Raw genomic sequence first — 72089 nt, 5'->3', positions numbered from 1 at the left:
TATTTTATAAGTTGCAGTACTGTCGAGAATTCTGCAGCTGAAAAAACACTGTTTTTTTTGTTTTGTTTTGTATTCATAACGCATTGGGTAGCAGGTAGATGTACAGGACTGTGGTGCTTCTGCTAATGTCAGCACTTTCAGAAGTGCTCTTGTGTCACCACAGGGCACTAAGTGTGATGACCCCCCTCAACCCCCCTTTTTATAAAGCAGAAACGACAAAAGGAGATGCTGCCATGGAATCTCTTATAGGATAACCCAGAGTTGTTGTTTTGTTTTTTTTGTTTTTTTTGTAACTCACTAATGGCTTACAATACAAAGAGCTTCCAGGTGCATACTTTTAAGCCCAACCTTTGCAAGTGCCACGTACACCCAATTATTATAAAGCTTACCTTGATCCCAAAAGTTGTCATGTCAGGTCTTAAAAGGGTTCCCGTGTCTCACCATCAGCAGCGTGGCTTGGCAACCCTTGGTAACACTTCCACTTTTTAAAAAAGGGACCTCAATGTCAAAACATGTTTGCACTCGCTTGTATAACAACACAGCACCCAGCTATATATATATATATATATATATATATATATATATATATATATATATATATATATATATATATATATATATATATACTTGCCTTGTATCACTACAATACAGAAAATTTGGTCGCTTCTCAAATGTTTCTGTTCACAGGCTGTGGTATTCTTTGAAACAGATAAGGCTGGACCTTGAGGTCCCACCAAGACTGAAAGGGTTAATAAACATTAGTTCCTCACCTTGAGTTCTCCACACAGTCAGTCAGAACAGCACTAGCATTCAGATGCAAAACTACCTGTCTGTATTCGTTATTCGGGTAAAAAAAAAAAAAAAAAAAAAAAAAAAAACGATATTTTATTACAGATATAAATAGCAAGAGTCTAGGGGCACACAATATGAAAACAAACAAACAAACAGAAAACAACACCACAGAGTTTATTTTGGACCCAGGCTCGGTTCCACTGGAATCACTGGGACCCACCTTCACAAGGCCCTGAAAATATTGCTTTAAATAAATATCAATATCTCAGTAAATTAGTTGATAAAGATTTTAAACAAAAAGTTCCTGCTGCAATGTTCCACTGGATTTTCTACATGTAAATTACATGTTACCTTGTCTTTCGGAATCAAGTTATATTTTACCCACAACCTAATAGAACATGGTCATGTTTTCTTTAGTTTTAGTTTTTTTTTTTTTTTTTTTTTTTTTTTTTTTTTTGGTTAAGAAAAACAAAACACACACATTTTGCTGCAGCTCATTGACATGCAAGTCACAAGCAGTGCTCAAGCCAGGACTTGAATCAGGGATCAGTCAATGCTAATCCGCAGCCCATACACGTCCATCATTTACCAACGCAACCCCCCATCCCCTCTCTGAATTTGTTTTGAACGGAGAAGCTTCATTCCTAGCAACAGTGTGTGTGTGTGAGTGAGGGGGAGAGAGAGAGGAGAGGGGGAGAGAGAAAGAGGAGAGGGAAAGTTCAGTAAATCTCTTTGTGTAAACATCTTTTTTTCTTGTTTAAATCTTTAGAAAAAATAACTGACCAACATTATTATGAATGACCTACAACTAGTTAATCAAAACTTAGCTGTCTATTCCCTTTTGTTTTTAATAAATAAAGTATTAACAAAGCACGTCAGTAAAAACCACGATTGTAACTCAAAATTAGAGCCATCAGTATATCAAGCTGTGAGTGCAACGTATACAAAATCATATACAAAGTAGCCTATCACAAGAAAGGGATAGGCTTAGGGTTAGGGCTATATCATGCAAACACACCTCCATTCATAAATAGTTGAATACTCCTAATAATTTATGCTAAATAATATGAATACCAAATGCCATCAAAATGTAACCCTTTTAGTCCTGAATTAGAATGCAAAATTAAGTTGCACGATTAAAAAAAAGGAACAAAAAAAAAAATATTGTTTTGCATATATTTTGGTAAAAGGGACTTTAACGTCTCGTCAGTACTTAAAAACTCTAAACCCCGCCTATTGAAAAATAAGGGTTAGGGGGTTAGGGTAATTCCAGCTGAGGAATCTTGCACTCGCTTGTATAACAACACAGCAGCTGATGTGATATTTTTCATACTTGCCTTTTACAGTACAGAAACCTTGGTCGCTTCTTACCTTTTCTTTCATTCTCACAGGCCGCTGTATTCTTTCAAACAGATAAGGCGGGACTGGACTGACAGGGTTGTTAAGGGTTTTTTTTCCAGATATATGGAGAAATGTAATGTATGACATACACAGATATGGACAGACGCGCAGCAGCCTGTACTGTCTCATTATCGCCAGGGGTTTTACCACCTAGAAGAAAGAATTAAAACAAAGCTGGGAAGATATTGATATCTGGTGAAGAATTGACAACTTAAAAACTCCTAGAATTATTCCAAATTTGTTTTGGTGCTTGCCTAGGGAACCACCGTAATAGGGCACCAGCAATATAGGAAATGTCACTTTTTCATTTCTCTCGCATACAAAGAGAGACCAAAGTAAACCAAACAACAATACAACAATGCAATAATTCCTAACAATTACTATGCAGCCAGAAAAAAAATACATACACATATATACAAACCTTTCAATTAAGCCACTATTTCAGAACAAAACCCTGCATTCTTTGTCTTAAAAGTTGAACCGAAACTCTGTAATTCGAACAGCCTGAAATCTTAGTTTGAAAAGAGCTTGTTTCTGAAATAACGGCCCTAAAGCTAATTTAACTAATGACCGTGGCTTAGTAGAAAAAAAACACATGCAAGGTTCAGACTTCTTTTCAAGGACGCTGACCCTCCCTCTGATCCTCCCAATTAGAACTGCACGAACTCTAACAGACTGGCCCAGCCAATCACAGTCAGTCCTGGAGTCATTGTTCTGTCGCTAAATGCTCAGTAAGCTTAGAAGCTTACAACAGTGACATTAAAACTTCAGAAGGTGCTTGCTTTGTATCATGCATTGGCAAACACAGAGAGAGACACACTGCACCTCATGTTGCTTCAGTATCAAAATCGGCACACATTCCATCTGGAGTCTATTCTGCAAGTAGAAAGTTACACTTCTGTTGCAGTACCCATATAAAAAGTTTACCTGGGTAAATCTGCACAGTAATTTAGCAGTTTCTTAAAAGTTTTTATCTTAGAAATCTTTGAATGCTGACGAAGCGTTTTGAAGTTACTCACGGTTCTGGGGACTAATATTTTAACAGCTGGATTTTTCATAACATACAACATAAACATATTTAGACACTTGATTGTAGCTTGCACCATTAACCCTCAGTTTAATACTAAGTTTGCAAGAAAAAAATAAAAAAATAAATATGTATATATATCCCATTCAGTCACTGTGTGTACAATTGTACCACATTAACTTCTCAAGTTCATACACTGTTTTAAAATGTCTTTTTCATTTTAACACGTTTCAGATTGGTTAAAATCCCCAAGTTTTAATTACATGTGTTTTAATAAACATTAGCTGCTAGTCACAAAGTTCACAAACATAAAACATGTCAAGTAGGACATCACTTTTCCATGTGATCGAATGGGATTGCAGGTGGCCAGAAAAGTCCAATCACCTGCCAGAGAATAGTAGTAACATTGTTAATTAAAAAGTCAACTGACCTGGTGCACTGGCCACAAACATAAGCCACGTTACATAATGACTAAGCCACACAGCCACACAGCCACACACAGGCAGGCAGATTCAAGAACTGGCCATTTGCCAATCACTGATGCATTTTACTGTCTGTAGCAAATGCTCTTCAATTGCATTGCATTTTGCAATGGTTCTGTACTAAGAGGCAATGGCAGCATAGGACAGCAATGGGTAGATGAGTGAACAGTGGTAACATTTTAAAATTTGGACATATCGATGGTGATGTCTTATCCTATGTATAAAAGCCGCCCGTAGCAAATTTGCTGTTTGCTTCCCATGGTGTGACTTTGCATGTACAATAGTTTATCGTGGTTGGCCATGTTTTTTTTTTTTTTTTTATATATATATGTTTACCATACTTCTCTGGGCTTTACAATGCCAGATCTGTCAACACTTGTTGTATATGTTACATGTATCCCAACATACCACTGTGGTTTTATAAATGTAGTACTGATCGTATTATTGTAGCAGCCTTCCTAGTGAACATCATTTGGTTTAGGATGTTTGGTTTAGTTGTTTAACACGAAAGCAAATCGACAATGTGCAAGAACTGGAGCTCTGGGAGGTGTGACCTCACAGCCTAATCTCTTTCAAGTTGCGATGGGGTGCTGTGTTTATTGAATGGGCCATGTGGACCGTGACCATCCCAAACCCGTCCTGACTGAAATCACATGACAGATGCTTTTACACTGATGCAGCCAGCAGATCTCCAGGGCTTGTTTATTTAAGACACTTAACAAGTGATAAACAGGCATTTGGCTGGACTCAGTGGCATAAACTAACTATACAAACTAACTTTACAGTGTTAATGGAACTGTGACTGTGCCAATACAAATATAAGAGTGTTCAAACAGAAGTCATTTCCATCTGATACAAGATACAAAGGCTGTATCATATCAGCGCCTCAGGGTCTGCTATATATTGGAGTTGAAGATGAATTTATAAACAGATAACTCACTATGTTGACAATTACAAGACATAACATTATTACTTTTTTTAACATGGTCTTCTTCTGTTTTTCTATTACTAAAAATAGAAATAGTCTAACACACAGCCCTATATATTATTAATATACTGCAGATTACCAAATATATTGTTCACTACATGTATGAAACAATGTAGCATGTGAAAATATATAGATATCTATACAAGTAGCAATTGCATCAGTACGTTGACCGTTATTGTATGTTTCAATTTACCACGCCATTGAAAGCTATTTACTTGGCTACACTCAATACTAGGCTTGTTGTTTTTGTGTGTATATGTTACAGAAATTCTGTTGAGGCAAGTATTTAACCAAAAAAATTTCAGCATAGTTAGTTTTTTTTTTAACAAATGTCTAAATTAGCAGAATAAAACTGCAATAGCTCCTATTTTGCCCTGTAATGTGTGTCGGTATGTGTATGAGGGTTAGATTTAGCCAAGGAGGAAAACTCAAACCATCTAGAAAGGTTTCCACACAACAGTCACATTTCCTCTCCCTGTACTTCCCCTCTCTACTCTTCTGGTTCTGTATAGGGGTCTGTCTGGAATGGAGTGGGCTTGCTCAAGTGTTTCAATGACAGATTTGTTATCATTTAAGCACCGTGATGTTGGCAAAAAAGATTGTGGGGTTTTCAATGAATCTCAGCTGGCGCTAATTAATACTGCTTGTTGTTTAAATCAAAGAAGGGGGTCCCAAGCAGTGTGTCTCTTGAGTATATGTCTGGCTTCATCCATAGCTATAAAACACAAAACAGTGTCTCACATGACCTCTAATTGTAGACAAAATATACACTCTCAGTCCTCTAAATACCTTTTGCAGGACACACCAAAATGTAAAACGTAATAGAAACTCTGTGCTGGATCGTTCTTGTTTGTTTGGCTTGTTGACGTTCCTGCCTCTGATTTCACACCACCATTTGCTGAAGGACTTTGGTAGCTTGTTTGCCGTCCCCGTGGCGCTACGTTTTAAATTGATTTGCAGGCGACTGAAGACATGCTCCCCCTTCCACCCCCTCCACTTTATTGCACCACAGGGGATGGCGTGCAATATAGCACTGCTTGGGCACCAATGACTAATGAAAATAAGGGTTAATGTGAGTTTGTGTTCATTTGCTATCTTATAAAGTCGTCAAGCAAGTTCCCAGAAGGAGCTTCCCATTTTGAAAAAAAAAAAAAAAAATTCCTGAGCTACTTGCTTTATCTCTTCCAGTATTGATTTTGTCTCAAGGCGCTTTGTATACGCAAGAAAAGCCTTAATCTTGACTTAAAACAGAGGTAAAGAAAAAAATACTTTCAATTAGCATACATGTCTAACAAACTGGATTCCATAAAGATGCTTTGCATTTCCATTAGCCTCATAGGTCTGAAGTGTTCGCTTTTGAAAGAATGTTATAGAAAGCATGTATTTTTTTTATATTAACTCTTTCATGCATGGTGACCTCATGTAAGGATGCCATTTTTTCCCCATATTAAGCAATATGCATTTTTTTCCCAGCTATTTTCAACATTTCATACATGAAAGGGTTAAAAAACATACCTAGTAGGTTTCCATGCCTCGCTCTCAGGAAATCTGTTACTCTTGATTACCAGATGTTCGGCTTCAAAATAAAAGTGCAACTCAGCTATAACATGTGCATACTGGAGACCTGTAATGCAAATAGGAAGCGCACAACAAGTCAGATTTATGGCATTATTTCAGGCATTTCAAACTGGTTAGATAACAGGGGGTAATAGAGTTCGGTATACTGCACTTAAAAAGAACATTAAATGAAATAATGATGTTATGATTGTTATTGCACACATAGGCTGCATTCCTGAAAGATACAGTTACGCATTCACAGCTCGTTCAAAATGAGAAGCGATGAGAGGTTGCACTATTCAACATGACCAGTGAGTGTTTCTGTTGAAGTCTAGTAGTACAAACATCACAGAAACTGTTTCGTCTGTTTGTTCAGCATGGCTCGATTCAAGCCAGACCCCTCTTTTTCCATGACGTTACAAGCAGCCTTTACTGGAGCCTCCTAATTCATCCAAGCTGTGTCTGGAATTCATTTCTGTAACAGTTATACGCCATGACATCCAAGCACAGTCATCAAGATCCTATGAAAACCATTCCCTTCCCATCCAATCTAACCCTAGCCTTATAAGGGAGACAGAAGCGTGTTTCAAAGCATTTCTTCCCCAGTTATCTGTTCATATTTAGTTGTTTGTTTGTATGAAAGCTTTGTAATACACACCAGTATTTAAATTAGGTTCTGAATTTTCCATCGTCAATCCATTTTTTTTTTTATTGAACAATAATACATTTAGTGAACAAACGTCTTCATCACAGGTACTGACGCCCACTTTGTGTAAGTTTAGATAGATAGTTGACTCACAAATGTCTTCATCTAGACAATGTGGGGAAGCTATTAAAAAAAGGCCAACAAGATGCTCGGATACATTGTGAAAAGTGTTGAATTTAAATCAAGGGAAGTAATGTTAAAACTATACAATGCATTAGTAAGACCTCATCTAGAATATTGTGCTCAGTTCTGGTCACCTCCCTACAAAAAGGATATTGCTGCCCTAGAAAGAGTGCAAAGAAGAGCGAACAAAGAAGGATACGTGGCGACCTGATTCAAGCATTCAAAATCCTAAAAGGTATTGACAATGTCGACCCAAGGGACTTTTTCGACCTGAAAAAAGAAAAAAGGACCAGGGGTCATAAATGGAAATTAGACAAAGGGGCACTCAGAACAGAAAATAGGAGGCACTTTTTTACACAGAGAATTGTGAGGGTCTGGAACCAACAACCCAATAATGTTGTTGATGCTGACACCCTGGGATCCTTCAAGAAGCTGCTTGATGAGATTCTGGGATCAATAAGCTACTAACAACCAAACGAACAAGCGCACACTGTCACCGGTCCTGGGTCGCAAGGTTTTACACACCAATCACACACTCTGTAAACCAAAATCTTGTACAATTTCTGTGCCAGTGGTAATTGTGATTTTGTGATGTAGAAAATGACATCAGAACTCAACCAGTATCCAAACAAAATATCTCTCCCACTAAAAATAGACAGTGTTTAATTCTCATTGCTGGACTAGCTGACGAATACTCATAGGAAATGAATAAAAAACTCCTGGAAGTTGTCCTTTCAAAGCAAATAAAACCGGACAGGAATTGAACCTATTTCAATATACTCCTCAACGGAAAATTAATGTTCTTGTAACAGCTGCAATAGCTCTGTTTCGAGTTACTGTAAGCTTTTAACTTAATTCACTGTGGAGAGGGACTAAGAAGGCAAACCTGTTTATACTGCCCTACTTGCTCTATTAAATGAGCAGAATTGTGAAGGTATAACCTGCTTCTACATAAAAGGGTCATTTTGAACCACAGGAGACCCCCCATCAGGCTGACACAAGTACAATCTAAACTTTAAATAAGCCTGTTTTATTGTTTGGAGCCTGGGCTATAAAACAGATTATAATTCAGATATTGGAACATTTGAGACCTGAGCATTAACTGTAATTAATTATTAAAAATTCAACTTAAAAACTGTGACACGGGCCATTTATTACAATCTTTGAAATGCTTAAATAGAATGCATTTTTAGTGTGTATTACAAAAGGCAATGTTTCTAAATAGGACAAACAACTCACAGTTGGGGAATCATCATTATCGCTGTTTATCTCTCACAGATTGACTGGAATTATTTTCTGTAGCTCTACTGATGTGAGGTAACAACCAGGGTTTGGTTCTACAGGGTTAAAAAAAAAACAGGTCTAAAAAAAGAAATCTCCAGAAGAATACTAGAAGAAAGATAATTACCTGTAGACTAACTGAATATACTAATAAGTCAATAAAACTACATTAGACCTCAAGATGTGGCATTTTATAGCCTTTATATACCTGCCTGCATGAAAACCTCAGGGCGTGAGAATTTACATATTCCGTCATTAATCAGTGATATAGAAACAATAGGCACTCGTGTGTGAAAATGTTAGACCACTTCTATAGAGTCACATGCATGTTGCCATTTGTGTACCTTTACGCTTTCCTTTTAAATAAACTGCATGTGCGGTCTAGTAAAGTCATCAATTCAATTAGACACTCACTAACTCACCTATTATGACAATGCTCCAAGATTTTCAGTTCCAGTGGTTTGATTTCACATGCACAAATGAAAACAGAGGCAATGGGTGTTCGGATACATGTCCACACTTACTGTATTTATACAGTTATCTTTGGTCCTCTTAAAGTTACTTGGTGCTGAAGATGAAATAGTACAAGGGACAAATCTGCAGTGGTATAGCCTGAGGAAGGTAATTTAAACCAGGTGAGACCTTCACAAAGGCAGGCGCTACACACCAGGCACTTAGCTCACCTTGCAGGATGAGAATGGCCTGTTAATGACAGATGCTTCATGCAAGAAAAGACTCCTCCAGGCCAATGGGAGGAGACAAGGCTCATTGACTCTTTACGTTACCTGAAGGTGTGGTAGCTTTAGGTTACAGAAAAACAAGAAAGCAAAATAAATGCACTGCCTGAAAAAAAAAAAAAAACAGCTAGCTAGGGGCTGTATCTTTACAGCGGCATTAAGTGGTCTGCCACTCTGGAATGAAGATTCCATGAGGTTTGCTGACATCGCCTTGGTGTACAGTAGATGGCGCTGGCGCTTACAAATATAAAGACACTTTGGCCGATCTCGCACTACATTATTTATATCTACGGCAGGCAACTTGAACTAGTTTGTCTAAATTTACATGTCTTGTGCAAGTGTTGTTTATACAGCCATAGCTGTATACACAGGGTAATACTGACCTTTTTGACAAATCCTTAATTGATTTCTCCAGGCATTTAATGGAAACGGTTTTAAATGCTGTCAACTTCACGGGAATAATATCACATTAACATCTTGAATTAAAAGCCAACGTTTCTAGCCACCACGCTCATAGGGCGACAGAAACAAAAGCGTCTGGCAACAGTTTCCCGGTTTGGTTACGAAAGATTGATTAAACCAGAGACGTGTCTAACTATCTAATTAATCAAATCCCAAAGCGGTGCCAGTGGAAACATAGGAGTAATATTTATGCTTCCTTTTTATAACAAACGCGGCTGAGCCAAGCATCTGACTAACATGAGGTAGCTGAATTCCTTCCACATCACCGGATCACATTCAGTTCCAGGGTGTAGTAGAGGAAGCTGGCTCGGTCGAGGATTCGGAGGACGCCCACTGAGCCTTCAGTTCTCCTGAGCGGTGTGGGGGGAATTGCTGAGGGGGAAAAAGAATAACTGGACATTCTAAATTGAAGAGAAAATCAGGGATTAAATAATTGGGTACTATATATTTTTTAAAGATGGTATACAGAACTGCCATTTTCCTTTTCTACTGCTGTCAACACATGCCTATGTGGTACCATGGTACTGTTCAGTAACAAACATACTCATAAAACAGTTAACTTGTATAACTAAGTTAGGTTTTGCTGCACATCACCCTATTGTGTGTGTTAAATGTTATGTATGAACTACTGGGGTACTATATTAGTACCACACAGTGTGGGATATTTGTTCCAAATCCAGTGTGTGGCCCTTGCTGGCAATGCTGTGGTCTGCTAATGGTTCTGCTGGGGTTCCTTCACGCTAACACACCAGGATTATAATGGGATCCCAATAGGAATTATTTAACTTGTCTGTAATGTTATCCTGTCCACACAGTTCTGTAGTTATCTAGTCATATATAAATCTGCTTTACACGGTACGTTCTAAGACTTTAAGTTCACTTTTTTTTTTTTTTTTTTTTTTTTTCTCCGGGCTGCTTTTTTGGTTTCCCAATCTGGCACACTCGAACCAAGGACAACTCTCTGGGGCCAGTGAGTTAATTCTCCTGGCTGAAGCGTTCACACCAAACCCCAGAAGAGCCGCTGACTCTCTGAGCAGAGGCAGAGAAGTGAAGCCTGGCAGGGGGCAGGGAGCAGTGCTAATTGCTTTCATGTGGACAGAATTGCATTCCACTCTGCACAGCTTAACCCTTTCATAGGACACTTTCGACATCCGGCCCATATGCAAAATCCATTGGTTTGTAATATTTCCTTTCCAATTCTTTTTATTGAGTTGATGCATAAGCGCAAAGCAGCTGACCGTGATTAAGAACATACTATTACATCAATATATATATATAATCTATATCGCTATATATTATATTATAATATATATATATATATATATATATATATTACAGATATTCTATATATATATAATATATATATTATAAATATATATATATATATATATCTATATATATATATTTACAGATGAATGACTTGAAGAGTAAATGGACTCACGGACTTCCAAATTTATCTTTCCTTACCATGAAGGCATGGACATACGTTATTATGTTTTCTCATTCAAACCGAGTAAAGAGAAAAATGGGAGTGTAGTTGCCATGGCATCAAAATCCTATAAGTAACAGTTAAGCACAGTTTAAGCAGGAAAACTGTATGCACTTCCACTGTTGTGCTGTAGTCTGTTTAGGTTTGGCTATGGTATCCCAACTTTTCTTGGGCGATCAAATAATATCATAAGCATATGGCAATGTGTTTGCCGTGCACATGTTTTTAACAGTCATGCTTTTTAAGAAGGGAGGGCTTTAAAAGTCTCAAACAGTGCACAATTCAGCCCGCCACTGTGAGATGCTAAGTGATATTCCCATTGCATCCCATCACAGACTTTTACACGCTTGCTAGCCCGGACATTGGCCCTCCCTTAAATGCATTATCCAGACACCTGTTTTTAGTTCATACTTTATGGAGCAGCTCATTAGAATGCCTGAGGGTGTATTTTACCACACTCAGACACTAAATATCTTGGCATCCCTGAAAGACCTTCTCTTAAATAAGTACATACTTTTTTTTTTTTTTTTTTTTGAGGTTACTTCAATATAACAAAGTTGTTTTTTTTTTTAAGTACTTGTTTATAATACAACCATCTGGCCATCTGTGAAAGAAACGAATGCTTTTCTCTTTAAGAGCTGAAGGCACCCTTGCTTCAATCCTGATTGCCTCATGTTCTTGCGCAGAGTTTTTCATTTTTCCAGCCCACAGGAAAGCTGTTTTTTGTATCAAATCCCCACAGAGCCTCTATCAGAGCTCACATCAGTCACATTTTCAAAGCCTGCTCAGTTAGGGCCCTCCACGGTTGACCTTCAATAGCTACTTGGAAGGATGGACACTTGCACAGAGATAATAACACACACACACACACAAATATAATAACCCCATCTACCAGCCCAAGACACAGCAGTAACGCTGGTAAAGGATTTTCTAAGCACCTCTGCTGCTAGCTCCAGTGAACATCTGCTTGTTTTAATCAGTGAAGGCATTTCACCCCGTTCTCTGCTTTTGACCTGAACCGTCCAGTCACAACAAATGCAAAAGAAACTGAGGTATACACATTTTTTTTTTTTTTTTTTTTTTTTTTTTTTTTTTTTAAAAGGCAGAGGACTGATATGATTTGATCAAATACCAGAGTTGACTTCTCTCTCTCTCTCTCTCTCTATATATATATATATATACACACACTCACCAGGCTGCACTCATTCACCAGCATACACTCACTCACCAGCACGCGCTCACTCGCTGACACTGCAGCTCTGTTAGCAGGGCACAGTGTCACATTGTAGGCTCACAAGAACTGAGGAGTGTGAAGAAAGTTGCAAGGATGCATTAAATTATTTTTTCCTAATGCTGCGTTTGTTTCAAATCCTGTTAGGACTGAGTTCTCTATTGTGATTCCTGTTTTTTTTTTTTTTTTTTTGCAATGTTTACTATTCCAGCAAGATTGGCTTCTTAAGAGTTTCTAAAACGGAGATGGGGAAGCAGATTGCTCTCCCACGTGAAGCTTTTTTTTTTGGGGGGGGGGGGGGGGGGATTTTTAAAATGTTTATAGAAATAAAAAAAGACATCACACTGTGCAGTTTACCATGGCTTGCTTTTTTTGGGTCCCTCATAAGTTGACCATTGCAAAATGCAAGATTATTTTAGTCTTCACAGGCTTGTCCTATGCGTTTAGTTCACTATGGTATGTTTTTGTTTTTGTTTTGTTTTTAATGCTTTACCATACTTTATTAAAAAACACTACTAGGCTTTACCTATTGGAAACTTTTATAAAGGTATACACAATGGATTTGGAACAGATATTTCACGGTGGCTCTGATACAGTAGAAAATACAAACCAGTGTGTATGAATTGAAAGTAATGGGCTACTATTCTCTCACACCACTGTATCTGTGCTAGCACTACAGTACACTACCATTACAGACCATTAGGCAAGGATTATTTAAGTAGACAAACAAAAAAAAAACCATCAAAATACAGCTGCATTATTAATTACAAACATTGTGCTTGTTTGTTGGAAGAAAGGCTATAATTATTTATAATTGTTAATAATCATTTGGAATTGTTTACAATTGCTGTTAATTGTTCCAGTGTCTGTAATGATGCGTTGTGTCTCACTTTACAAGTGGGAGGAACAATCAGCACTAGCTAATAATATTAACCGGGCCCAAACTCTAATCCCCAGGCTGTGCTGTCAACCCTCCCCCAAGACAGTTAGCTGATAATCGGGTTATTAGTGGGATTTGTGGGCCCTGGGGGAAAGAGGCTGGTTTGAGCTGCATACCCCACCCTGTACCCTGAGGTAAAGCAGCTGGGACTGTGGTAATACTTACAGTCAATCAAGCTGCCAGTCTGCCAGAAGACCAGTCCTCAATGTGAATTTACCAGGGTCAGTTTAACTCCTGCAGAGAAACTTGTTAACAGTTTAGTAAATAGTTTTAACTTGAATTGCTTCCCATGAAAACTACATTGACATGATGTTTCATAGACTAAATAAGCTCAAAGTACAGACTGCTTCAGAAGGTAGGGAAGTCCTGTTTCAAAAAGTATGAAAACTACCGACAGGGCAAGACCCAGTGTGGAGAAACTCTTTTTAGCAGCTGTTGACAATGGAATTAAACATGTTCTTAAAAGCATAGAAGCACTATTTTGCAGCATTTCCACTTCTCTTTCTCAAACAGAACTCCCCAGTAACAGGCCTCCTGCTGGCTGGGGGAGGTTACTGCAGCAGCTTAGTTGAAACCAGAGGGACTTGTTATTCTGTATTTGTAAACATCTATTTAACACCGCTAATGTAATTATAAAGTTACTACTGATTCGTCTTGGTTAGTTTGTTGATATAGCAAGTGCCACCTTTAAACAGGATTAGATTTAACAGTATTAATCATATGTGAGGTTCAAAATCAAATATTCATAGAATTATTTCAACAGCAGTTGTTCTGTATTATAATGGAAGTGCAAGGGCAGCTACAATGCGATTAGCAAGTCATTGGTTGAGGGGAGATATTGATGTGGCGTGCTAAAGGTACTGCTACAGTTTCTTCAGGGTAAAACACAGCCAGTGGTATTTTGTCGTATTCTACACACAAAAATACATTCTGAAGCCCTTTGAAGATCCAGAGAACGAAGCCATTGGTTGAAATAGCGAGTTTAGTTGTTGCTAAGAGACAGAATGAACTACCCAAAGCACCATGGGAGTGTCTGCTATACAGTGCATGCCCAGCAGGTACGGAGGGGGTCACAAGGTCATGCCATGTCTTGACCTCTGCCTATAGTCCCTCAGCCTCTCCCCAGAACAGGAGTTCCCATTGATTCAATAAAAAAAACAAACATAAGCGCCTGCAATGGAACACAAGTGGGTCAGTGATTATTGCTGGGGGATTGAGGACTGTAGAGATCTACCGCTGGTCAACATGACACAAAAGAGCCTGGAAAAATAAGTGACACAACTTTTTGGAGATTGGGGGAGGTGTCGCTCATGCAGCAGAACTACATTTGTTTTGGTGTATCGTATCTTACTAACAGGGTCAAGTTGCTTTTGTTGTGTTAAAAAAAAAAAAAAATCTACATATGCAGTAGTTTTATGCTTTAATTAGGCACCTTAAACCAAAAAAAAAAAAAAAAAAAAAAAAAATCTCATGCGGGGGGGGGGGGGGGGGGGGGGGGGGGGGGGGGGGGGGGGGTGGGGGGGGGGGGGGGGGTGGGGGGGGGGGGGGGGGGGGGGGGGGGGGGGGGGGGGGGGGGATGGGGGGGGGGGGGGGGGGTGGGGGGGGGGGTGGGGGGGGGGGGGGGGGGGGGGGGGGGGGGGGGGGGGGGGGGGGGGGGGGGGGGGGTGGGGGGGGGGGGGGGGGGGGGGGGGGGGGGGGGGGGTGGGGGGGGGGGGGGGGGGGGGGGGGGGGGGGCGGGGGGGGGGGGGGGGGGGGGGGGGGGGGGGGGGGGGGGGGGGGGGGGGGGGGGGGGGGGGGGGGGGGGGGGGGGGGGGGGGGGGGGGTGCATTTTGGGGGGGGGGTGGGGGGGGGGGGGGGGGGGGGGGGGGGGGTGGGGGGGGGGGGGGGGGGGGGGGGGGGGGGGGGGGGGGGGGGGGGGGGGGGGGGGGGGGGGGTGGGGGGGGGGGGGGGGGGGGGGGGGGGGGGGGGGGGGGGGGTGGGGTGTGGGGGGGGGGGGGGGGGGGTGGGGGGGGGGGGGGGGGGGGGGTGGGGGGGGGGGGGGGGGGGGGGGGGGGTGGGGGGGGGGGGGGGGGGGGGGTGGGGGGGGGGGGGGGGGGGGGGGGGGGGGGGGGGTGTGGGGGGGGGGGGGGGGGGGGGGGGGGGGGTGGGTGGGTGGGGGGGGGGGGGGGGGGGGGGGGGGTGGGGGGGGGGGGGGGGGGGGGGGGGGGGGGGGGGGGGGGGGGGGGGGGGGGGGGGGGGGGGTGGGGGGGGGGGGGGGGGGGGGGGGGGGGGGGGGGGGGGGGGGGGGGGGGGGGGGGGGGGGGGGGGGGGGGGGGGGGGGGGGGGGGGGGGGGGGTGGGGGGGGGGGGGGGGGGGTGGGGGGGGGGGGGGGGGGGGGGGGGGGGGGGGGGGGGGGGGGGGGGGGGGGGGGGGGGGGGTGGGGGTGGGGGGGGGGGGGGGGGGGGGGGGGGGGGGGGGGGGGGGGGGGGGGGGGGGGGGGGGTGGGGGGGGGGGCTGTTTGTGGCTACGTGTTCCTTAGACAATCACTAATTTGCGTATTTTGATCATTTTCCAAGATTTTTAAGTTACAGTGGTTTAACTTCATTATGCACAATAGATCACTTTTCCAATTGCCACTGGTTTCAAAATTTATAACAAGACCGAACATTTGAGAACCACGTAGCTAAATGAAGTGCAAATGAGGCAAGATTTATGGGAATTTTCCGATATACTTTGGCTTTCTCAGTTTAGTAGCCAAGCTAGCATCGTGATCAAGGCAACAACTGTGCAATGTTTCGTGGGCTGCAACGGTCTGTGGTTTCCCTTTCTCTGTCAAGAGATATCAGATAGGGATTCGAACGAGAGAGAATTATGTAACAGGTGCCCTGCCAGTTACTCGGTGGCTTATTGTCTTAAAACCACAGCTTTAAACAAAGTCAAACGTGGCCAAGTTCGCCGACACCGAGCTGAGGGAACAGTCTGAGGCAAAAACAGGGAAATAACAAAATGGAAACACCTGCCATAGCACTGTCAGCGCAGATAACCACGGTCCGCCTGTGCGGCAGGAATTCAATTTGACAAGTTGTGTTCTCTGCAGCCTTGCATTTCGAAACTGTTACACGTGCAACAACAAACGACAACGGTGTCACGGAAATTGTGTGTGCAAGGGACAGCCGCAAATGAAATATTTGCTATACAATGTTGTTTCACCTTTAAATGGAACTACCATAGGGGTTAAATTTGCAGAAAGAACTTCTTTGTTACCTTACATTGAGGTATTTTTTTCCCCACCTTGCAACCATGGTTACATAAACTAAGTCAGTGTGATGTTTAGCATGATGACATGAAATTGTTTAATCTTTACATGTGTGGTGACCTCACGAGGGGACGGGGGGGAGGGGGGGGGACGAGAAAAAACAAAACAAAAAAACTTCTGCTCTTTATGGGGGACATATAATGACGCAAATGCATGACAGCCTCATATGAAGACTTCATTTCATTCTCCATAGAATATATTTATTATGTGTCCAAAACAAATTTTTTTCCTTCTGCTATTTCCAATATTTCGTGCATGAAGATGGTTGCCACATTCAGACACGGCAAAACGTGGGCTTATATGGGATTCTATACATTTGAAAAAGTAATCTCGCTATAGGCAAGTTAATTCCTGCAAACATATATGGTATTAAAACAACAGTCATTGCAAATAATTCGTTTTGTAACCAAATCCCAATCCTATAGACCCTTGTCCTTTCTGCTAAAGAATCAGCCCTCTATCAAAGTCAGTGTACTGCCAGGGCCGAGGTGACTGAAACTGTCAGGTTTTAAAACAGCTATTGCGACAATCAATCGAGATTTAGTTGTTGTTACTTGGCAACAGTGCAGTCTAGTGGTTAGTCCTTGAGCCTGGGAAAAAAAAGAAATAGTAATTAAGGCTTTTACAATCAATTGTCCTTCTATTTAGTTAACTTTAGTAGCCATTTCACCACCATTCTTAAGATTAGAAAGAACCGCTATAAGAAACTAGTATATTCTTAGACAAAAAAAAAAATCAAGAGAGATTTCTGGAGAAAATGTTTCAAGTTTCTAAGTTTACTAGATGTTAAAAGAAATTACATTTGAGGTATCAGCATGTGATCAACGTCAGTGCTGGTTTAAAATTTTAACAGCTGCAATAATGATTTTCCGCCACATGGTGGCAACAAATATTCACGTTTTGTTTTTTTGGCTTTGTGTCAGTTGAGCAGCCGCTGTCTCGGGAGGCTGTGCATTATTTGTTCCATATCATTGCTATTGCTTGTAATATTGTTGATTAATCACATTTGGGGCTCCTCTGAACTTGAGATAGATTGGTCATTAAATCTGTAGAGTATTTTTAAAGAGAAGACAATGATCTATTCAGGGATACCAAGATGTTTAGTGAGCATGTGGTCGTAGTGAAGTTATCAGGCAACACACTCCCCATCCCCAGTGGTGCTGCTTTCCTAGAAAAAGAGAACATTTCAGGGGACCATTCTACTTGTGAGGTGTCTCGATCATTAAAATATTTAGCATATTTGCAAAGAGGAGACGATTATCTATTCTGCGATACCAAGATATTTAGTAAGTAAAGGGTCAGAGAGAGAGGAAAAAATGGGCAATACAATCCTCACCCTAATCATGCTGGAAATCATTTGCTTTTGGCATAATTTCTGGCAGCTGTATATCCTGGTACTTACTACCACATTTAAGTTCGAAAGATGTAACACTTTTACATTCCCCATATAGCTATGGCCAACAGTTTTACATCACCTAGAATTTTAGGATTGGACAATTAGAAATGGAATATATATGTATATATATTATATAATATATATATATATATATATATATATATATATATATATATATATATATATATATAATATAGAAATATCTATATCTGCATTAATAGCATGTTATAAGCTGTCAAAGTAAGCTGAGAGGGACTACGTAAGCAAAATTAGTTAATTCTATATAGGTGATGCAAAACTTTTCGCCTTGGCTGTATATGCAACACAGGTTGTACTTTCCACATGAGTAATACCACCCAGCAGAAACGTAAAAGGCTATGCAGCACTGTGTAGAACTATTGCTGCTGCGACTGCCCAGTGCGTCTCAAAAGGAATTCTTTCAGAAGGAATGAATAACAGGCTTTGCAGGCTATTGTATGGGCCAGTGTGGGGGCTAATAAGTTTCCCAGGTGGCCAACAGAACACTGTTTTCAAAGAACCCCTCCCCCAACCCCAAGGTCACGCTAGAATAAAACTATTCAGAAACTTCCGACTGACAAACCCTTTATAAAAAAAATCAATTTGAAAAAATACATGGTTTTAGGGAGAGACAAAAACATAAAGAAATGAGGGGGAAAGAGCTCATCAAAGTACAATAAGAAAATAAACATAAGATATTATACCATATCTGCATATATTGTATCTGTATATCTTAACTACCGAACTGTGATGAAAGAAAGACTGTTTATTATTTTTGCCGCAGTTAATATTAAGAGGGCGATAAGGAACTGGAATCACATAAGGCATCATTTATAGCCAAATGTACATAATAAAGCGATTTATCAATGCCATCTCATTCCAGCATGCATGTGCAGAAAGTTCTACCTCGTTATAATGAGGGTTCTCTCATTCAAATTTAATTTGTTGTTATTGTTTCAACTTTTTAATTCTTTGCACTGAAAAAAAAAAAAAAAAAAAAACACAGATAAATTCCACGAAAAAAATATAAAATGCCTGTAGCAAATATAAAAAACCTAAGCGAACAGCCTATCCATAACTTGACTATACTATTTTGGTACAAATTGTAATACGCTTACGATTTAGGCTTAAGGTAATATGTTGGTAATGTGTCATGATAATAAAGTAAATATATACCCTGCCATTCCTTCACATCGGCTTAAGACTTCAGAATTAATTCAGCAATTTATTTGTTGCGATGTTGTTTTCATGAGCAAGTGTTCGTTCAAAGCGATAGATGTCCTTTTTAGCGTGGGCGCATAATGCTCTAAACCCACTGGAAACTGAATGAACCTCTTTTTAAGAACTGCAAAAAAAGACAAGCAGATTGCTTTCTTGGTAACAGGGTAAAAAAAAAAAAAAAGTATTTATGTAGAGGCACAAACATTGTCTGTGCATCCTCTGTTTTCCACCCGAAGTTCTATTTGCACAACAATAGACAGAGAGGGGTTCTCACACAGCTCAGAGGCTGAGAGCAATGCCTATGAACAGCACAACTCCTATTCTTTGTCACTGAACTCTATCTGCCCAGCCCCCATTGCAGGCAAACAGTTCTGCGAACAGCTGTTGGGTAGCAGAGCAATGGCTTGCATTCCCATGCTTCTGCACGCTGTCGTTTTCACAATACAATCAATAAACTACCCGACTTTATTTGGCAGAAGCAATAATTGCCCCTGGACTTAAAGCTGGTCAGTGATGCAATGAAACGAACGACCCCCCCGCCGGCCCGCATCTGTTACTTGATTTAGGCTCTGTATTGTATTCATTGCAAAGACCTGCTTTTAATGGAAAGCAATTGCTTTGCAAATAATGTACATTCAATTATTCCTAAACGCAGTTTTATATCTAAAAACAAACAAACCAAATCACATAAGCGGCAAGTGATTTGAAAGAGCACTGACCTGGGTATCAGGCTGGTAAATAACCCCACTGTGCCTCCCATTTCTAATTACCAATGCATACACACTTCTTCACAACCCTTATTGTTTTTGCTGTTGGCTGCTTTCCCTCGCAAACTTCTTTCCTTTTTTCTTTCTTCAGCACTGTACAAGTATATTAGTTAAATATAAACTCTATCAAAAGAAACCTTTATGCGGGCTAAATAAACACTGTATTTAAATCGACCACATATTTTTACAGACAGACACTAGAAGACACTTACTTACACTTTAAAATGTTTGATTTTCAAACCAATGGCTCATAAAATCAAAATAGGGTTTGTTTCCACCCCCAGTCAATGGAGACAATTAAATCAATAACATACCCCTTCCTACCAATAATATATTACATGTGTTAGTACCAATAATTCACCATGAACTAAGAACTACACCACATTAACGTCACATAGCATCTTTCTATTAACAAAATACTTTCCTTGTTAGGTTTCTTGTTTAAGAAAAGCAGCTTTCAGAAACAACAACACTTGCCTAAAATAAAAAAAATTGTAATTGTTGCAATTATTGGCAACCAGCATTATCAGAAAACAAAGACCTGTGTAACTCTATGGCAGTCATATGTTTCCAGTATGTTACACTGCCCCCTGGTGGCACATACAGATATAACAAGAAACCCGCTCTTAAAAAAAAAAAATACTGCCTGCATTTTTCACTATAACATTTTAATGTATTTTTTAACAAGACACAAAGACACCTTCTCATCAATTAAGCAAACGGCTTAAACAATAGAACACATAATCCCTACTATAAAAACAGAATTTCAAATATGTTCAAAAAACCTAATGGCTTAATATTTCAAAAACTGTTTTGGCTAGCTAAACTCACATTTAAAAAAACCCACTTGGCGTACAAATGTATTCAGAGTGGTTAAAGCCATCACTAGCATTTATTATCTGCTGTATATAAAACATCCTGGCACCTTACACAGAAATGCTATTCTTTTTAAATTTTTATCTTAAAAAAGGCTGGATTGTTTCTTGTCGTCCTAGTCTCAACAGGAGGGCCATTTTCACCGCTCCCCAGATCATCGTGCACTCGAAAAGCATTTCTAACAGATGGCATTAACTTTCAAGTCTTTGATGGAATAAAGCGCCTCTCTCTTCCATGTTGGTCCGCACCCAATATTGTCCTCAATGCCTGGTCTGGCACAGTGCAATGGAGGTACGCTGATATCTGAGGACCAGATGGGGCTTCTCTATAGTATTGCACCTTCAGAGATGTTTCCAATGAAAAGAAAGAATATTCCAAATCAAAGGCTGAAACTTTGGCTTCTGAAAGTATTAGATTAAACACAAACCATAAAAAGCACATTCTAAGTAGTTAAGTTTATTACCTTACATTAATTGTACTTTAGTTATGGTGTTCGATAGTTTTTCCAATAATTGCACACAACATGGTCCACTGTTAAACTTTAAAAAAAGATACAGCGATAGATTTTATAAACTGTAGCAAAACATCTTATTCAGTCAGTTTTATTTATTGAAACTTTTTTTTTTTTTTTATCTCTATATTAACATCTCTAAAGAAAAACAGAGAAAATAAAGAACCCCCACTTATGAGATCATTAAAACAGACCCCAGTAGGTTTCGATAGCAAGCTTTGTTTAGCATTTTCAGATTGTGGCTGATTGCAGTCTTCAGTGGCAGGCACCAGTGCTAAATACCATTATGGCGTGGCCCTGAGGATGTGTTTGCATGATATAGCTATCTGAAACATTAAAATTCTGTTATATGATCGTGTTCCAATTCGTTCATATCTGTCTACATTTGAAAACAGAATATTAGAACGCCTGTCCAATGCTTCTAGAATGAGGCTTGAAAGTGGCGATCACAATACACCACAATCTGAAATGGTTACTGGAACGCATTGTGTAACCAATTATTATTTCCAATGGCTGTTGCCAGCGCTTTTAGTTTTCTAGGTTCCTTATCTAAGACTAATTTTTAACATGAATTTACAAGGGCTGGACAAAGAAAAATGCAAAACACCTGTACAATGTAGCACATACTATTGTGCAAACAGTATCTCTATAGACATGTTTAAAAGATGCATCCCTTTGTTGTGATTCGATGTCAGTCACGAGGGGAAAGACACAATTTGCAGAGAGCCAAGATGGTCAGAACAATTTAAAACACCTTGCAGACTTGTGCAAACCACTGCCGCCCTTGCAGCCACTACTGACACCGTCTCAGATTCTGCTGCACCCCTATAACTGGTGTGCAAAGTAAAACTAGCTAGAAAAGAGAGCCATCGGCTTCAGAAAAGCTGAAGGTGCTCTTTTAAAGTAAACCAACTTTCTAGGCATGATCACACTTTTAGGACCTCTGAATCACGACTTGAAATTTACCTGTAACAAAAACAAAAAAAAAACAATGCTTTAATACACTTAAAACCTGCATGTCTTTGGGGCTACAGTTTAGCACTTTACTCATCAACATGCATCTAAAACAAATGAAATAAAAACAGTAACAAAATAACACATTTGTTATTGTTGAGATTATTGGCAACTTGCACAGCAGAACGCAAAGACCTATATAAAATATAAGAAAAAATTCACACAAGGGGCTATAATTTAGCATCCTATGCACTATATCCGAGTTGGCTTGCATGCAGAAACACTTTTTTTTTTTTTAAAAAAGGTAAATATACCACCCTGTTGTTCTGCATTGGCACTGTTTTGAGGTACCACTGCAATAGACAGATAGCCCATTAAAAAGCTTGCATTTGAAACTGGGATGAATACCAATTCAGGGATATAGACATTCAGTATGCAACAAAAACCCCATTAATTCAACTGCAACTAGTGCATTCCTGATGGCTAAGTTTGGGATTTAAAGCCTTTACAGAGAAGCAACTGTGCTGACTTACAGGCTGGCATGAGAGAGACCTCTGCAGTCACAATGCTGTCAATGCCCAGGTTTGACAGGGCACCTCTCACCATGCCACACGTGTACGCCAGGTACTGGCAAGGGAAGAAACAAAAAGACAAAAACGATTAACAGCTACAGAATAGCTTGGTCCGCATGTTAACTGACACAACTGAGGTAATAAGACATCGAGCTACACGTTGGCAGAGTTAAACACCGCACAAAACAGCACTCTTTCTGGCACCCTGTATAGCGCCAAAGAAAGAAATGCACTGAAGAGACTCGCACGCATGGTCAGATGTCTGACTTTCATAACCTCGGTTCCAAGTGCCAGTATTCATACCGTTTATCTACTGAACAGGTCCCTTGATCTTTCATTTGTCGTGCCGTTTTTTTTGTCTACGCCTTTTTGGCATGTTCGAAGTCATGAAGCGATAAACGGAATGAGTGTGTGCATGCCGGTAGTGGATTTAAGTCCTTGTACACCGTGATGAAGGCACACTGCTAAAATGGATTTTATACGCGCAAGATAAGCTACAGCTATTTTACAGCATGTTACAGCACTGGGGAACATTCCTATATTGCATCAACCACCTATCCATGGTTATCCTGGGGTAAGCCATTAAAATATGTTGATGCAATCCAGGTGTATTCACTGGTACTGTAAAAGTACTAAAACATCTACTGTGGCTTATCTGGGTATAGGCTGATCCAATCAAGTTTCTTTTAGATATTACAGACACAGTGGCGCAGTTAACATCTTGCAGGAGAAGGGATTGCGATCAGGGAAGTTTCAGTAAATATCTTTGTTCCTTTTAATAAATGGAACAATGTGTAAAATAAGACGACATCTTACTTTAGGGGCTTCCTCCATGTATTGCTTGCTGTTGGAGAACTGTGTCAGGAGACTGAATTTGTTGTCTTGTAACACATAGGTACCCTGTAAAGAGATTTAAAGTTGCTCTGCTATCATTTGACCGTCTGCTCTTCTTGACACAGCTAGCTAAGAGTCACTGCTTTTTTGTTTGCATTATGCCTGCATCCCTTTTAAATCAATTCCAACACATCACTAATCCAAATTGCAATCAGCAGTATTCTGTTAAAATGAGCTTCTCACAGTGACATGACTTAAATGGAAATCACTGTTTGTCAATTCAACTGGCTTCAAATGAAAGCAGTTCAACAAATCACAACGATTACCAGGACTCTAAAAATATCAATTCCAACTGCAATCCCTATGAAGGAACTGGAATTTGGAATTCAAAAAGGAATTGAAATTTGGAATTTAGAAAGGAATTGGAACAGAGAATTGATTTGCAGTTGACACCAGCCCCAGACTGCAGTATGTTAACCATTTGGCTTCTGCATACACATATTGCATGTTTTGCCCACAACAAGCAGGTGTACCTGATGGTTCGTCCGCAGGTTATCAATCTGTTTCCTGAAGAGGTTTATCCACAGATCTTTACAGAGAAACTTCATGGCGTCCAAGTCGTCTTTGAAAGACGGGGTATCTTTAGTGAACCTTGATATAGGGGGAAGACACATTTTTAATGTTGCCAGTACCGATTAAAAAGCAAGCAATTAGGGCTGGATTATCACAAATCTTCAGATTGAATGGCCTCTTCATTTCTGTATCGCAAAAAAAAAAAAAAAACACCTGGTACATTCGGTTGGTCCAGGAGGCTTTTGTTTGGTTGCATAACTTCTTGTAGAGGTTTCATATTATACCCCAGGTAGGGTTATCATATGACTCCAGGTACACTAGGACAGCTCAACTCACCCCAACGTTTTCCCTGTCTCAGGTACCTTTCACAGCAGGACTACACTTACCAGAATGCATTGGGGTGAGAGTTGAAAAGCCAAAACCGTCCCCAACGTCCTAGTGTACATGGAGTCATACGGTAACCCTAAACCCAGGAACATCCCAAGAATCCAAGGATATTTTTCTTGCATACCTTTCAATAAGTCCTTGTCCTACTCGGAAACCCATGCCTTCCAAAGTTGACAAGGAGCTTCCCCTTTCCTGCAAAAAATAACAAAAAACGTAGTATGATATTCATAAAAAGTTTGAGAATGCTGATTGCTTCTAATCATTATTATTATTATTATTATTATTATTATTATTATTAAACACTGATTAATTAGATTTGAAAGAACAGTAGCACAAGTGAACAATGAAACACATCAAGAAGAAAATAACTTTCCAAATGCCAGCACAGTATATGAGAAAGTTGGGTATTTAACATTAAACTTTAACCTACCTGGTTACTGTTGTCCTCATTTTGATGCTTGTAAACATAGGCCACCATCTCCATGTGGAGAAACTCAAACAGAGACTCATCTGCCATCACTGTGGAGGTTATAAAACACAGTACTGACGTTACATCACTAAACACTACAACTGTAGTCGTTAGAATACACACCAGTGTTAACTACTGTACTGTTTTGTCGGTAACTAAACACATTATTTATTTGTGATTGCCCTGCTTAGAATTTCTACAGATGTTTGACAATAGGAAAACATTAATCAAATCGCAATTGATTGCATCTGTACCAAAATCAGACAGCGTACCATCTTCTGACGTTATGGGTCAAGTTTCTATTCACATGTCACATTCTGACAATGTACCACTTTCTAACACCACACCAGTATGTATTATTAGCATCATACTGGACATCCATCTTTAAACCCCCAAACAAGGTTTCAGCAAATCAATCTGGAGAGCAGACTAACAAATAGTCTTTACAATTTAACACTCCAGGGATTTATAATGGACCTATATTTTCATGGACTAGCCGACACTTAAAACCTGTGAAGCACCAGCTCTGACCAGAGTATAGATCCGTGCTGAACCTACCCTCAGGTCAGGCTCAGAGTGGCTTGTTCATATGTTAACTGGGTTTCATTATCTGTTAATGTTTAAAATGTTTGGCGTTTGACATTTGAAAGTAAAGTGCAAGGGACGTGGGTGCAGTTGTTTTGAGTAAAAGTATTACGTCATTGAAAAAAAAAAAAGGCACAAAAAAACAACATAAATTACTGAATTTCAGTGCGACTCCAAACCAGACTCCACAGGACTAAGGTACTCGATATTGTGATTTAAAATAAATAAATAACGAAACATTTTGGTATCCAACACTCTCTGCCAGACAGAGGTTATCAGTCTCTTTCAGAAGCAATACTGCCGAAGAAAACAAAACAACAAAACACGTAGCCTTTTCACTTTTTAATTAAAATAAAAACACAACCCTTCGACCTTTCTACGTCGTGTGTATTTGAAAACTACGCGTAAAAATACATGCTTTCGTAACAAGAAAGTGTGATTCGTAAACGTACTGAACTTTACCAAATATTAAACTAAATCACAGAACAACAACAAAATCTTTACCTGGCTGCTCCTCGGACAGTCTACTTCCTGGTGACAGTCACCGCAGAGGGACAATCTTCACCTCCAAACGAACCTTTGATGCTAATAATGCAACGCTGTTTTCTTGTCCTATTAAACCTACGTTTTTTTCCTAAGTTAAAGCTGTCTTTTCATACATGAACACTTTTTTAGACACTGTGAACAATTTAAACGGAAGTTTCTACACAGCAGATGACTAATCACGCTCAGTTCTCAGGATTTACATTAGTCTGTCTAAAGGAATTAAACAAAGCTGTTAAACCTTACGAAATTGTCATTTTTAAGAAGTTTAACTCCTTACATACTTGCAACTCTAAATCCTGAAGAAATGATGCCCGTGCACTCAGTACTGACAGTGCTATGGCAGGTGTCTTCTATTGTTTTTTTTCCCAAATGCTGTGCAGCCACCTTTTACACTGACTAATTCAAGGATTTTTAAACCTGAGGCTTAATTAGCAATTTGAAATATAACATTCGCACCTGCTGCCTCAATTAAGTGCTATAAAAAAAACACAAACAAACAAAAAAAACTGTTCATATATAGAAAAATAATTTTATTTTCATTAGTATTGTGAAGTGTACAGAAATGATGACACTAGTGTTTTTTTTTTTTTTTTAATTTTAAGTGGTGCACAGGATAAAGAAAGCAGACTTGTCATTTATTAAAGACTCAGCCTAGGTAATATATTTCATACTGCCTTACCTAAGGTAACATTAGATAGTCCAAGTCCTAATTAAGATCTATGAAACCAGCCGTAGTTAAAGTACTCTAACATTAGTGCTTTCAGTGGGCTGTGAAACAGCTGTTTTCCTTTCACATAAGGGCATGGGTTTATAAGATTGATAACAACTTAAATAGTCATTTTTGGCCGTCACATGTAAGCAAAACTCCCATCTTATAGGCTTTTGTCCCTTGAAACACATTCCGTAGACTTGGGATGTCTGTGTGCCAGTAATTAAAGCTAAAGTTTTATAATACAGTACACGTTGGGAGATCACTCTTCCCACTGTATCAATGCCACTGACATTTATACAGCTCCTTCCAGGTCACTCTTCCCAACACAGCAGTATTGATACAAGTGTGAGTGTGAGACACCCACCGTCCCAGCCAAGAGCTTTCTACAGGTTTGGTGAAATTAACCAGGATGTTAAAAAAGGCTTTAACATTGAAAGCAACATCTCTGATACCAGTGGATTACATCCTTGTGATTTTAGTGGGCATGACAAGTCAAGGGCAATTGGCACTGGTTACAATCAGGCACAGGTGGAAATGATATCAAACCAACTTCATCACAGTTTTTTCTGTGTGTGTGTGTGTGTTCTCACTGGGACTCCAACTTCATTCTCTGTCCCTGTGCACGTGGCACCCTTTGTGAACATTACAAAATGGCAACACCACGACAGGATATTGCGTTTACGTAAAATGGAAAGACAGCACATCCTGAAACCTTCTTTGAAACATAACACTGCTGTATGCAAGACAGGCAAGCAGAATGGACAGCCATTTATACAGCAGCAAATCAGAATATGACATCTCCTGTATGACATGTCTGTAGGGAGACACGATTTAAAAAAAATAAAACACAAAACAAAAAACTTGAAGAAATACAGCAGTAGGCCTAATATCACATGAACACTTGTAACAAACTTTCTTTTTACTTTAACCTCCCCGTAACACAAAACAAACCATGCTGCTGCATCTTACACGTTACTGTACAGTGTGAAAATAGTAAGAGCTTTTTGTTTTTTTATTAAAACTAAATGATTTTACTGTCGCCTACTTAGTACACAATTAACAGAAATCGGAAAACGCACTTTACAGAAATAATCATTTTTAAATTTAAATAGATAATGTGACAGTGTACTTATTGCATTTTTTTTTTCTTGTTTTGTTGTCTTTTCCTTCCATTTTCAACATCCAGATTTGTCTTTCTTTTTATTTGGAGGATCCAGAGGTTCATCAGGTTTTATTTTTGATGGTTTAAAATCGTATAATTCTAATAGGCATTATAATAATAAAAGACATTATGATAATGACGCTCGACCAAACGCTTGTCAAATGAAAGCCTTGATTGTTGGAAAGTAAATGTGCCAATTATAGAATGTCTTTAATTGGCTCATTTGTGTAATTGCACGTCCAGGTCAGCCAATAGCTTTCGGCTTTACGAAGTACTGGGGAGGACGGAAGCCAATAGGGAGTGAGAAGAGGCGGGACTAAGGGAACAGGACGCAAGCAGGGAAAGAGAAAAAAGGGGAGATCTGAAAAGCTACACTGCACTGTGCTCATACAGTTTAGTTTAGTTTAGTTTAGTGAAAACCAAACATTTCCAGCCCTAAAGGTAGCTTGAGTATGACAGCTGGCGCAGAAATAGTACACTTACTCATATTTGCAATTTCATTTCTGCATGTGTGTGGCCCCCCCCCCCCACTTGAGGGTGGGGAAGGAGAAATCAGTCAATACTACACGGTAAAATCTGAAAACACCATACTTATATTATGTTTGAATGCTCCTATTTATCTGCTGCATTCTCATTTGTGCTGGCAGTTTTTAGGAGCAGGGAGGAGCTGATTTGCTATGCGTGAAGGTTCCGCCTTCCCTCCACGTGACGTCACAGCTCTGGGCGGGTTCTCATTGGTCGAGGATAATGCTGAGGAGAAGGAGCCCTGGTTCCGCCCCAGAAGGGGCACAGACCAGACAGGCAGAGCTGCCTCAAGGGGGCGCTGTCTGGAAGGGCTCTGCACTAGTCCCTTGGCCCTAGCCTGCTCCACACCCCTCATGATGTGAACCAAGGCACCGTGGACCTGCTGGCTGGGGCAGCTCTCTCTCTTGCCCCGGTGTGGCATCCTGGTATTGTTGGAGAGCTGCTGCAGTACCTCGATTTGCCGGTCCAGCATTCCCAGCACACTGCAATGGAAAGCCCGCTGCTCGGCCATCTGTTCTTCCAGCTGTTGGTTCAGCAAGGTTAGCTGCTGGAGGATTAGGGTGTTGGCGTCTTCGGCACCACCTACAGGGAGAAAACAAACGACAACACCCTTTGCAATATACAGCTAGGGCCAAATGTATAGCAAAAGTGGCACGTACTGTATCTAAACGTTCAATGTTGAATGCAACGTGGGTATTTGGAAATTATAAATAGTAACACTGTTGCAATTTGAAACAAGGTCTGGTCTCATCTGCATAATTCCATGTTTATCTTAATTCACAAACCTTACACCAAAATCTGAAATTCTGACTTACCAAGCAAATTCGGTGTGGAACTGGTGCAGTGGGGTCCAGTGGAGCCCCCTATGGACTGTGCAGGGGACAGCTGCTGCTCGCTGGTCTTGACCGGGAACAGGTATTCCCCTGCAGGCCCTAAGGTGACTATCTCCTCCCCACTCTCCCACGCAGGGGTCTTGAGACCCACAGGTAGCGCATGAGGATCCTTAACGTCTTCCTCAGCGACATCCACCTCTGGACCACTGCTGAGGGGATCCCAGGCTACCAATCTGGAAGGTTGCTGTGGGTCACCTGTGATGATATGAAAAGACCTGCCAGGTAATAGGACCTGCACTGGACAAACCATTTCAAACACCTGCAAAACGTCTGGGCCAGTCACTGAAAAACGGTACCCCTGAAATGTCACTAGCTTGCATGTAGGGTGTCTTGCTGTACAGAAGCTGTTGCCTTGTGCAGTTACTCACTGCTTTACTGTGCAAAATGATGTCTTTTATAACTCATGTACTGTATATTTTGAAGTCCCTAAGGTATATGGAGAAATTGTTAACATACAAACAAAAAAAAAGCTTTTAGTTAGATTGCCCCTGGTCCTGATCTTCAGAGAGCTTTATCTTGGTATCTCTGCGTGAATTAAAACACACCATTGATAATTACGCAACGGAGTGCAGTTCTACATAATGTTTGAATGCTTTTTTTGTGGTCTTTGATGTTATAATATGTATAACTGGATGGTGAGTGTGTGATATGTGACATTGAGGTTTGTTGACCTTTCTTCTAGGTCAGGTGCTGTTCATAGAGGACAGTCTTAATCTTAAGTGACTTCCTGGCACAATAAAGGTAAATTAAGTCAAATAAAAGACAGTGAAGTCAAAACTGTGGAGTCCCAGGATTGCTCTACAGCGCCCGCAAACATTTTAAATTAGATGTCTCTAATTACTGTGTGTATACACAGTAGCTACTTAGTAAAAACATGTGCACCTACACATAATTATAATGTTATTATGCATAGTAAATTGTACTTAATGTGTATATCTTTTTGCACAATATATGGAAGTTCACAATTGCATCAGAAAAGGGTTAGGGTTAGAGGTAGGGTTAGGGTTAGGATTAGGGTTATATCATGCAAAATAATTTACACATTAAGTATATTGTAACTGTGCATAATAACATTGCAATTTTGTGTAAGTACACATGCATTTACTAAGTAACTACTAGGTAAATACACAGCAATTAGGGACAATGTAAAGTGTTACCCAACACCCTATGCTACTGGTATTTTTATGAAAGGTGTTTTTAGTGGCTTTGTCCCCTTTTATGCTCCATCAGCTCATAAAAGCGTACTGTCTATGTGATCCTCAAGCTCAGAGGCAGAAAGCACGACCAGGTTGTCGCTTCCCAAATGAGGCGGGGTCGCTGGTTTGGGTCTCCTTGCCAGCATGCGATCCAGCTTCTTAAAGTAGCGGAAAGACTCGATGGCAGAGAGTTTGGCGGCGCCGCTCCGGTAGCCCACGGTCTTGATCTTGCGATATTTGTGTTTCAGGCTCTTCCAGCGGTTGCGGATTTGGTTGACAGTGAAATCGATGTTGCGTTTGGCCAGGGTGTGCCTCAGCCTCTTGAAATGGGAGTCATTGCGCTGGCGTTTTTTATCCAACTCTCGAACCAGACCGAGTTCTTCAATGAGGGCCAGCAGTGCAAAAGTATCTCCCTCTGACCACCATTTGTTCTGTCTCTTCTCGCCGTTCTCCATCGTGCTTTCGCTCGCTCGCTGTGGCTTCTCACACGGAGCTTCGGAGTAAAAAGAACACGGTAAAAATGTTGAGATTAACTGATTTTATAAAAAATAATAATAATAATTGTGCTTTTAAAAACTGATATACACAACGTAATGCTGTAGCAGTTTATGCTATGAGTAATCCTACTGCAGTTAGCAAACTAGTAACCTTATCCTGTTATCAGGAGCCAAACTCTGATCGGAGATATCTCTTTAGGGCTACACACCTAGAATTTGGAAAAATGTAAGATTCTCAAAGTTGCTCAATGGGGTCAGTATATATAAATCAACCTTTATCCGAGTACTAGTGCAGTACTGCAGAGAGTTAAAGTCCAGGGCTTGTATGCAGAAGGTCACTGGTTCAAATCCCACATCTGCCACTGACTAATTTACTGTGTGACCCTGAGCAAGTCCCTTCCTCCTTGTATTCTATCCTGCGGATGAAATGTTAAATCAGTGTCCTATTGTAAGTGACTCTGCATATAATGCACAGTTCACAGCCTGCCTCTGTAAAGTGCTTTGTGATGGGGGTCCACCATGAAAGGTGCTATATAAAAATAAAGACACTGTCATTATATTTTAGATGCTACTAGTCACCCAGGGTTTTAGCTGTGTCCCCCTACATTTCCTTTTCTACAAAGTAGGTATTTCTGTTTTGCATCTCATTAAAAAAAAAATCTGTTTTTGTTCTTTCCATCAGCAATATTTGAACTAAATATTTTAACCCTTTCTTTTGTTTAAACTATAGCGGCCCACCCTATTATTGCATTATTGAATTGAGGCTGCCTTACAGCACAGCATGCAAAAACAAAAGGGTCAATCCATCTGAAGTGGACCTAATACTGGGGAGGTGTTTCCTCGAAGTGTGCTTGATAACATATTAAATCACACGATTAAGAAAAAAGGTGCCTGGGCAGGTGCATGCAAAAGAAGGGCTGTGTACTTCATTCACTGCCACTGTCCTCATTTGAGGAGATGCTAATTTGTAGCAGGTTAACAAAAAATGTTAGCCCAGTTTGACGACTTTATTTCTATGACCTAAGCAAATAAAATGAATAAAACTTCATATTTTAACAGTTTTCTAGCAAAAAAAAATTGAGAGGTAATCCCCTTGCATCTGAGCAGAAATGACTCTGTGGCTAGATTTAATTTGATAAATCATTGAGATCATCAGTATTTGTCTTTAAACTCTATTCAGTACTGGAACTGTTTATGGACCTGTCACAGGAATAACATGTGAGGGGTATTACCAGATATATTATAATAAACGGATTGCTGTGTTTAACACTGCAATTGCATGAACACAATGCGTCCATTGCACCCCACATATCAAATGCCAAAATATAAGCATTATATATTTGTTTTTATTATGGATTCCAACGTTTTTTACTGTAGATTTTTTACTAATTCCACATCTCTGCTAAATATGTTGTTCAGTTGAATAATAATAATAATAATAATAATAATAATAATAATAATAAATCACTGCCTATTTATTTCCCTCTTTTAAGCCCCTTAACACAGAGACTGGACAGAGATTACCTTTATAGTTTTTAACAATACACGGTTCAGGAATATGCCACTGCAGTTGATTTGCCTGTGGGAATTTATGCAGCGTGCATCATGCACTGTACACCGCGCAAAATCAATGCATTGTCTTAACTTACTGCACAGCGTTAAAATAAGTTTTAAACACTTACTGTTATTATGGGACTCACATTCCGGTTTCAGCACTTCACGCACAAAGCTGGTGCTGCGCTTGCATGAAACAGGCAGCTGCTGGCAACGAATATCACGTGATTGAAACGTGTTTACTTCACTCCTATCACGTGGTTGTACAGTATCCGCTAGTTGGCTGTTAAGTATCATGTGACCCCTCTCGCTCCCTTGTCATATGATTGCTATAAACTCCAGGGATTTTGCAAATAAAGGTACACTTTCGTATTTTAATTGTATAGCTGCAATCCTGTGTTTATAAAGTACACCTTTTAATTATTTTTTGACTTTTTCATGTTGTGTATTTTTTTTCACCCCTTGTCTGTCTTCTATTCCTTTTGGGTGTGCAAATCAGAAGCTGTCACTTATGGCACAAAAGCACAAAGTGAATGTATGCGACACAGTACAAGATCATTTAATATTGCCTTACCCATACAAAGCTGCCCTTTCTGCCCTTTTCAGTGCAATTCAGATAAAGCAAGTACTCTTATTATCTTTAAAGATTAAGTAGCGGGTTTCGAAAAATATACAGTTACCCGTCCTCACGTGTTGCTGCTATAACTGTTTAAATGACGTATCTGTTATTTGTCTTTTCATTGTTAACATCTTGACAGCCTTTTACGCTTATAACATTAAAGTCTGTTTCAAAGCTGTTTCCAAAACGGCCGCTCTAGTGCACTGCTGGTGTAAGGGTTATTGTCCACATTATCAAAGAGGTCACACAGCGATAATGATCCGTGATGTGGTACAGAACAGAAAAGCAAGAGCACTTGTTATGTTTTGTTTTTTTCTCAAACCCTAGTGCACTAGAGCGGACATTTTAAAAACAGCTCTGAAACAGACTTTAAAATTATACTTGTAAAAAGCTGTCAGGGTGGTGACAATAAAAATAAAAATGACAGGTGAGGTATTTAAACAGTTATAGCAGCAGGTGGGTACATGGAGCTCGCAAAGACCGCCCATCACTAAGTGTTCGTGGCCTCGGCTGTGTCTGACCACTTCCCATTTGTTTTGCCACTGCTGATGCACTCTGGTGACCAGTGTGTTGGAGAAGCCTACCTAGTGGGCCACCTACTTTCCCCATTTCTGGTAGGCTGTTTGCAATTGTGTTGCAGGAATCTCATCAAGAGATCAACCTCTAATCTGTAATCTCTAGTTTAGGGCAATATCAAATCCAAGTTTACTGCTTTTATTTGAAAACCCTTTATGGAATGTTTAAGTGATAACTGGGCACATCAGCTGTACATGGGGATAACAGTCTTCTAAGTGGGGACAATAAATCAGAGGAGGCATGTATAGTTTATTGCAAGGTACATGGTTTTCTGCAGTGTCAATCAGTGTGCCTTGAAGTTATAGCTGTTTGTTTTTTTTGTTTTTTTTTTATATACCAACACAAAGAAGGTTTGGATACAACATCGACTTTTCAAAACAAATGTCTCAGCAATAAGAGAAGTGGCGGCTAACAAACGGTAGGGAAATGCATATTAAAACGTTCAGGACTACAAAGAAGTAATTAAGAGGTTAATTTGTTCTGCAGGCATGTGATGACATTTGACTAATAAGTAGTGCCTTTGCCATTCCTCGAATTACTTACAAAAAGAGAAATGCATTCTTTGTTACTGTAATTATTGCTTTTGTAATTTAACAATGTGGGGGGGGGGGGGGGGGGGGGGGGGGGGCTGGCTAAGCTGCAGACATATGTCAGGGCAACAAGGTGTCAGGTTGAATTCTGTTTTAGAACAAAACTTTAAGATCGCCCACCTGCCAGCATTGTGTCATGGTGTGTGGGTGCACTGAGCTATTTAGCTGGTTTAGTACCTGCCTGTTCCCATTATTCAAACAGAGCATTTGTGTACCAAGGTTTTGAAATCATTTAACAATGCAAATGAGTCAAAACAGCAGACTTTCCATATAACAGACACTGTGTAGTCATAGTTTTTTAAAGTTATTTAGGGGTCAGTTTGTTTATCCTGTACCTTACCAGGACAGTAAAGAATACAACACAAGAAAAAAAGGGGGCCAGTTATAATATTATATGAAAATACACCAAATGAAGTTTGAATTGAAAAATATAAAGTTGACTTCACTGTAACAGCATGTTAATATTTTACTATACAAACAACTCATGTCTTGAATCATTGCGTTCCTAACGTCATAGCATCCCTGCTTTGAACATTGAAAACAACTTGCTGCTTCGCAATCGAACAACTGTAAAGCAAGAAACTGCATGTGTCAGCACTTGACAGTTGTCTTTAAAGCAAGCAAGCAGCTCGACACAAGCAGTGTGTCCCCCCCCCCGCATTCCTGAACTCTCAGAAGTTCACCTATCACCGGGCTAGGGCAAGCTCTAACATTACATCAAAAGAAGACACAGGCTTCGTGTTTCCAGCTGCTTGCTAGCTGCTGTCACTTTACACACGGCTTTCACTTCTAAAGTTAAAAGCCTTTTCAGCTGCCTGAAAATAAATAAATAAAAAACCTGACAACTCTTTCTGTTGAAGATGTACCCGAGACTGTTTTGACGTCACAAAACTCACATCTATACAGACAGGTAGAACGTGTGGGTGTTCTTCTGTAACAGTATATGCATTGTTCGCGTTTATTAATATTCCGGAATCAGCATAAAGCCGCCCGACCTGTGCTATTTTAACAACTGCTTTGAATGTGTTTGTTCTGTGTTTTATTTTTTTTTAATCAATATTCAGAGTCATCACCGAGGGTAATCTTGCATAATCCACATTGTTACAAACATTGAAAACATTGTAAATTTGTTGTTTTGCAATTCTGTTTTATATGTCGCTATGCTTTGTCTGCCCCCCCTACCCCCTCCCCCTTAAATTCAATGCAAAGGCAAGACCTTTAGACTAAGTTACATAATTTGTATATATAGTTTTTCTTTGTTCTTTAATAAAAATTCAGTTTTCTGGTACTCACATGTCTGCTATTAGTTATTTAAAAATTCCAATAACCTATGTGTGAGAGTTTTGAATCTTTTAAACCTTTTATTTCTATATGCATATATATTTAAAAAGATCAATTATTTGATGCAGTTTGGTTTCGCTGTGCAGACAGACAGCTTCAGAAACTCCCAGCCTCCAGCGTCGAGGCCGGTGGAGCAAAAGCAGTGACGCGCTTAGCAACAGAACGCTGACATGTCACGAGACGGGAGTGGAGAAATTTGGGGAGGGGGTGGACAAAGTTTGAAATGACAACGTCAGAAATAAGAACATAAGAAAGTTTACAAACGAGAGGAGGCCATTCGTCCCATCTTGCTCGTTTGGTTGTTAGTAGCTTATTGATCCCAAAATCTCATCAAGCAGCTTCTTGAAGGATCCCAGGGTGTCAGCTTCAACAACATTACTGGGGAGTTGATTCCAGACCCTCACAATTCTCTGTGTAAAAAAGTGTCTCCTATTTTCTGTTCTGAATGCCCCTTTTTCTAAACTCCATTTGTGACCCCTGGTCCTTGTTTCTTTTTTCAGGCTGAAAAAGTCCTGCAAAGAACCGAGGCTAAAAAAACATTAGTGAAATCAAAATTGAAAGCATAATAATCGTTTGCTTTTTGTCGAGAATCAAGCTACTGCATGGGACGACCCAGTAAAAACAAAACAAATAAAATAAAAAAAAAAGGTGAGAAATAGATTAAAACGCAATGTTGCTTCACAAAACACACACACACACACACACACACACACACACACACACACACACACACACACACCACACATATATATATATATATATATATATATATATATATATATATATATATATATATATATATATATATTATATATATATCGATAGATAGATATCTGTGAGGTGTAGCATATTTAGCGTTCTAAAATTTAGATATATATTATTATATTTTCAAATAATATTTTTGTAAAGCAGTGTCATATTATTCGTAACACATTTACAAACCGTGCTATACTGGAATTACTGTGTTTTGTAAGCTCTCCGTTCTTTTTTAATCAGAACTGGTGCAGCAGAAAGTCCTGAAGGAACATCAGGGTGATGTCTTACACGTTGATTGTGATCTGATTCAAGTATCTTTGGGAAACATTCTCCAGCTGAAATCGCAGCTGTGTTTGATGAATTCCTTCCCTGTCGCTCATTTTTCCACCTAATCCTGGTTGTGACAATCACACCTGTCACCAATTTCTTACCTTTGTGTCATTCACTTCCCTAAAACAAGCTTTCACAGAGCCTTGCAAAGTCTGGTTTTGAATCCTGGCAGAAATCTCAATTTGTGTTTTCTTTTGTCCTGGGGCTGTTTTTGTTTGTCCCAATTCCACAAAAAAATAAATAAATAAAAATGGACAAATCCATGCTGTGGTTTACGACTATATAAAAGGATGCAGTTTTGTTGTAAAATCAATTCAGTTGAAAATTATACCCAGGGGTTTTATTTATTGTATTTAAAGCTATAGTTATTGGCAATGTAATCTATAAATAATAAAGATAAGATGAAAAAAAATTCTAATAAATGACGATATACCAGGATCAAGTTGGTTGCACAGGAGAAGAGTCAAAAGAAAAGGCTTGCAAAAGAAAATGCAATTACGTAAGAAAGTAGCTTTAAAAGTCCCAGTATACACTCCCTGCATTCCTGCACACCAGCATGGCAAGTTGTGATAGTAACATAGATTAAAGACAACGTTAAAGGCTCCCGTGCAGCATCTTTACTCTGACACAGGCTATTTAAGATTAAAAAAAATAATAATAATAACAAACAAACACAAAAATACACACATGCATGTATTATACTGGACCACTAATAACTGTCCTTGTAAAATAACTCTTAAGAATTAGGCATTCTATGAATTGTTGTGATAACCAGGGGTTAATTAGTGCTGGGTCGCAAAAATTTTGGCCATACTGTAGTGGCTGTCTGCCAGTGGCGTGGAGATCTCTCTTAGCGATTGTTTGCCCACTGTTCGACCCCTATGTTAGCAACGCCCTCTTCAAGAGCTGCATTTGTTACCTGCAGTTACACATGTTATGTACCAGCGCCTGGTTACAGTGTCCTTAAATGTGTAATTTTTTTTGCACACTGTAACCCCAACTTTAAACCTAACCCTTTTCTGAGTCTATTGTTTACTTTCATGTATCTTGCAAAAAGATTGAAACATTAAGTACATTATAACTATGCATAGTAACATTGTAACACTGTAAGAACGCATGCATGTGTCTACTAAGTAACTACGAAACAAATGCACAGTAGAGACACTTCATGTAAAGCGTTACCCCAAAAAATGATTAGATTACATACCATAATCTAAATGGATATAATAGAAATAAAAAGGGTTTATTCACTGATTTTATTTGCAAGCTGGTAAATTCTATCTAACGGCAGTAAGTTCTCAAACATAATTTTGTTTTGATGCGATCAATGCAGTTTTACATCAATATTAGGTATTCTGCTATCTTTATTAAATTGTGACACTGGAGTTACCATTGTTGGTACCCTAGTGTCAGCTCTTGTGTTGTTTAAATCTGCACGCCTGTGCTGCATGTCAACAGAGTGCTCTGTGTCGGCCTCAGCCCTTCTCTTACATGAGGGCAGACAGCTTGTGGCTTTATTCCTAAGAAGTGAATGCTAAAGTCAGTCCATTCTCCCACGGACATCTGAAGGACATTTTTGATCTCGTTGTAGTGGCCAAAAAGTAACGCTCGTCCATCGAGATTGTTCTCCTTTATTCTCTGCATGTACTTGTCAGCATTTATCTCACTGAAGTTGAGTTTTTTCATCTGGGGGGGGAAACAAAGATTACATTATTTTTCTGATAGAAGTTGCAAGCAGATACTGAATGATCGTTCGTGCTATATGATTTTTATTCGGGGCTTGTGGTTTGTCTACGGACATCCTCTGAAGGCGAATAAAAAAGGTATATAACACACTCTAAAAAATTCATATTCGATCATTCAATATTCTGTGTGTGTGTGTATATATATATATATTAATATATATATATATATATATATATAAATGAATAGCAATAAAATGTGTATTTATATTAATTCATTCAGCTATTATTATTTTACCTGGCCGGTCTTTACTTTAAGCATACTGGCTATGCTTCGATGCAGATTCATTTCTAACCCTGCCGCTGTCTGTCAAGTACACCACTGTTTTGGAACATAAGCAAAGACACATTCCAGACTAGTCCACTTAAGTGAGGTAATTCAATTAGTTTTGCTGTCAATACACTGGTGTGCACTAGATGGCGCTGACACTAACATAGAGGCTGATCTAGTCTACATTGCATACAGTATGTCTAAGAGTCTAAGACAGGCCACTAGAACTCAAAGCTAGCTTCACATTGTCCTTTTCTTCTAGAACAGGACATAACCTTTATTTTATTTGGCCAGGAAAACAGGTTAGAATCTTTTAGAAGTGCTTTGAAAACTTGAACAATTGTATACCTGCTGAAGTAAAGGCAGATTTAGAAAAAACAATATTATGATAACCGCTATTAGAAACCAGAACCACTCTGGTTGCAAGGCTACAATCAAAGTATAACCCTAGGAGGTCAACCCACTCTACAGCAATGGCCAGAAGTTTTGCATCACTTAGAACTTAGAAGGATTGAGACATAATAAACCAAAAAATGATACTGCAAAAAAATACGTAATAGTACAGTAGTTCATGTTCGATTTTCACATATTTCAGATTGTTTTCCGTTATGGAGAACTACAGTGCTATGTAATTGAATTTGTTAACGTAACATTATTCAGCAGGTTTCATTCGACTTTATGAAGCAAAATGAGTTCTATAGGGTGATGCAAAACGATTGACCGTTCATACAGAGTTTAGTATTGGAGCAACTCAGAACCACTGCTGGCAAGCACCATAAAACAGTAAGAGAAAAGTGTAGAGAGCAATGAAAATGACGTTTGAAGCAGCACTTAGGGATGAAATGAATCCCAATGGGTCCAAAGAGCTTACAAGTGTAGAGATTACCTTCCAAGTATGCCAGTTATGAGGAGACACAATCAGTTAGGGGAGACAAAGGAAGAGGTCTGAGGGTTCTGGTAACTAAGAGTGCTTGTAAAGCTTCATGCTTAATTTTAAATGACCATATTGATTGCCAGGGAGTTCCTTCAGAGCCCAAACATATATGTATGACTAATGGAAATAAAATGATTAAAGAGCCATATTATGGAGATGAATAAGCCATATATGGCTCAAGAGCCATCTGGTGGACAGCCCTGGTTTATAGTAGCTAATTAAGTTTGCAGACTTTAAGTAGAGATATAAATTATGTTCGGGTGTACGATCATAAGAAATGAAGATCTTTACCTCACTGCACATATCGTCTTTACTTAATTTTAAAACAAATCCGGATTTTAGTGGCATGGCCTTCGCTAATGTAATGGTATGCTTTCGATTTTTGCTTCCCCAGATTATTTCCAGCTCCTTCTTGATGGACAGGTCGAGGTTGACGGTGAACGCTTTAAAACAGTTGGCGTGCCGTATGGTGAGCAAAAAATCTTTCTTGAGAAACATTTCAAACAGTTCGGGATCCCCATCCATTTCCAGGAGGTTTTTAATTTGGTCCTTTATCAGGTGGAACTCGATCCTCGATTCGCAAAAGACATCCCACAGAAGCTTGGTCCCATCAATGCTGTCTTCTCCAGTTAAGTCTTTGTCTATCTCAGCTCTTTGTTCATCGTCTTCGATGCACTGTAAGATCCAGCTGAGACGACATGGCCACTGATTAGCCAGGACTATCCACGCCGCAACTTCCCTTGCTGGTGGTAATTCCCCCTTTTGGCTAGCCATGATTATGATTGAGACTCTAACTGAATTGATAATTCTTCTCATATGAATGCTGTTCTCCATGAGGTAATATTTAAAGTTTCCTTCATCTCCTTCTTCGATAATGACTCGCAGTGTTTCTTTAATCAAATCCTTAACTATTTTCTGAATGTCAACGTTATGTTCTCGTCTGTCTGGGGTACTGATAATCAAAGGAATCAGAGATTCATGTGCGATTCCGCTTTCCATGCAAGATTCTTCAAGCATCTTTGATCTCTCTGCTTCATATGAGATCGCCTGGCTTTTTTCAAATTGACCATCATCGGGAAATTCTGACTGACGTTCTACAAGTTTTCTAAAAACCCTACGCTTAGAACCGATGTCCATTTCGGGGATCGTAAAGGGCAGAGTCACGATGTGGTTTAGAAACTCATAACCGTTTTTATCCATGCTTTCAAAACTCTTGGAGCTCTCCACGCTCTTCACGATCACCCTGGGATCAATCGCCAGGATGGAAATGAACGGGGTGTTTTCCCCGGAAAGCAAGATGTTTATAGCATCCAAAACGCCGACAATTTTCTCGGGAGTGCACCGATCCAAGTTGGTAATTTCCAAGACGACGCGGATATTCCTTCTTTCGTAGACTTCCATGAAGTGAATAAAGTTGATGAGAACTTCCACCTCTTTCCGCACATCATTCATGAAGCCCAACTGAGCGCTCATTTTGGGTGCATCCATCCGTCTCTGGATATTGAAATCCTGGTTGAACATTAGATTTTTACTCAACATAAGGGTGAAACGAACCACACCGGCAGCTGGTAGCCCAAGCGTTGCAATAGCCATGCTTTCGATCACTGTTATACCATCACCAGAACTGTTGCCAGTTGGGAAACCAACAATTACAACAACAGCAATCAACCCAATGGCAAGTAAAACTGAAACAATTGCAAGAAGCCAAAGGGGAAAGCAGCAAATTTTTTTGGCTATCCACTGCGGCTCACGGCTTTCCTTTATTGTTTTCCTGACAGACTCATCTATGTGTTGAGAAGTTCTGAAAACGCTGATGAGGAAACAGCCGAAAATAGATTGAAACGATTCACAGAGAGTGATGACCAGGCCCGCCCATAACTTATCGGTTCCTGTGAAGTGCCAGGCATTGAACTTGATAAATAGGTATCTGACATTTCTTCTCTTCTTGTCCATTGACCATTTCGGCCAGTAAAAAATCATAGTGAGTAAAGTGGACACAAAATTCCAAAGAGAACCCTTCTTTTGTGCAGGTGAAAATTTATTTTGTCTTCGTTCTGATTCCTTTATCATATATGCTAAAGAAAGGAAAAAAAAAATATGTATAATATATAACTTATAATTTTAAGAAATAACTTGCAACCTGCAACCATAAGAGTGGGATCACAAAATAATTTGCCCCATTGAAGATAAGACATCAAAAGACACTCCGAGATCATATCACAGAAACACCCTATTTGTTCCGTTTAATAAAATACTGTATTGTGTTAGGGCAGTTTCACCACTTATAATTTGGTTTTCTCACTTTTAAAAACAACTGCACACTGTAGGGCAGAGTCAGTCCTACCTATTTTTACAATGTACTTGTACTATAAAGACAGAGTCTAGGCGACTTGCTCAGGATCACACACAGTGAGTCAGTGGCTGAGGTGGGATTTGATCCAGGGACCTGCTGGTTACAAGCCCGTTTCTTTAACCACTGGGCCACACAGCCTCCTGATATGGCGTATGCTGTTGCCTGTATAATGTGTTGATATTACATATTGCTGCTGTCTGAGGGTCTGACATTTGTATGTAAATAACTAAATCAAATAAACAGCTGAGGAATTGAATTCAAGGGGTCTTAGATATTTTCAATTCATTAATTCTAGTTGGATAACATTAAAGCGTGTTTTCCAGAACAATCAACACCTTGTGGATTTCCCCAAAGATATTAAGTTGATTGATAATTGATTTCCTTTATATACCCACCTGCACGAAAACCTCTTTGGGAGAATTTCAGTTAGGCATCTTAAACAACTTCTGAAAAAGTCTCCTGCTTTTTACCATGTGTGGCTATGTGTTCATTTTCTCTTACTATTTTAAACAGAGTTTAATCAATCAACCTATTTTTTACAATTTTCCAAGTTTTTGGTTCCAGTGCTTTGATTTCATATGCCCAGCACATCAATCACAACAGAAGCAATGGAGTGTTCTAATAAAAACACACACAACTGTATATTAGACAATCATTTCAAAGGGACCTGTGTATAGGTGTTAGTGTATTTCCTATGTAGTAAACACACAGCAAGACATTTTTAGTGCACAATATCAAAACTTACTTTCAATCTTACTCAAAAGACTCTTAATGCGATTTGGGCAGGATGAGTAAAGCCCTACAGTAGAAGGAGCCACAACTTTAGTGAAAGCCACAGACAGGCCATAGGCACAGATGTCATCCATATCTGTAAATAAAGGATAAAGCATGGAAACAAAGTAAAAAAAAAAAAAAAAAAGCTGTAGATCTCCATGACCACCCAGTGAAATGTACCCAGTGCTGTGTGAATATACATATTTGTATTGTTTAAAAATAAATACAGCAAACTTTTCCTTATCGACGCGCTGCCTGTCCCACTGTATTAGGAACCTGGCAGCCGGTTTAGTTTGCTTCCTGTAAATGATTGAACACACACTGCACAGAGCAACATGATTTCTTTAAAATGTCTCCAATGAAAAAGATGCCAGCAGGATTGAATATTTCTGCTAGAGATCACTCTGTCCAGTACAAGGGGTTGTTATTTTTACGTTTATTTAAGTTTTTATTTTATTTGTTATTTTGCTGAATGCAAGACACTAAATCCCAGTACCACAGATTGAGCACAAGTTAGATACGTCAGGATACAATATTACTGCAATAGACACACAATATGAATGTCAGTACTATAGTAGTAATATTATCAGTGTTTCCTATGAGATGGATATATGATTTCTAAAGAGAGTTTAAACTTTTAACAACCCCTTTCCTTTCAGAGGTCTTGGTTTTATGTACCTCAGGAGGTGCAACTTACCATCTGATTGAAGCCTGCTAGAGCTGGAAGATGATTGGCTGACAATACGGAACCATTTTCAAATTCCACTCAGTTATAAAAGTGTAAGATTTATTTATTTATTTTTTTTAATTGTTTAGGACCAATGCCTTCAGGACTAGTAATTATTTCAAAGTTATGCTAACATTTATATTTACAAAATTAATCAATAATGTGTAAAATATCCAAAAGCAATACAATAATAGCAGTATTACAATTAAATAATAATAATAATAATAATAATAATAATAATAATAATAATAATAATAATAATAATAATAATAATAATAATTACTGTGAAAAGGGTAAGTCAGTTGGTTAAACTGATGTATTAAGCTTGCTTTGCAGCTGTGTATTAGTTTTGCCTTCTAATTGTTTATATAAAGTTATTGAAGGGTCTTTTGGTCAGCTTTATTGTCAAACTAGGATCTGAGTTCAGTTGAGAGGTTGGTAAAAGTGAGTACAGCAGGTGAGTTGAAGTACCACAGCTAAGATTGTAATCCGTCTGCATCCAGTTGAAATACTGATATAAGAGTTATATATTCACCACATCCGAACCCCGACATTAACAGGTTTTCACATTGGTACTTTTTTAAAAGCTGGCGCAAAAATAAAAAAAATATATAAGTGTATGTAAGCAGTAGTATAAGTGTACCATTTAATGTAAATAGCAGAGCTCATCAAAGCTGGGCAATGTTCTCATCTTAGTTTGCCATTCTTACCTTTCGTGGCCATTTTAACAAGAGTGATCCAGCAAGTTTGACGTGCCTTGTCAATTTGCCAATACCTACAAAACGAAAAACACAAAAAATACTTTGAAAAGGCTTTTTGGTTAAGGGCTGTCCAATAGCTGACCCTTAATTCATGCATGGCTCATTGACTAAACAAAACTGTAATTGCGTCTCTGTATATAACACTACCCACAGTTGATGCAGAGAGATAATTGGGACACCTTTCAAATTTTTAGGTCTGGCGATTATGCATTGCTCCCAGCTTTTCAATTTGTGAGCCAACAGCATGTTGAAACACAGGAATAAACTTCAAATCCATGAAAGCCCAATCTTATTGAAACAAAATCGTCCTTAAAAGCAAGCTTAGCTTAAGTTTCATCAAACAAGCTCAGGATCCCAACATGCACGAAAAAAAAAAAAACCTTTTAAACTTTGGACGTTGTAAAAACCAAGGAATGGTTGTGGAGTAAACAGACCGTTTAATGATTGTTATGGGTTATTGATGCAGTTAATAATGTATTGTTGAAAAAACAAGGACACAAACAGGCAGGAAAAATGATTTAAAATTAATATAAATAAATTTATAAGCAGTGTTTGAAAACAAAGTTCTAAGATATTAATAAATACTCTCTCTCACACACACACACATATATATATGTAAAACTGCAGTGTACAAAATTGAAGGTACATGAAAACAAGGTTTTTAAAAAATGTACACGAAAGGTTTAAAAGATTAAAAAATCTTATTTTCAGGTAGTTTGAGGCAAAAGGCCTTCTTCGACCATTTAAAAAGAAAAGTTTTAAAAACCTTTTCTTTCAGGAGGACGCCTTCTCTCTCTCTCTCTCTCTCTCAAGCTCTCTCTCTCTCTCTCTCTCTCTCTCTCTCTCTCTCTCTCTCTCTCTCTCTCTCTCTCTCTCTCTCTCTCTCCTCTCTCTCTCTCTCTCTCTCTCTCTCTCTCTCTCTATATATATATATATATATATATATATATATATATATATATTATATATATATATATGATGTGTTAAAAAAGAAATCAAATATAAAAAATAAAATACTTACTTTATCAAATGATGACTCTCTTTCAAACGTGGAAGGTCTTTTTGTCAATTAGGTCATAACAAATTGCTGTGCACCAGGGTGGCTCTTCCAATCCTGGTCTCTGTTGAAAACCTGTTCTAAATTGTTTAATCTGAACCAACTAAACCTCCATCCACACCCTAAAGTAGCTGAAATGTACCTGAAACCTGGACTGGATTGGCCCTCCAGGAACGTGATTAGACACCCCTGCTCTACATAAAGTTTTTATGGCTGGCTAATATTTAAGCTGACTTTACAGCACGTTCGTGGATAAGTTGTAGTTGTGTAATGTATATAGTAGACACAGACCGTTGTCTTTAATTGCACATGTTATTTCTATTTTATCACAATTTGTTTGAGCCATTTCAGCCAGGACAACTCTTGCGATTGATCTTGGCGCACAAAGGGAACACAAAGCCACTTTTTCAGGGGCAGTGGCTTGAAACCCGGTTCCAGGAGACCTAGTTTGAGGTAACTTTGCTGTATCAAACCCCAAGTCTCCCGTGGTGTGTCATGCAGTGGCCTGAAACCAATCCACGTTCCGAGCTACAAAGTGGCTTTGTGTTCCCTCAGCGTTAGTTTTCAAAGCTCCCATCCTTTGAGAATGAGGTGAAGGTTTGGAGAGAGGTGTAAACTCAATCACACAGCTGCAAACAGCTTGAGTATTATTGGCAGCTGCCACTGACCCAAGCTTGACATGAATGAGGGAATTGACTCTATATCCAATATCAGCTTGACGTTTTGGAGGGGTTTGCAAATGTTTACTTGGCAATCACTTGGCTATATTTGCAGGTGGTCTTTTATAGATTCTTGTCTGAAACTCCACAGCGCTTTACATGGCTCCCTCATTCAGCTTGGCTGCCCTATGACCACTTTTTGACATTTGTTTACTAAACCCATACGTTACCACAGGGTAACAGGATTTGAAATCCCAATGGAAGTGAATAGCAGAGAAATGCCACTTGCCAAATACATTCAGTTAGCTGCAACCCTCCATGCAAAGTTACTGCCCACGATTTCTTAACACAGGGTCTGCATTACCGTTAATGCCAACCATGCATGCCTCTCACTGTATCTCTGGCAGGCTTCGTTATACACGTATATTCATTCCAGGTAAATTAAGCCTGAGCAGAATTCGATTAACCACACGTCAATGTAAAATGATCCTGGGGAGGCATAACAAAGAAACACTAAGTACAGCAATGAGCTGTGCAACACAATAGTCAAGAACATGAAGCTCCAGAGACGTGGAGGGCTGAATGGGTACCAATTAAGAAACAATGCAGCTCCTGATAACATTTAAGCACCAAACAGTTCACAGTGAAAGCGCTGGCTGTTGGACTTGCTGTTCTACTGTCCCTGAGACACATCAGATATGCTATCATAATACATTTCTATGTGGATGTTTTATCTACGGAACCCAGCATCTTTGTAAGTGTTACAGGGAGAAAGCAGGGCACGAACTGATGAAAACTAACCTCAGGAATAAATGATATTTATTATGCAGCTATAGCAGCTTGTAAACTGTACCATAAAATGAAATAAACAACAATTATAATAACGATAATTGTTGGGCCCCCCCTGCTCCCTCTGTTTTATGTAGCGTTACCATTAAATAAATTCATACTGGTCTCTTAGTTTTTGTTAGTTGGCACTATTTAAAACAACGTTATAAGGATAGCTGGGGCATAATTAAAATGTTGCCCTTTTGCAAGCTGACTTTCCTGCCCTAATTTTCAAACCAGCCTTCATTTTCAACTAACTCAGTAAAAGTGGGCAGGGTATTCCAGAAACTAAGCTGTTGCATCTCGGTCTGTTAAAATTCTTCTATAAAAAAATACAGCTCAGCTTCTTAAATATTTTAAATGACTTACACACAGGGGCACTGTTGCTCAACACAGTCTGTCAGAAATACAGCTTTTTTTTGTTTTTTGAACTAGCAGAACAGCCTTATTGTTAACATTTTAAAATAATGGCTGCAAATTCATAATGCATTCCGGCTAAACACACTTCAGAGTTTTTTAAACCTTGGTGCTATCCTAACACCCTATTTTATTGATCTACAATGATCAATGGAACAAACCCCTTTTATTGCAGCACTGTCGCAGAACATTCTAAAAAATATATTGTTAGTCGTCAAGAAAAAAGAAAATAAATAGAAGCTGCATTGAAGTCTCCCTTCAGTGGTTTGAATGGTATCTTTTAAAATGAAAAAAAAAAATGACCTTGTTATTACAGGGGTCATACGCAATCAATCTTGGTCTTCAGCCTCCTGATAAGATTGAGAATTACTGCAGTCAGTTGCCGAAGTTGCTTGGGTTTATACATCAGAGGGTGTAGATGCAGGCGATTTAACTCATTTGTAAAAGAAGAGATTGACTACTAGAGGCTTCTGTTCAGACAGCAGATGAATGCATCGCTAGAGAGCAGGATATTTTTTCTTACGCTTGCTGTTGATTTTCCGTTTTTTGCTTTTTGATTTTTGACGGCAGAGGAACTGAACTTCAGCAAATCCTAAGACAGATCTCACAGCTACAAAAAAAATGAGGGAGTTTAAAAGCTGCAGATAAAAAGAAAAAAAATCCTTCCATATGTAACAAAAACCTATCCACCGATGGAAACACAGTAGTTGTGTATGACACACAGCAGTTTAGTAACACTACTGGAGTTTTTTTCTTCAAGTTATTTTACATGTTTTTCTCCCCCATTTTAGACTATCCGACTGACCCCCTCACCGTAGCAGCTTCCTGCAAGAGCATGGCATTTTTTGGGCATCGTTCAAGAAGACTAGCCCTTCAGGTTTCAGGCTTGAGCTGATGTTGCACCTGGCAGTCCCAGTTCCCAGCAATCCCTAACCTTTTCGCAGTTCCAGAGCCAATGTATCCTGTGGAATCCCCCGTTAAGACTACAGACACGGCCAGCATACCGCCAGGACTCCTTTCACAAACTTACGAACGCACAACTCACAGTGTTGCCAACACATTGCACGACCATCTCAGAACATGTGTTACCGTTGCTTAAGGTTTGCTGGGTTTTGACTACTGGATTGTGAAGGTATCTCAAAGTAGAAGGGAAAAAACAGATGAATATGCATCATAAAACACACAACTGAAATTGATGTATTTGTTAGTTTGCTTGAGGGAGTGGTAACTCTAGGATATATCTGTTAGGAAGTTCAAGGTCCAAGGTTTTATTGCTTTTGGCTTTGTCGATCACTAGTATTGTTTTAGCCAATAGTCAACACGGTGTGGCCCTGTTATTAAGACTTTTATATATATATATATATATATATTATATATATATATATATTATATATATATATATATATATATATAGATTAAGACGATGCTGTTTCTCCTCTACTTGTACTCTTCTCTTCTTCTACTTGTGTGCAGAAGACGAAGAAGAGAAGAAGAAAGAAGATGAACATGAAGAAGAAGACGATGAACACGAAGAAGAAGAAGAAGAAGAAGAAGAAGAAGAAGAAGAAGAAGAAGAAGAAGAAGAAGATTTCTGTGCTATAAGCTTGCTCAAACCACAGCAACCAAAGACAGGTATACTTTGAGAGAATATTAGCAACAGCCTGGGTTCTGGTTTAATGCTTTTAGTTTGTTGTAGCTGTCAGTTGACTGTGAAAATAAAACAGCATATTCCCCACAAAGCAATACAGGTGAATAAATATGTATTTCATCCCACAGAATCTGAAAAGAGCAGTAAACAGATGCAAGGATTCCAGGAAATACTTCTTTTCATTAGCGTGTACAGTGGAAACAAGTATGGAAAATATATCCAGAGGTCATTTAGCCTGTTGTGGAGGGCTATGCTTTTATTTCAGGTTTTTTATTTATTTATTTATTTATTTTTGAAAAGCATCAGGGTTTTCAACAAGTAATCTGAAAAATATGTGCAGGTGTATTTTGACTTTCCTGCCTGAAACTAGCATAGCTTTATAACAGTAGCAATTGTGATTAGTTCTGCTTTAATTAGGTATCAATTACTACTGACAATGGCTTTCTATTAACAAAGTAGTCTACAAAACAAACCACTTTGCTGTGTGTTAATATATGAGACATACAGTACTCTGCAATTGCAATAACGATGAATTGTTTTCCATAGTGTGTAGGATTTGAACACTCTGAGTGAATATTTGATCACTGCTAGCCACTAGATTTGGTTTTATATTTCTGGCTAATTCTAGACAATTTTCCAGTATTCTACTGAACCTATTTTTCTTTCATATTCTCTGGGTGAAAAAGAAGGCTCTCCTGTGCTAGCTTCCTATCCAATGTCATTTGCATTCTTGCCCTCTAGCCCTACTGCAACTGGTGTACCGAGTTTAAAATAGTAACTTGGTTTAAGCCTGTATGTGTTACTTCTACTTGAGATTTAATAGAATCAAACGTATCCCCCCTTGGGTTGAATTGGATAAGCTTGTAAACCAATGAGTTTGCTCTAAACACAAGCCAGGTTTCTTTTACAGCTCGCCAGTCCTTAGTGGAGAGACAATATAGGCTTGGAGTTGAAGTTCATACTAGGAATAACACTGTGTTCCAAAGACCCTCTGCAGTGAACATTATAGGCATGGTTGAACCCAGTCAAGGACTTTTGAAAGTTACCTGTTCGATAGAGAAGCTTCTTTTTTTATTAAAACTATCCCCTGAGTCAATCCATCTTGGCAAGCTGTATGGAAGATGAAGTATAGGTTAGATACTGTGAATTAAAAAATATGCTTGGAATACAATATTTATATATATATATATATATAAAATGAAGAAAAAGTGGATTTGATAAGCTGATTTAATAATTACTCATGGTACTGGTACGTCGTCAGGACATGAATTTAAACATGCTTGCTTTGAATAATTCCAAACAAAACTGGTAGATGTAACCCAGTTTAATGTTCAAACATGCTACATCATACCCTATGCGTCGATCCTGTGATCACTGTGGAGACACGATGGGAAGTACACATTATCTACTAAAGAAATCGATTTACTTCAACCAGTCTTATTGCATGTTTTGGCAAACTAAAGGAATAATTGACAAGGCAAGTGGTGTTATCTCAAACGCCTCTCAATCTCAGCGCATTGCAGTTGCTAAGATAATAGAAATGTCTGTACATTTGCAAACAAGGGAAACCTGACAAAAGATGGAAGTTGCCAAGGAGCTGCACATCAACTTGGAAACATGCTTGGTTAAACATTTCAACAAGAATTTTAGGCTCTAAAGACTAAAGAAAATACGGATGTTTCTGACATACCTTTTTATTCGTTTAATGTTATTGTAACAGCTGCAAAAAAAGTAAAATATATACAACAGAAAAAAAAGAAACTATTAAGGGATATTTGTTTTCAGCTACAGTCTGCCAATGCTGTATATACAGATGAACCTGCTTTATGTCACGATCAGGCATAATTGATGATTTAAATTGGGTCATGATATAAACTGGGCTCCACGTTTGCCTATGACAGCATATTACGAGCACGAGAAAAATAGACACATGGTCGATGACCACGGAACATTCCGCTAGAACGTCAAGTGAAACGGAAGGAACGCAAAGCATTACAAATGTAAACAGATACTTAAATATTTAAAATAGCAACAACAACACTGTCGTTATCTGGAATTACCTTGGTGGTTGATCTTGTCTGCATGGTAGCTCTTTGCTTCCAGATTCCTTCAACTACCAGACAGTAATGTTCTATAATTAGGGTTATATTACTTAACTAAGAGCCTTTGGTTTGTCAATATATTACAAATTCTACAGTATTTGTAATCTTGTAATATCCACAACCTTGTTGACCTTGAAAAATGAAGAGAACCCTGCCTGCATTTCAAAAATCCTTCAGTGCTTTCCATTATACTAACTGGTGACCTTCTCGAATAAGGGAGCCATCACAATGTCATAAATAAAGAGGCTAAACGTAAATGCCAAGCCTGGCTCACTAATCAATCCTGTCAAATCCTGGGGCATCCATTTCAACAAAACATGATAGCTTCCAAGCTAGTCAGGAGGACTATTCACTGTAGAAGGTAAATGAATCCTCAACCTAGTGGTGAGAGCCCACATAAATCACCTGTTCAATCAAAGAGGTTCTCGTAGCTGACGAATAGGTTCTATCATTACCAGGGCAGGAGTGATGGATGTATCTATAATGTCATGATTCTTTCAGAATAAAGTGGTCGCATTTGTGTTGAATTGGGGGCCATCCATCTATACTGGCTCTCATCAGGTGTATGAATGATTTCCTTTGTAATGCTACAGTAATACCCTAACTCCCTACTTATTGATAAAGCTTTGCAGGTAGAGGTACGCCTAACCCACATCTCAACTGACCATGTCTAGATTGCATGGGCATTGCCTGCAAGTCTTAACATGTCTGATCTTTTTATGTTAAACACAGATCTGTAAAATGTGAATACAGCTCCATTTTGCACGTGACACACAATTCCATGCACGGTCGAAATAGACTTCTACTATGCAGGTACCAAAAAGCTACAGAGAATGTGACTAATATGGTTAAATGTGTACAGTAGATATTATTGCTCTCGTTATGCCATTAATTGGTAATTGTTTAACATCAAACTCTTGTATTTGCATTTGACAGGATATGATCTCTTTTTATAGTAGTTAGCTTGATTTTGTTCCAGCCTCAAACAGAGAAACTCCTACAATTACCCTTCCTCAAGTAAAACATTATGGGCAACTCTGTAGAAAGTTCACACTGATTCAGCAATGGTTGCTGCCCATTGATCTGGTATCACAGTCAAACTATTTCAGTAACACAGATAAACTACACACCTTGGTATACAATAGATAATTGTCCCCTCTTCAAAAATAAGCAGACTTTAATACGCAAGATGTGCGAATAATCTCTGAAATGCAGTTGTGCAATGGTGACTACAAAGACATGGGGCAGAACCAGTATGCTGTATTTAGTAAACCAGGAGTCTCAGTTGGGTTAATGAGTCACAAATGTCCCACCCTTAGTTGTTCTGTAATCCGAGAAAATGGAAAACATTTTGGTGCACTTGTGAAATGTACCCACGGATTAAAACCTGTTCACATTTTAAAAGAGAAGATGATTATTCACTGACCACCCCAGACCCTGCGCATTGCTGTTCCAATACTTCCCATTGGCAGGGCAGTGTATAACACTGAGAACTCATGTGGACTTCAATATTATCTTCTGATGCAAATTGAATGTCACTGCCTTTGTTATGGTATCTTTGATGGAGCTGAATAGACACATCTCTTCAGAAAGCCTGGAAACTGGCCGGGGATATTGTGCAGGCACCCTACCGAGAAGCTAGAGAAGTGTAGGTTTAGAAACGTGATCGACTGTGACACTGGCAGATCAACCTCTCTGGTGGCATGCATGCTTGCCTGACACAATTTTAGAATTGATACTTCATGACTATTATCTGTGGATATAAAGAGGTTATAAAGTTGGCTCATTGAACGGCAAAGTTACGCACGTGATGCATTGCATCGTTATAGAAAACCTGGAACAGCGATCAGCTTTATCAAACAGATGTATTAAATATAACTGTCTGCCCAATTATTTTCCCCAATTTATCTACCAGAATTTATACTCTCCAATTATATCCTCTCGTTGTAGCAATCGCCACGACTGCTCAGGAGAACCAAAGCTACCTGCCAGCCCTGTAGGTGTCCTCTCTGGGCTCGCCAGGTCTTGGCCAGACTAAAAGAATTCCAAATGATTTTGCCTAATGAAGACTGCACACCTGTGGTCCCCTGACACCATGCACACCACGCATGCGTGCCTTTACCAGGTACCAGATTTATTACACCTACAGTAGTGTGAAAATTAGAACACCCCATTACTTTAATAGGACATGCATGCAATTGAGTTTAAACAGCAAGAGAAAAGGAACACATAGCCACAAATGGTAAAAGGCATAAGACTTTTTAGAAGTTGTTTAAGGTGGCTAATGAAAGTGGTCTAACATTTTCACGGATTACTGACCAAGAACTTATAAAATTCCCACAGCCAGAGGTTTTCGTTCAGTTGAAGGATATAAATCTTAAAGTGTTCTAATAAATAAATGTGCACACTGCTGTATGTGTAATATATTGTCAATAATAAATGTTTCAGCTAAATACCTCAATAACTCTATTTACTTCTCTGTCAGCAGTGTGGTGGTAAGAACTATCTAATCATTGTGGTATGGGATTTAGAAGTGTTTGATTGAAACATTGTTATAGTTTTATCTCAACATTGTTTGGGGCCAGTCATCCAAAAAACCCCACAAAACTCCAGCTATTTCTCATTTTATTGAATTGCCTTCAAAGGCACCAAGGCTTTGAAGGTAGATCATCATTTAAGAACAATTTTAAATTAAAAAATTACTTTGTTGACTACTTCAACCCAACAGACTCAGAAATGAGCCAGAATTTAACATATGACACAATTTTTTGTTATATGAGAAATATTATTTGTTGAATTACTAGAAATTGTGGTTTTTGCCTTTTGTTTTATTAACCTGTTTTCTTGAATTATGGTATAGTAAGCGTTGGGTGTCAATAATTTTGTCTGCGACCTTTACCTATGTAAAGAAGAAAAGTAATTGATGAACCGAAAACTCATTATTTTAACAATTAGCTACAACGTTTCGGTTTCCTCCTTCTTCAGATAGCATGGTAGAAATAGTCAGGTAAACTGATATTGTTGTTTAAGGTATATATGCAGTGTAAGTATTTAGCATTGGCTTCAGCACATAACGCTTTCCTATATATATTGCAGTGCACAACACAATCACAAAAGGCCATCACACGGACTCCATTTGAACAATTACATCTCTCTCTCTCTCTATCTTTTTCTGTCTCTGACTGCATCTGAATTAGGATCAGATAAGTTTTCAGGAAATTGCAGAGCTATTCATTTTTCATATGAGACGTTCAGCCTCTGGTCCTGAAATCACAAAGTATCTGCCACTTCTCGTTGAAATTGTCTCATTTGCTTTAGCTAACTGAAATTCAGAATAGCATTCTCCAAATAAAGCATGACTCGTTTTCCTGCATCACGGAAGATTGTTTTTGGTTTGTTTTTTGTATGTTTGTTTTTTTTGGTCTTGCATGCTCAAGGTTTTTTAGTTTTTTTTTTTTAGTTTTTTTTATCTCACACAATTAATCAAATCCATGCATTTTCTTGTGCTGCATTAGTATTTGCTACTAACAGATCTTCATCTTAAAGGGCTAACTCATGTAAGAAAATTAATTTCACATTTATTGGTAATACTACAAGTCTTGTGTATTTGCATAGTAGCTACTTAGTAAGTACATGTGCACTTAAACATAATTACAATGTTATTATGCATAGTTTCAGTGTACTTCATGTGTAAATCTTTTTGCATATGTAAGTACACAATCAGTTTAATTACTATAGTAGTAATATTATAAATGCTTCCTATTGGATTAATAGAGGATTTCTACAGAGAGTTTAAACTTTTCACACACCCTTGTTTCCATGTGGAGGTCACAGATTTCTATAACTCAGGGTGGTAACCCTAAATTTACCCCTTAAAAAAGTTGGGGTTTAGGCAGTTAATAGGTTTTAAATGACATACTTCATTCCACCTGCAGGGGGCAGCATTTATCGCATGACGCATGTCACACTTCAGTGACCTGCGGTGTCAATCATCCTGTTTCACAGCTCTGAGAAAGAGGTAGAAAAAAAAAACCCCACAAGCTCATTTATAAAAAAAAAAAAAAAAGACGGTGACTTTCGTTTAGTCGAGGCAAGCTTTATGTAGAGCCCAGAAGACGACAGATTAATTCCCTTCAGGATATCAACAGATATTTAATAATATTTAATTCATCTTTAGACTTGACAGCTGCAGCCAAATGTTTTGAATCACCTATAATTTTAGGATTGAGACAATAATTTTATTTATATATATATATATATATATATATATATATATATATATATATATATATATATATATATATATATATATAGGAGTTTTGCAAAAAAATTGCTGAAATAAATCATTTGAAATAGATAATAGTATCTGTTTCTTTTTACTTTTTCCTCATCCACAAAGCATTGATACAAAAGATGTTTTCAAAAAAATTCTTTGTTCGAGAAATTTCTAGAAATTATAACTTTCCATTGGGGTATGTAAACTTTTGACTACAATTCTATATGTCCCCGTTGCCATGGAAATTCATGCCCAGCAGGGACAATTACTGGGGACAGTTATTGTTCTTGCCTGCTGAGTTCAATGGATATTTGCAGTTACCTCAAATACAGAACTGTAATGGTGACTGATACTTTATTTCTTTTTCTCTTAAATTTCTGGCCTGAGGGACAATGCCACTGGATACAGACCGTGTGACTTCCCTTCTGAGCTCTGCAAGCGAGAGCGTATCTCAATTCTGGCCTGTCTTCTCAAGCAGCAAGTGTGCCCTATGTTCAATACAGGAGATGACATCTGTACTCAAGATGTTTTCAGTGACTCTCAGTACTTCGCATTGAAGCGACTCAAACACTGTGTTCATTTATATCTTTCAGTCTGAACAGTATGAGGTGTAAGGTGACCATGAGTTCAGGGACTGCTGTTCTGTTCTAGTTGTCTGGCACTGCCATAACTTACAGTCTAGAGACACCAAAGTGTCTTTATATTAGACAGCACCAAGCTGTGAAGGATGAAGAACAGAGAATTGCACTTGGTTATAAAATGAGAAATAAAAATAAAACCCAGGGCAGAGGACTCTCACACACTGTGGCGCACGTTCGTTACGAACGGATGACTCATTGATTCACCTGGAAGAATAAATAAGCATAAATAAAATGACATTGCGGTTTCAAAACATGCAGCCCAATGAACTAGCTTTTCAACATTATTATTGAAAACACTGTCCCATTATATTTATATAAGGTGGCGCCATAAACATTGGTTGAACCTAGGGCAGCCAGTTACATTGTTTCTTATACTGAAAATAAGTAAAGATGGAAATAAAGGGGTCCCTGATTGGCTTACCTGGTAAAGGCACAAACCTCATAGAGTCAGCAGGTTCATGTCTTGGCATTGCAATCTTCACTATTCCAGTGGGAGTGTTGTACTGGCTCTGTTGCTCCCATGGAGGTGAAATTGAATGGCGTCAGCTCATTTTGAATTTAGTTTAGAGTGTAGGCCTGCATCTTGACCGATAAAGGGATGTATAAATGTTTATAAAATGAATTATATACAGGGGAATTTGCATTTTTATGTTGAATTGTGAAATATCTTGAAATACATATTTTTAAACTGCGAAATGCAGTGAAAAAAAGCTATTTTTTACCTTGGAAAAAAATACAGCCCTCACCTTTACAGAAACATTTTGCCCACCCCATCATGTGAAAATATATTTGGACCGTTAACTGTTATTCTCTATTTTTTTTTTTTTTTTTACAGGATTTATTGTTCTTTGCAGTAAGAATTGCTTATTGATTTATCATCAGAATTGGATAGGAATACGTTTTCCAGGAACTGGCAAAAACAAAGTATAGGGTAAACAGTGTAATAGAGAGAAATACATAGGTGTCATATCAACAAACTGGGGTTTTGAATAGCAGAATGGAATTCTGTTTAATCTCTCATTCAGCAGCCACAATTGCATGCCTGCCTGTCTTAATCAATCACGGACAAAACCGCTGATGGGAGACACAGGGCCAGCTCAGTTGAATAACCCACCGTGCAGTTGAGTAATGTGGAACCTGACAGTAATCTTCAGATTCTCACTGAACGGAAACCAGGATACAGAGCTGTGGAGTAATAAAATAGAATATATATATCTATATAGTATATATAGATAACATAGATATATATAATATATATCTTCTATATATATATATATTATAGACTCTCTCTATATATGTATTATACACACACACATACACACACACACACACACACACACACACACACATACATAATATATATATATATATATATATATATATATATATATATATATATATATATATATATATATATATATATATATATATATATATATACATATACACACACACATTCATATATATATATATATACACACACACACACACACACACACACACACACACACAGCTGCTAGTGATTGGAGCTAGTTAGTGATTGACTTTCAGAGATGAAAACAAGCAATCAATTACTCAGTCCTTAGTTTTCTAACGAGTGCAGAGTATTCTGCGTCATAGAATCGTATTAAAAAATGCCAGAGTTGTTTATTTCTGTTGGAAGTATATTGAGGGCATTGACAGAAAAATCATGCTAATCCAATTTGGAACAAAGCTTTGAGAAGCCAGTGCTTAGGGTTAATTAACTGATGGTTTACAGTTAAAGAGCAAATCCTGTACGCATCCTTTAAAATGACTCTGACACTAAAGTACAAATAATAGAAAAAAAAAAACCCATAATAAACCTTCACTTTATCAGTTTGATTTGCTTGAATTGTGGGTAGAAATTGCTCTGTCCCTGGAGTACGATCACATTTTAATGAACTAATTGTCCCAGAACAATTAACAGCTTGTCTCTAATATACACTCTCGCCATGGCAACAGAAACAGCAGAATCAACAGGATGTTTAACCTTTTACTAAGAGCAGGTTTTCGGTCTGTCATCTAAAATTAGGGCCTCAAACTCACAATAGTCCCAGGTCTGTAATTGAAATGACCAGGAGTTGGAACATCTGATGTGAATTGATCACAGGATGAATAAGTCGCTTGAGTCTATTGGTTTACGAACAGGAGTTGTTCGCACAGCTATAAGGGAGAATTTATTTAACACCAATCTCCTGTCTCCTGACTGTAAAAGTTTAAATGTACCTGGATTGAATACTATTGGTAAGTGGTTGACATGAATGCGCTAAGTTCTGCTTGCGATGGGTTCAAGGATTTTCCTGTCCATACATTTATTTTATTTTTTTTGCAGGAGTATTTAGAAGCCCCTATCTGAATCACATCACCCCCTCTTGCCTAATTAGCAGCATTGTGGAAGCTCACACTATGTATCCTTCCCATTGGACTGTAACTAATCTCACCCACTATCATGTTATAATAGACCTTTTAAGCTTTCAAATCTTAATCAGTCTGTAGCGACGTCTATCCCCATTAGAAAAAAGCACTCATTCAAATGCTTAAATAAATAGTTTATTATCTTAATAGCCTTCAGTTAAAAGCCTTTTTTACATTGTCCTATTTAGCTTCAAATTAAGAACTACATCTGGAGCTGCAGAACCCTATTGAAAAGCACACTTTGATCGAAGCTTACATTTCAATTTCCCCATTTCTTACAAGCCTGGGGAAAGGTGATTGAGCCCAGGCTTCATGAAACGAATCATAGATGGCACAGATAGCTGTACGATGCTGATTCATTACACTTTAATTCAATCACTCTACTGATAGAATGCAGGAACGGACTAATGAGACCAACTGAACACATTTCAGGTAGATACATGAAGCATTTAAAGCTGCAGATGTCTTCAACAGAGTAACGATGCAGCACTATCTTGAGTTTTTCCATAGCTGGTGGTACAGCATCGTTTGAATCCATGTTTATGTGTGTATTACTCAGTGATTTTGTAAAGGATTTGAGAGTAACACTTCAAAATAATGGCTGCAAATTTCTAATGAATTTGAAACCGAATCCCACTGGAATAACACCTGAATATCTTTTGCACCTCCTCTGAGTTCTGAAGACATTCATTATGAATTCAGCCACTGCTCTGCCCATGGCTTCCTTGCAGTCAGTCTCCCCAGTTATCTGCAAGCTAATATCCGGGCAGGAGTACCTGGAAAAGGCAAGGCTAAAGGCAAAAAGAATGTAGTGAAAAATATGTGTAATGCAGTAATTTAGTCTAGTCTAAGCTTCAATAAATAATCTATCGCATGAGTTTACTAACTGAACAATGGGGGTATTGGTTTTATATATCTATATATCCATAATAATATTGGTATACTCATTTTTTTAATGTGTTTTTCTTACATATATGTAGCTGCTGCAGGGGTGCGCAATTGTAAGGATCCTTTTTTTCAGAAAGAAAGAAAAAAAGGATGACAGTATCTTCAGATAGCTTGGATTGTTTTCTTTTCTGTACCCTTACCTTTGTGTGCCATTTGCAATTACTCTGTGTGGGTCTCATTGTAATTAATATTTATGTATTGGGTAACACTTATCCTAACCCTGTTCTAAAACAATTGTAAAGAAGAAGGTGATGATGATCAGTGACATTTACTGTCTTAAATATTAAGCAAAATCACTCTCCTTGCAAATAAATTGGGATTATACACTGTTGTACAGTATTTGTCAAAGGTTTTCTTAAAAAATCTGCAAGACAATTCTTAAACCATGCTATAATGAAACCTTTAAAAGAAGAACTTTAGAGGAGCTAAATATAATTGGCAAGCAAGCTAATGAGAATGGAAATTGCAAATCAAACTGGGAGAAAGTTAATTGAGCTTAGTGGGGAGGAAGATAAGTGTGCAGAGGTGCTCTGATCTCACAGAGCTGTGCACTAATTATTAGAGTGGGAGTCAGTCTTGCTCTATTCCCTCCTCACAGGAGACTGATCCATTTAAGAAGCTGTGCACACTAATCGTGAAACACTGTACAGCTCTGGCCAAAAGTTTTGCATCACTGAGAATTTTCGGATTGAGACATAATTAAAAAAAAAAAAACACTGGGGCTCCCAAGTGGTGCATCCAGTAAAGGCGCTCTACCTGGAGTGCTGGATGGGCCCTGTAGCCCATCAAATCCAGGCTATGTCACTGCTGACCGTAACCGGGGGTTCCTAGGGGGTGGCGCACAATTGGCCGAGCGCCACCTGGGTAGGGAGGGCTTAGGTTGGCAGGGGAATCCATGTCTCCCAGAGCCTGCGGTTCTGCAGTGGAGCCATCAGATCTGCCCAGCCCCCGCCTTGTTACACCATGCAGCCTGTTCATTGGATTAGGGTTAGGGTCTTTCAATAGTCACCTGGATGTGCTTCTTTATTAAACGATCCTGAAGGTCCCCATTTAATTGTGTTTATTTATTAACCCCCATGCTGATTGCAGCTTTCCTTTGCATAAATACAGCCACGGCATTTTTCATGATACCTTAAAAGTGGTGTGAAACACAGTGCTGTATTCTCCACCTTTCTGTTATTCCTGCAATATGAATTCTTAATAAGTGTCATCAACATTCAAAATTGCTTCCTGTGGAGAAACTCAGCAAGGGTCCGGATGCTAATTCTGGGCAGGCAGCGGTGTTTAATAATCAGAGGGAAAGGCTTTCATGTCATGCTAGTGTCTTTTATCAGGTAGCCAGGAACTGCTAAAGCTGGCTAAATGACTTATTTAAAAAAAAAAACACACAAAAAAACAGCAACGCATGAATAAAAAGAATGATAGTGCTACTTACACAAAATATTTTCTTGCGGCTAGCTCTGCTCTTTCAACCGATTTCCTTTTAGCCACGGTATGTGTGACCTTCAGGTTCTACTCTATAAGAAATACATCAAAGAATAGTTTAGGAATGAGAAAAGGCCACTCGGCCCATCAAGGCTAATCCCTTGCTAGTGCACTAAATTGCTAAATTTGAAGTAGAGTGTGGGGTTAACTTTTATCTGGACCATTTATGATTTTAAAGTCTTCAAATCGAGTCCACTCTTTTCCTTTTTTTTGCTAGGCTAGAGATTATATTTTTTGTATCCTGTGCCGTACACTGAAGGTAGAGGCAGGGGACGGGTTAATGGTCTACTGGCTGAGAGGAGTTGTATATTGTGGCCATAAGACTGCTTTTAACAGAAAAATATATACAAAGTCAATACATATACCAAAGATGATACGTTAGTGATAACTGGGATTTTCCGTACAAAATTGTACCTTGTGAGAAGCAGCATGTTGCTCGACTGCAGAAAAGTACTTGATTGACCAAGAAAGTTACTTCCATCCACTATCATTAACTGCTTAATCCTTTACAGAGTCATGGTGAGCTGGAGCCTAACCTGGCACAGGACGCCAGTCCATCGCAGGGCACCACACACACACAGGGCAATTTAGAGTGAGCAGTCAACCTGAATAGCATGTCTTTGGACTGTGGGAGGACACCGGAGCACCTGGAGAAAACCCACTCGAACACGGTGAGAACATGCAGACTCCACACAGACAGACCCCTAGGCTCGAATTGAACCTATTTGAAAAACCGCCTATTTGAAAAAGTTAATTATGGACACTTTCTTTCATTTTTGAAAGTTGCCGATAAAGTTGGAGATTAAAGACACTGGATTATCAATATGATTAGAGAGAGAGAAGAAAGAGGAAGAGATATGGAGAAGGTTGAAAACTTGTTAAATCTGCTGAAAAAACAGGAATAAGTCAAACCCCTGCCAGCCTTCTATGTTGTATTAATGTGTGCATGTGTCGCTCAGATGTATAATTATGTTTCCTTTCACCCAGTGCATTTTCTTTCATGTAGATTGTATTTGCTATATCAAAGCCTGTGTGTGCTGTAAATATACATACACAGACCCTTGAGGATTTATGAATCTCAATGCCTACCTGCTGATTTCCTGATTTACTTTATGTCTTGATCCTTGAGAAACCTTATTTAAAACCTTATATAGTTGCTGAGAATGGAGTTCATTGAATATATTGAAAAAGCCAAGAACGGTATGATGTGAAGTTTAAATACTGATTGTTAAAAATATATATATCAAAGTTTTCAACCAGCCTCTCATAATGACATTAATAAGAATAGATTGGCAGGAAAACGAGGGAAGGAAATTAGCCTTCTTACAGTCTAATAATTAATACATCTGAAATGAAAGATTACAGTATACATCAAAAATTCCTTTTTTTTTAATATCCTTTCAAAAACACGTTCAATCAGATATTACAAAATGAAATGGAAGTGTATCGCTGAGAAGCTATATCAATGTCTTGTATAGAAAACTGTATATTTCAGAATTAGCAGGTGTTTCAATTATTTTTTTTTATTTTATTATTTTGCTCATTTCCAGATTAGATCTTTATGCACCACATAGGCTTAGATGCATAATTCATTATTTTAATAACCACCACAGAAACTGGAGTATGAAGTATACAAATATATACATATAGTATTAAGTATATATATATATATATATATATATATATATATATATATAATATATATATATATATATATATATAACACACAGACTCTTTACGAACTGTCTTACATCCTTAAACCCCAAAGAAGAACAAAACCAAAAATCAATCATACACTAATTTTTCATTAGGTAAATTTTTTTTTCTTTCCCTTTTTTTTTTTTTTTTGGGATATCTAAAATGTTATCCAATACCCTGTATTATGGGGCGGCCAGAGGAGTAAAACATTATATCAGGTGTTTTTTTTTTTTTTTTTTTTTTGCCCAGATTTTAACATAAATCATATAGATTTCAAAAACAAAAATGTCAAAAAAAAAAATACTGTTCAGCAATGAAATCTGAAAACAAAAATAAAATAAAAAATCTGGGTTTTCACAAAAATAAATATTTATTTTACCGGCTAAATCTCAAGCTGACATATAAATGTCAGAGATTGTTGGACAATCCACCTATCATTGTTCTCTCCAGCAAAACGGAATGCAAAGTCACCCAACTGGCAACTCTGCTCTCCGGCAGTTCCTGCCTCCCCACTTCCTCTATGCATAGAATGCCAACGTCAAATGCAAGAGTAGGCGGAGACTCATTTACACCAGTGAGAGAGCCCCAGCATTGTTGCAGATGGAGAAGCATGAACTGGATAGACATCTGTCTCCTGGTGAACATTCCTGAGTAAAAACTGAAAGAAAAAGTAATTCCCTGCTTTATTTACCAAAGATGTGTGAATACAAAAATATAAAAACTATCAGGAATAGTAGAAAAAAAAGGGAGATGAACTAGGGAGTACAACTCAGTTAAGAACTCCCTAGTAATTCATAACATTTATAACACACTGCTCTGCAAGTGGTGACAGACAGGATGCAAATGCCTGCTACACAGTGGGGAAAAAAAACGGTACAGAAAAGAAACAAACAATAAAACCCTTTCATTAGAATGAGAGATGTCTTTCTGATTCTGCTATTACTGCCAGTGTGGGGTTAACCACCCTCCGGGACTTCACACTGTCTTTTTTTGTCTTTGAATAAAGTGGAGCGTGGCCATCAATAGCCTGTCACTAATTAGACATGCTGTACAGTGTTATTTCATGAAGAACACACTGGCATGGCTTTGAATTTGTATATCTTGGGTTTCAGACATAATTTGAACACCCAGGTCAGGTACAATAAGACTGGGGACTAAATTAATACTAAATGAATGAATTCTGAGGAGAGAAGTCTGCGAGTGGCTGCATAATAATTGAAGCCTTTAGAACCAGGATATTTCGCTTAGGTATTGAAGTTTTGTAAGTCAAGTTCTGTATTAACCAAGGATTAAAGTGAGAGCTGTTTTTGCACTGATAGACTTCTCGTCAAAAATGAAACTGGACGAGTGGATTGCTGCTTGTCTTTTTAATGCAAAGTTTTCCGGCAGAAAACAATAAATAGTAAAAAATAAATTAAAAATAAAATACTCTGAAAAAAAAATGCCTTACTTATTTTAAAGTTACATTTAGAAATACTAACAGACTATATATATTGAGACACTGAGAAAGTCTTCTACTCAAAACGTTTGTCTAAATTCTTAGTACTGTACAGATACTATTTTGAAGTTTTTTTTTTAAAAAGCATCCTTTTATTACAGGTGTTTTCAGAGATCTAATTTAAACGTGTAAACTGCTTTTTTCCAGGTTTAAAGTGCCAGTTGTCTCAGTCACAAGTGATGGAAGGTCGTGCTGGGCTTGCACCCTATTGACAGTGTTGTGGCATGTCCCTCTTATGCAATAGGAATGCATTTTAATATTTGAATCCATGAAGCTTATTAACTGTTTTTATTGAATATATTCACTACATTTAACAACTGAGTCACTAGCTTAGAATGTCCACCAAACCAGGCCAAAATAGAATTGTCATTTTAATTTTTTATGTAATACTTGTATCTCGTTACGAATATATATATATATATATATCCATATATATATATATATATATATATATATATATATATATATATATATAATTTTGTAAAGTTCAAGACATGTAGCCTACAACTAAAGCAGGAAGCTCATTCATTCTTAATCAAATCCATCAACTTGTACTGGGCTCATGGCAAGAGGCTAATGCCAGCTACAAAATGATCCGCATTCACTGTCTGTAACTCCTCAGTCACACTTGGGATATAAAAAAATGCACTGGGCAAAGGTTAATGAACACCGTTTCCTGTATAGTGGTGTAATTAATGTAAGCTAGCTCCAGTCAGGGACAGTCATTTCCTCTCCCTGGTTTTATTGACCTTTCATCAGCCTTGCAGGCTGATCACAGCCTTGACACGACTCTACAAGGTGCTGGAAGGTGTCCCCATTCAGTCATTAATTCTTCAATTAGTGCAGAGATGTAGACAGAGGATTGGATGTGAAAACTTTGTCCAAGCTCATTCCAGACACACCCAATCGGATTGAGATCAGGGCATTGAAGATGCTCCTCAAGCCCTTCTATCGTGGTGGATGGTGCATTATGGTCTTGAAAGCAACCATTGACATCCGAGAACAAGCACAGAGCAGTTGTGTGGATCTGCAATTCTGTTCTGTTCTGCAGCTTTGTACCTTCAAAAAGTAGAAAGCAAAAACAGAAACATTCTCAGTTAATGATTTTTTTTTTTTTTTTTTTTTTTTACTTTTTTTATATAAAAGTAAGACAATGGATTTGGAAACTTAAGGGACTACGTATTTACTGAATGTTCATTTGCACTTTAAAATCTTTCACTACTTTGTCTTTCTGCTCTGTAAACATTTCTTCACCCTCAAAGCCTTTGACATGTGGTTCTCCAGTTTAAATTGATTTCATTTATTTTCCAATCTGGTGTCTACCCTTCGTACTTCATTAGAGCCACATTCTATATATGTCTGCAAACTGCCAGCCCACAGCGGCATTCTCCTTTTTTTTTTTAAACCCAGCTAATTTTCTTTTAATTGCTTTACCTGCTCTGAGTTAGGGCAGCCTTGAAGGTCTCTAGACTCCCTTAGCTCTAGTGTTGGTGTTCGTCTGTTAATAACATTCCTGTGTTCTTTTCATAAGCCTGACTGCAAGGGTTTGCTGTGATGAATGAGAATATATAACCTTCAATCTGAAAGTAAAATGAAGAGCCGCAGCCAATCAAGTTGAGTCTCTATTCTAAAATAGGATTGCTGGGTGATTGTTTACTGCAGGCTTTTTTTTGTGCACGCTTTGGTGGCTGTCCAGTTTGTTTACATGTCTTCATTACACAAGCTGTCTGAAACCTTTGTGACATTACGAGATTGTTACTGCATGCAGGAGAAGGGTTAAATATTTCAAAACAGAGTAAACTAAATACATATTTTATAAAAAAAAAAAAAAAAACAACAACAATTAAACATCACAAGCGTTATATTTAAATATATTTTAATACAGTAAGGGAACACCTTTAATTTGACCATAGGTTAGGTTGATCGTTAAAAGTCAGCAAGATATTTGCATAAAACATTAGAGAACATGCAAACAAATGCAATCTATAATGACCTATTTAAATATTTATACAAGTATAACACCTGGTCTTATTTGGTAGTGGATCTCCCCCTAGTGGCTGAGGAGATAACAATACTGACGTCAGTGCTTGTAATGATAAGCCCCACTCTAAAGCGGAGGAAACAAGAAGCAATTTTGTGGATTGGGACTTGATTTCAAGAGGCTGGTTTTCAGGCCAATGCACGGCACACCAAGGGGAGACTTGGGGTTTGATACAGCCACCTCAAAACTAGGTCTCCCAGAATCCCGGATCCAAGCTCTGTAAAGCTTCCGTCTTTTTGACCATTAAAAGGATAGTGATTCTTATCTATCCCTTCTCTCTCCATTCAATTCAATGGGGGATGCCAAGCCATTAAAATTTGCAAAACATTGCTACAGTAACATTTTGCAATGATTAGATTGACCAGAAGTAGGGTCATTTTGTTTTTGTTTGTTTTTTAAAATTTAAAAAAGGGTTACTATTATCGTTTTCTAACATACAATATATTGTGTGTCTGGCATCAGTCCGATTTTATGGAAAAACGCATGCATGCTGCCTAATGATAACTATCTGTGTTTTAAAAGGGCCAACAGATCAAATCTCTGGACTGAAAATATAACTCAAATACCTTCTAAGACCCACTTGATATGCAAACCCATATAGGGATGAAGCTAATCTCTTCTGCACAGTTGGAATGCATGCTCATGGTTAATACAGAATATTAATGGAAAGTTTCTACTCTTCCATATAAGCACACTGAGGATAACTTCCTCTTTGAAATAATGTTATAATGTTGCTGTATAAATTAGGCACTTAAAATATAAATATAGATTTTATGGACTTATGGACCAGAAGTTATAAAGTGATTTATTTGTTATTTGAATCTACTCTACTTTTAATTATTCCTACTTAGCTGGATAGGGACTATACCCATCTGAATTCCTTAGAGGGGATACCAATTCCCCTAGTAGACCACAGCAATGGCCAAAGGTTTTGCATCACCTAGAATTTTATAGTGTTAAGACATTGTTAGGAAAACCTAGCGTAAGCAGAGTTCACAAAGTCCAGCTTCACACACACGCAGTTAGGTAAGATACATAAAACAGGCACTTGAGAGTGTGAGTTGACAAGCTACCTGAATCCTCCCCTGACGACAGACCATCTCCATACGCGAGCTATCTCCCAGAACATTCATTTACCAATCATTATCTGCGTTCTGTTTCCAGGTGCTACATCTGTAGCATGTCTAAGCTCCCGTTTCATAAAGCTTTTTTTTGTAGGGCATTTATTCCATTTTTGAAGCACTATTAACCCCAGCCTCTTTTAAATACTTAAGTAAATGGCTGATATTTTATGGTGGACTATTATCGGTATTGAAAAGGGCTTCCTTGTTTAATTGACAATCTGGACATGTTGCCAGTGAGCAGTAACCACATTCTGATCAATAATTTAGAATTTCTGGAGCGTATAATGATTCCCAAGAAGTGGTTTAGTTATACTTATTCCAGCAACTCTACAACAGCAATAAGAGCATGCACAGTACATACTCTTTAAAAAAAAAAACTGACTTGCCATTAAAACACGAAAGGACGTTATCAGCTTAAATCGAGGATGTAGCTTTAAAAAAAAGCAGAGCGATGCAAACCAATATTCTTTTAGGAACTCATTCAAATTTCTATTCACCTTACAAGTAGAGGTTTAATCTTCTTAAGAAGACGCATGTGCTGTGTACCGACATCTTCTGACTTCCACTGCAAAGTAGCAGCAGATGTTATACTGCAGGATTCTTCTTATGAGTTTTGTTTTTTGTGTTGCTGTAATTATTGTTTCCATTTAAATGTAAATTACAGTGCAAAGACCCCCAATGTAACATGGACACTCTGCAGCAAAATGGAAACTGACATCAATACACGAAAGTGGTCTTTTTCCTTGACATTGAATATGCCTCTTTATGGCTCTCCCTCTATAGACTAATGAGCAAATAACGCCTCCATCTGACCTCTCAACTAAGCTGTTCAGCTGACTGCTTCGTATTTGGTTAACATTGGTCCCTTGCTTCCCAGTATCCCACTATCATGTTACACAGACAGCTTATTACCACCAGCGATTGCAGATACATTCATTAAAAAGCATATGTCTTACAATCTCATTTGGTTTATGTGTCTTTTAGATGTTTGCAATGAGAGATTCCGGCTTCTGATGCTTAGTTATTGAGTTTGAACTTGATTTGAGCTTGCCTGGAGAATTATAATTGCTGGGACTGAACAGCCTTTGCATGTGTGTTTACACATAATTACAATGTTATTATGTATAGTTACAATGTGCTTAACATGTAAACCTTTTTGCATGATATGTAAGTACACAATTGTATCAGAAAAGGGTTAGGGTTAGCGCTATGGTTAGGGATAGGATTGTACCCTGCTAAAAAAAAATATTACACATGAAGTACATTGTAACTGTGCACGGTAACACTGTCATTGTGTGTTATGTGTCATGTATTGTCTAAGTAACTACTATGTAAATGCACAGTAATTAACTTAATGTAAAGTGTTGTAGTGTAAGCTATAGGGAGAAAGAAGGACTACAGAACTGGAGAATCATATTCTTAAACCAATGTGTCTGGTTCTTTTTGTTTTTGCTTCCAGTCATACTTGAAATACCCCCCAGGTCTGATTCTGTAGTTTAAAAACCTCTGTGATCAAGATATTATAGTCCATTTGGAATACTTAATTGAGAATCAAACTCTGAGTTCCAGAACTGCTGCCCTGGTAAAGGCACAGCCAGCCCTGGCCTTCCCATTCAATTTCATGCCATTACACCACCTTCTTAAAATACTAAAATTATCATTGTACTGTACTTTCTCTCTATTATAGAGCAAAAGAAGGCTTTTCAAGTAGGGTCGTGCTGCATGCTAAGCTTTTGTGTTATTGGTACTTTCACAAGGGGTCCAGTAGGCAAGCTTAAATTTGTCTGAGTGAATTAGGCAAGTAGAGTTTGATCATCTGTGGAGCTACTAAGAGGAAATCATCTGAATTGGCTTCAATTATTGTCAAGGTCTCTGTGTTCAGCAGTAATTTAGAAGACTGAGAACGGTCTCCAACTGCTTGCTTTGTCAAAGTAATACAGGGAAAGATTTAGTTACAGTGATGCCTGCAGGATATATCGTGAAATTAAGATATAATTCATCATCAAATCAATAACAAATTACTAAACTGGAAGATGTCCTTTTGCAGAAGTCCCCTTTGATCTATTTTTCAAGCGTAATTATTTATCTGTGAGAGAAAAAAAACAAACAAAAAAAACGGGCGTAGCAAATGATAGAGCCTTTGAAAAGCACCCATTACTCGCTTGTTTGCGGATTGTTACATTTGATTTAAAGCTTGCTTCCACTCAGTCTCCTTCTAAGTAGTTCAACGCCTGTATAGATGTCAAACTTCGGCATGCTGTAGAGTTGGAGAATTAGGAAAGAAAACGGGGAGGGGGGGGGGGGGGTTAAGCTCGAGAATGCCTGCAGTGAGTGATGTCTCAATTTAAGCTAGATGGAAAGGTCAGCTATTCACCACCATGCTATCCCTCTTTTCCTGCTGTCAAAGCTGCTCAATTACTTTGCTATGTGAAGCGGGCGCCACAGGTGTCAGACTGGCAGGAGAGTTGACTGAAACCGTCTGTTTAGCCAGTAACTGGGTTTGGCACACACACACACACAAACACAATAATTAAAAGTGCAGCTCACAATCATGTTCAATTTTATTTTGCAACTGCCTTGTTACATACGAACCACTGCAAGCTGAAGAGCTGGTTATTGTCAGGATTTGAACTCGTTTGAAGAATTGATGGAAGAGCCTTCCTCAGTTCATTCAAACAGTGTGACAATACGACTTTCAACTCTCTCTCTGTCTGTCTCTTGCGCTCTCTTTCTCCCTCTCCCTCTCTCTCTGTCTCTGTCTTGCGCCCAAGTTTAGCTAGCATTTTTAAAGGCTTAAATTGATTAAGAAATTATATATTTATGGGCGTTTCAGACAAAAGCCCTTTATCCACTGGGTAGAAAGAAAAGTAAACCGCAGTGCAATAAACTTGTTAAGAAGAGTTTTTGTCCAAAGCATCCTGAAATTAAATTATTTCTTAATCAATTAAACCGTTCGAGTACATCCAAAAACAAAACAAACAACTTTACATTTTTGTATATTAATAAAACTGGCGAGGAGGGGTGATTTTAATCACGTCATGCCATTCCACGATTAGAACGAAGCCTGAAAATCCCCTGATAAAAATATAATCAATAAAATAAATCAATTCAGTGCCGCTTCCTTTTTTCATCAGCTACTAATAAAATAAAACAGTGACATACTCGTAGAGACCTCCTAAAAACACACATGCACTTCCACACTGCAGTGTGTCACCCCTAAAGCTATGTGTGGCCTTTTTCCTGTCACAAGTAGAAGGGTCTATTGTCAGTTGTGATATTTATGATAATTTAATGTGCCTTTAAATGTTAATTACAGGAGAAAGGGGGGGGGGGGGTTTGGATTGCTTTGACATTTAAATCAAATCATAGTGAAAAGGTCTGATTATGTTTGTTATGAAAAAATTTAAACGTTTCCTTTTTTTTTTTCGCTCTGCTCTGTCTGTAGAGTTTTAATTTTTTTATTTTTTTTTAGCTGTATCTTATCAGATCCAGCCTCAATTTCCCTAGCAACTTGGTCTGGTCCCTGTGGCCTCAAATGTCTTCTCTCTGACTTCAAGTGGTACAGCAGAGTGTAACTATTGACCCGTCTCACTGCAACACTCCCTTGTTTAAGAAATACCTCATAGAACAAATAGATAAGGAGCCCAGGTACAGTGGCTAAAGAAAGTGGCTTGCTGCCTGGTTCCTGTCCAAACCCAGCTCAGCCACTGACTGTGACCCTGAGCAAGTCACTTAACCTCCTTGTGCTCCATCATTCAAATGGGTAGTAAAACAGAAGTCCTGATGTAAGAGACTCTGCAGCAGCAGCTGTGATGCATGGTTCACCCCCTAGTCTCGGTAAGTCGCTTTGGATAAAAGCGTCTGCTAAATGACTTGTTAATAATAAGAAAGTGTCAGGTATGATTAACACCCATGTCAATCGCTGTCATTTTCCATAGCTCGGATATTTGGTGAGCTGCTGGTCAAAGCAAAGGAAAATGATTCCCTTTGCTTCTTCAATAGCACAACATACATAATAACATATATCTGTACACTTTTTAAATAAGAGGTAGCCTTTGAGACTTAAAAATGTGTTTCAGACTGTGTTCTCTATATGCTTATCTAACTGACAAACTGCCTGGTCGAACGCATTATTCTGTGTTAAAAAGCAGGTCATTTTTGGGTCAGTATTATATTGCTTTACTCATGTCCTGAGGATAAGAGTTAAGATATAGAATATATATTTCTGTGGACTGGAACTGGGTTACTTGCAGACTCCATTATCAATGGAGATATAGTTCCTGTGAAAACGTTCTAATCTCACTCTACATGCAGTCTGCTAATCTTTTCTGACCTCTATATTAAGGCTTTGAGTGACAGCTCCTGAAATGGCACTAAGTAAGAATTACAATGGTGAATATAATCTTGGTCCACGTGATAATATATTTCCAGTTCTGGCAGTGCAAGGTGCACAAAGATGACAGGGGTAATTATTCTCTATTACTCCACTGTTCTACATCCATTCTAGATCAGCTCCCCCCCGTCCAGAAATTAGTTTTCATCGATTCTGAAAGAAAGAGAATGTAAGTAATTGCATATAACTTTTTTAAAAAGGGTAGGCAATGACAGTCTATTAGGTATGATCTGAAATCAATACGCTCTGTCTCTGGCGGTCATTACAATCATGTCTAGAACCCCACTATCAGTGCACTAGAGCAG

At 38.6% G+C, this 72089-nt stretch overlaps 4 protein-coding genes across 6 annotated transcripts in view; all 4 read right to left on the bottom strand.

Moving 5' to 3' along the window:
• The window catches only part of LOC121304984 (mRNA decay activator protein ZFP36L1-like), a 5475-nt gene extending 4965 nt beyond the window's left edge, over positions 1-510 (bottom strand). The window contains exon 1 of the mRNA XM_041236448.1: positions 390-510. Coding sequence (XP_041092382.1) covers positions 390-410 — 21 coding nt within the window. The 5' untranslated portion in view covers positions 411-510. The remainder of the gene's footprint in view (positions 1-389) is intronic.
• An 18434-nt stretch (positions 511-18944) lies between these two features.
• LOC121304961 (trafficking protein particle complex subunit 6b-like) lies at positions 18945-26353 on the bottom strand. 3 transcript variants are annotated; one of them, XM_041236414.1, is made up of 8 exons: positions 26179-26353; positions 25051-25139; positions 24745-24812; positions 24194-24311; positions 23643-23726; positions 22788-22881; positions 22214-22266; positions 18945-21128 (listed from the first exon to the last, which is right to left on the bottom strand). In XM_041236414.1, the coding sequence occupies exons 2-7, from the start codon at positions 25135-25137 to the stop codon at positions 22235-22237; spliced, it is 483 nt and encodes a 160-aa protein (XP_041092348.1). In that variant the 5' UTR covers positions 25138-25139; positions 26179-26353; the 3' UTR covers positions 18945-21128; positions 22214-22234. The 3 variants fall into 3 exon arrangements, 2 of the variants coding, with proteins under 2 accessions (XP_041092348.1, XP_041092347.1); XR_005948011.1 differs by having other exon boundaries at positions 18961-21128; positions 21253-22266; XM_041236413.1 differs by lacking the exon at positions 18945-21128 and having other exon boundaries at positions 21230-22266.
• Positions 26354-28023: 1670 nt separating this feature from the next.
• Positions 28024-32980, bottom strand: LOC121304829. The gene is made up of 4 exons (XM_041236239.1): positions 32888-32980; positions 30758-31201; positions 29435-29707; positions 28024-29201 (listed from the first exon to the last, which is right to left on the bottom strand). Exons 2-4 carry the CDS (start codon positions 31161-31163, stop codon positions 28726-28728), a joined length of 1155 nt encoding a protein of 384 aa, XP_041092173.1. The 5' UTR covers positions 31164-31201; positions 32888-32980; the 3' UTR covers positions 28024-28725.
• A 5295-nt stretch (positions 32981-38275) lies between these two features.
• LOC121304831 (NTPase KAP family P-loop domain-containing protein 1-like) lies at positions 38276-43137 on the bottom strand. The gene is made up of 4 exons (XM_041236240.1): positions 43013-43137; positions 42667-42680; positions 40210-41993; positions 38276-38657 (listed from the first exon to the last, which is right to left on the bottom strand). Exons 1-4 carry the CDS (start codon positions 43135-43137, stop codon positions 38397-38399), a joined length of 2184 nt encoding a protein of 727 aa, XP_041092174.1. The 3' UTR covers positions 38276-38396.
• Positions 43138-72089: the final 28952 nt, after the last annotated feature.

This window comes from Polyodon spathula, chromosome 40, assembly GCF_017654505.1.
Source record: "Polyodon spathula isolate WHYD16114869_AA chromosome 40, ASM1765450v1, whole genome shotgun sequence".
Classification (NCBI taxonomy): domain Eukaryota; kingdom Metazoa; phylum Chordata; class Actinopteri; order Acipenseriformes; family Polyodontidae; genus Polyodon; species Polyodon spathula.
Note: the sequence above shows the minus strand (reverse complement) of the source record. Positions and strands in the feature narration are given on the sequence as shown.

Bases quoted from the DNA above. Each gene is read 5' to 3' on its own strand.
- LOC121304829 (XM_041236239.1), bottom strand. From the start codon at position 31,163: ATGGAGAACGGCGAGAAGAGACAGAACAAATGGTGGTCAGAGGGAGAT. The intron at 29,708-30,757 runs GTACGCTTTTAT...ATATCATCACAG, and splicing joins GCTTGAGGATCACATAGACA to GTGACCCACAGCAACCTTCC. The intron at 29,202-29,434 runs GTAAGTCAGAAT...TTCTCCCTGTAG, and splicing joins TTCCACACCGAATTTGCTTG to GTGGTGCCGAAGACGCCAAC.
- LOC121304831 (XM_041236240.1), bottom strand. From the start codon at position 43,137: ATGGATGACATCTGTGCCTATGGCCTGTCTGTGGCTTTCACTAAAGTT. The intron at 38,658-40,209 runs GTAAAGATCTTC...TTCCCCCCCCAG, and splicing joins AAGACGATATGTGCAGTGAG to ATGAAAAAACTCAACTTCAG.
- LOC121304961 (XM_041236414.1), bottom strand. From the start codon at position 25,137: ATGGCAGATGAGTCTCTGTTTGAGTTTCTCCACATGGAGATGGTGGCC. The intron at 24,813-25,050 runs GTAGGTTAAAGT...TATTTTTTGCAG, and splicing joins ATGAGGACAACAGTAACCAG to GAAAGGGGAAGCTCCTTGTC. The intron at 24,312-24,744 runs GTATGCAAGAAA...CCCTATATCAAG, and splicing joins GGACAAGGACTTATTGAAAG to GTTCACTAAAGATACCCCGT.